Source organism: Paralichthys olivaceus, chromosome 21 (genome assembly GCF_024713975.1).
Source record: "Paralichthys olivaceus isolate ysfri-2021 chromosome 21, ASM2471397v2, whole genome shotgun sequence".
Lineage (NCBI taxonomy): Eukaryota > Metazoa > Chordata > Actinopteri > Pleuronectiformes > Paralichthyidae > Paralichthys > Paralichthys olivaceus.
This window is the reverse complement of record NC_091113.1, coordinates 10,938,316-11,008,582: the sequence shown is the minus strand read 5'-3', so window position 1 is coordinate 11,008,582 and position 70,267 is coordinate 10,938,316. Positions and strand designations below refer to the sequence as shown.

Sequence of the window (70,267 nt, the reverse complement as noted above, 5' to 3'; positions counted from 1 at the left end):
GTTAAAGTTGAAAAATAAAAAAACAGTGAGCAGAGTTGTTAATTTTCATGCATGTGACACATAGTGGTTTTTTATGCTGACATAGTTATCATCCGTGACTAGAAAAGGTCAAAGTGACACCGCATAGAAACTGGCACTATGAAACTCTAACCCAGGCCAGTTTCTCCATGAGACTGTATATCATTTATACCCACAATGGTCTTGAATATTAGAAGGTCATGATGACGAGCAGGTGTTACATCTGGATTTACAATGAATCACGATTTTCACACTAAATGGATGAATGGAACCTGTTTTATGAATTATTTTGTTCCTAAAACAACAAAATGTGGCAAAATTAGTCAACAAGACTGCCTCTGGAATTAAAAAACAAAATAGTTTCATAGAATAGTTATTTAGGTTATCTTTTCTTAGCTTAGCATTGTATAATGACTGAAAACAGCAAGAGCAGTCAGCCTGTCTCTATCCAAAGATAACTAAATCTGCCTACCAGCAGCTTTAACACTCACTAATCATCACATATCTGTATTTAAGATGTTAATTAGAGATATTTAAAAGTGCTGATGAGTGGATTTCGTTGCCTTTAGACAAAGCCGGTTACTGTTTGTCATTGTTTTCAGTTCAAGTTAACTGGCTATGGCACTGGACACGTATAACTCTTTACTAAACTTTTAATATAAATGCTATTTTGCTATCAGTAATGTGACAGAGCCATAGCTTGTTTATAAAGATGGACATGTCTGTACTTCCTTACACTGTCTAGAAATGAAGCCGAAATATCCCATGAGTAAACGCTGCCATCTTGCATTGGAGTACATGCAGAAGTAATTAGGGGATACAGCTCGACCAATCATTAGTCAGTCTCTGATCTTCAACCCATTTTTAAGGCATTCTAGTTTGGTCTATGTCCCATCCGCTAACATGGAGGAGATGGGATTCATGACCTATGCTGCAACCAGCCACCAGGTGGTGATCAAGGTGCTTTTTTGGCTTCACTTTTGGGAAACGGTCATGTTGTCATTGGTTCATAAAATCAAATTTAGTGAAATGCTAAAATACTAACAACAGCTAGTTCATCTTTGTCAACAACGAATGAAGACATGAATAACACTGGATATTAAGGATATGAACTCTAGAAATGGAATTTGGGAGAAAGACATTTTAATAAAAAGAGGGTGACCCTTCTGACTTGAAAAATCTCCAGTGAAGAATGAACAAAGTGAACTCTGCTCTCCTTGAACTGCTGTTGAGGTGCTCATGAGCAGGACACGTTATGGAATCTGGGATAAAAATAATTCAAAAACGTGCTGACTAGTAAAGTCTCCACAGGAAGAGTGCAACTACAGACTGTAGTTGCACTGTGGCCTCTCCCAGGTGTTGAGGTGTGTGATTGTAGAGCAAGTAAAGAAAAATGTCTGCTCGCTTGCTTACATTTAAAAAATCAGCAGAGCAGTTGAGAGAAGTGGAGGTGAAGGTTGTTTTTGGCTCGAACCCAAATACCACCACACTTCTCCTCCCCATGTTCCCCCTTACCCATCTCACAGACTCCCACTCTAAGCCCTGAGCTCTAGTATGAAATCAACATTGGGCCTGCAGGAAATGAGAGATCTCCACAGGAGATAGAGGAGGGAGGAAAGGAGGGGGAGGAGACAAAAGAAAAACAGCGGAAAGAACCATAGATTTAACTTTTGGCATCCGAATGTCCACTCTCCATGTTACGGTCCCGCTCCCCATTTCCTTTATCTCCTCCTTTCCTTGTCTCTCTGTCTCTGTCTCTGTGAACATCTGCTTGCTGTGTGTGTTCAAGCATGCAGCTGCGGCTGCGTCTATATAATGAGCTCGAAGGGCTCGCCTTATGAAAGGCTCCGGGCTTGTTGTTCTTTCCTGGCACAGTAATGCGCTGGCTAAGCCAAGAAAGTGGACAAGCGGCGAGCTATTTCAGCGGGGCCTTGTTTTTGTTGTTCCGCGCTCAAAGACAACATGACCCTACATGACCCCTCCCAGCTACTCACGGCTGGGACGCAGCCGAGCGTTCAAGGTGTGGGAGGCGGATCACGGCACGACTGTGCAATGCGCAACCCAGACCAGTCCGTGCTTTTGCCCAAAATGTTCTGCGTGAAAACCTCCTGATTTGACGAGAGAGGCCTCTTGAAGAGACGCTGTGTCGAAAGCACTGCGAGGTATTTCGACTTTCGGCGCGTACGCACAAGTGTGCATACAAATGTGTCTCTGTGTGTAGAAGCAGATAAGCAAGACAGACACACACTCATGCACACAAAGGGGTGGGGTAGCAATGAGGGGCTCCGTTAATGGCTTTTAAATTTCCACTGAGTGAGTGACTTACAACTGTGGAGGAGCACAGCTGTTCCTGGTTTGGGGAACAAAGAGGGGGTAACGGCAGCGATCTGAGAGTCTGGACTGGGCTGCTCTCGTTTAATGGGCTCAAATCTCCCAGGAATGACACAGATGTGTGTGTGTGAGGGTGTGTACTTGGTGTGCGTGTGTGTCCACGCTTGCCTGTAAGCATCCATGGTCATTCCTTCATATAGGCCTACTTACTGTGCTGTGAGAAGTCCCCTTTTGTGCATATGCTGTACTGGTGCATGTGTGTGCATGTGTGCGTGGGAGGCAACAGGATCCGTCTGCGTCTCCGGCCATAGATTACGGCCACAGAGTGAGCGAGAGCAGAGTTACGGCTCTGCAGGGCTGAGCGATAGCAAAGGTCAATTCATTTGGGAATAAACTAGAATTGGAGAAGAGGGGAGTGAGAGAGAGGGAGGGAGCGGAGGAGAGGATGCGTGAGATTTAATGCGGATGGAGAGAGAGAGGGGAAAGGGGACGACGAGGGAGAGGGATAGAAAAGGAGAGAGGAGATTAAGGCCAGAGCTCATCTAAGCATGTCAATAAAAGTTGAAAAATCTAACGTCAGCCAGGTGGAAAAAATCCAAGTCGCTCTGATCAAAGACTTTCCATCCCAGGCAGACAACAACGCAGCACGTTTGAACATGGACTCGCTTGAATACTCTGTGCTTCTTGATGTCAAACTTTTATAGCGGAGTTCCATCCCTTGAAATACTGCTTCCTGACCCCCCTCCCCAACCCTCATATACCCACACACACACACACACACACACACACACACACACACTCCCCTCCGAATTGTGCTTTGTTTCCTGCCGCTGGTGAGCGCAGCCCTTTTCCTCGGAGGGCCCCCTTCAATGCACTGCAGCCTTGTAAAACATAGCAGGTCAGCGTCACATGACTGGGGTCTAGGACACTGAAGGCTCGGGGGGGGGGGGTTTGGGTGTCAAAGTACACATGGGTGGGGCAGCGTGTAGAGGGAGAAGGAACTGGCAGCGGGGAAAGAATAATCGAGCGAGCGGCAGAAATATGAAGAGGAAGGAAAGAAAAGGGAAGAGAAAGAGTGATCGGGAATGTAAAGGAGGGAGGAATGTAGCTCAGCAGTGATTCTCCTCACAAGCTGAGACCACTAAAAGAATATTAATGCCATCCAACCCTCCCTCACTCCCTCCCTCTCCAAAGGACACCTTCCTCCTCTCTCATCTATCACCTCCTCCCTAAAAAAAACAAAGTACCTCTGAGGTCTCCGGTCTGAGATACTCAGGCTACATCCACATGATTTCGTTTTTGTTTAAAAACGCATCAACTCTGCTACGGATGTGCCTGACGTCCGAGCTTCTGCAGAGATTTATAGATGCTAAGACCGAGGAATTTGAAAACGCTGCTGAATTCAATTTGAAAACTACAGGGGTGCATTTTAATCCGGATGGGTAGAAAGGGAGACGTTTGGAAGCGATGACGTGGGTCTTTTCAGTCAGGAAAACCAGAATCAGTCTCCACCACCAGTGTAGAAGATAGACAGATAGATAAATAGATAGATAGGTAAATAGATAGATAGATACTTTATTGATCCCGAGGGAACTCAAAGACTAGAATGATTAATTAAAGCCTTATATTCTTTGCTAACAGCTATTGTCCTGTTAAATTCTGCATTTAAAAATGACACAACTGCTTTCCTGTGAACGAGACGTGCTATTATTCAAGCAATCTGTGACAATTCCCATGCCAGGTGTACGTTAGCGGTCACATGATATGCATTTTACGGAGCCAAAATGCTTGTGTGGACAGTTTTTGTCTGAAAACATAGTGGTCTCCACAAACTGATGTGGACATGAATGAGCCTCCCCCACCACCCTCTCCCCCTGTCCCCCTTTCCTCTTTTCCCTCCCCCCTATTTCACTGAGTGATTGGAGCTGACATACATATGGAGCACACTCATCCTGGTAGCACTCAGAAAAGAGGGAGTGAGGGGGGTAACGTGCATGCACAACAATGTACATGCATTCTACACACTTTCCACACACACAGTGAATTCTCTTTCCCACACAGTCACCAATCTCTTCAGAGGTGTCACAAGAACAATTCTCTCTGTTTCTGTCACTTCTTTTACTTCCTTTAATCTCAGCCTCTTGTCCCATCTTGTATGTCGTTGACTCGGCCCCCTCCTCTTCCTCTCTCTCTCTCTTGTTGTCGCACTAAGCATTCGGAGTGTGTCCCCCCCCCAGGGTCTCCAGTTTTATAGGAAGCCTGTCACACTAATAGATTTCACCTTCTCTCATTTTCCTTCTCGCTGTCAACCCCCCCCACCCTCTTTCTCATCTGCTGCCCATTACAGACACAAGTGTCTGCTCACCACAAGCTACTGTAGCTGAATGCACTGATGGAATTAAATAGTTGGAGTGAAGTATCAAACAAGTCTATTTTTTTCTTTCTCCAAAGTTTTTCCCTCAGGCTGCAGCTCCTGGTACAGAACAGGGTGCAGGTCCGTTACATGTCACCTCTCATCTGGTTCTACATGCAAGGACGTTTTAAAAGCCGTTGAAACTGCAACCACACATTAACATTACTACAGGAGTGTACATGCATGTTGTCAGTTCTGTCGGGCTGTTAGAGAACATATTCAATTCTATTTGTTTAGCACCAAATCACAACATACATTATCTCAAAATTTAAGATTCAAAATGTAATCATGAAATGATGCAGGTATCAGAGGAAATATATCCTTTGCGGGTCTATGGCACACAAAAAATACAATACACTGCACTAGAAGATACAATAGATTACCATGAAAAATACAAAATACTATACAGTAACAGGAGAAAACTTTTAAAATTAATTAAAAGTTTCATCATATTTGAGTTTTTAAAAGCACTTTGAGCTGAATTTAAAGTTTGAAAGGTACAATATAAATGAAATTATTATTATTCATTATTATTATTACAGCCTTGAGCTACAGTCTAACAAGCTCATGTTGTCAATAAACCAACACAGTTGCCTGAAAGCAATCCAGCCAATTTCCATTTCCATCCAAGGTCGTCCAACAAGGTGAGGAGCCTTCCAGCTTATAATAAAAAATACTTTGTCAGTTTTGTTGGAACTTGAATATCTGTTGTTGATGAAGTATTAATGCTCTGTTGTTTTTGTTTGAGCTGCACAGTGGTGCTTTGACCAGGTGCCTGTCCGTGTGGAGTTTACATCTTCTCCTCGTGTCTGCTTGGGTTTTCTCTCACTTCCTCTCACAGTCTTAAAACATGCAGATGGGATTATTGGAGCCTCTAAATTGAAGATAGGTGTGAATGTGTGTGTGAATGGTTGTTTGTGTTCTGCAATATGCTGGTGACGGTCTATCCCAGCCTCCCCCGCGACCTTTACAGAATAAGCAGAATAGATAATGGAAGGATGGATGTTTTTGCGCAGTTTATATCTCTCAATCTACAGCATATCTTCCTGTATAGAGCCTCTGTCTCACCTGAGTTTCACAGGACGCAGCCTGTCTGTGTCTGAACTCGACAGCCTCACCTCGTGCATTTCTCTGGAATCCACCTACAACAACCTCACCTATCCCCTCTTCCTCCTCCTCGCCCTTCGCCCCATCTTGCTCATCCCACATGTCACATCACATTTCCCAGGCAGCCCCGGGAAAAGGGCAAGAGGCCCGTATGAATTGATGTGGGTCTCTTACAGGAGCATGGCCAGGACAAGGACGGGCGCACACAGGCACAAACATAAAAGGCTGACGACGAGGGTGAAGTGACACTGTGCGTACGTGTGGCGTCCTTCACCTGTCACCTGATTTCATCTGAGTGCAGGCCGTGCACTCTCTGAACTTAGCATCTGCACACAAAACACTACTTGTTTATGCATGAACCTGTAAAATTTATACGAACACACACACAGAAAGATGTCTTTGTTTCTGTCACACTCACTCTGACAGAGCTATGGCAACAATGCAGCGTTACACCACATCATGCTCCAGTAGTTTTCAAAAGGGAGCTCTCTCCCTCTCTCTCTCCCCCCTGGCCTGATCACCTCAGTGACAAGCTGGGCAATGTCGACACCTATTGGTGCACACGAGACATTGTTCTGCAATGGGAGGCTGTTGCAGAGAAATATATGAGATGAATAACCAGCGATATTGAGTGCATTCATCATCCACTGACAGTAAATTCACACAAGAAAATTGACATTAGCTCATAAACATCTATCACGGGCCTGTGCGTTCAGCGGCACACATTTGAGAGTGGAATGTGAATCAGATGCATCGGAGCCGACTGAGGGCTGCTACCTCATGATGTTCTCTGTGTTTGTGCATTTGCATTCCACTGTTTCCTCCCTCTCTGTACCTTTGCTCCATCATCTACTTTCCCATGACGTTTCTACTACGTGACTCCCGTAACTCCAGATTTATTCCCCTGCAGCCTGCACGCAGCCTTTTATATGTCCACTTATGCAATTCTCTTCTCTAATTGGTTAATGGAGGGCAGAGGGGTTTGGTGTAAAGGGAAATCCCAGGAGCCTCTGAGGCCTGCTTCATGCCCACTGGACTGGAAGGGAGCCAAAATGTAGTCTCCACCAGCACCCTCCACCCACCCGCCTCTCCATCAACGCCTCTACTGGACTGGAGAGGATCCAAGATGGATGCCTCCAGGGCTGTGCTGCTGTGAAACTTACACTAATGTAGATGAAACCTGGAAAAGACGAGCTTGGCGTCACCGCTGCTCAATTTTTACACATCAGAAATAGAAAATTCACGTCGCGTTGATGTTATGACCCAAAACTGCCTCCTTTAAAGTACTTTAAAAACCAAATGTGACTTAATGATGTATGACTGGGACAAGGAAATCATATTAAATCAATAATGCATCAAAGCCTGATCTGTCTTTGTGACACGAATGCCAGCTCGCGGAACAAACTCGAGGCAGGAATCTGCAGCATCAGGTCGAAGCCAGCCGGCCGTCCTGCTCATGCGGCGCTTTAGAAAAATGCTTTGTGGAAAAACGGAGCAATTTTTAGAGACGGTGTCTTGAAGCTCAGTGATCCACAAAGCTTGTGCATGCAGCTGTCTCCCTGAGGATAGAGAAAAACACAGAATGGAGGGAGGCGAGGAGAAATTGAGGAGAATGAGGAGGGGGAGAAAGAACACGTAAGCTCACAGAGGGTAGGAGAGGTGAGAGGGAGAGTGATGCAGAAAGAAAATAAAAACAGGGTGTTCAGTCTTAATATAGATTCTGCTGTGTAAAAGGTCAAAGTGGCAGAAGGAGGGAGGGATGCTGTCGCTGTAACTGTGGCTTTAATCCCCTCTCCTCCTCTTTCAGGCTGCCATCTTTGCTGTCAACATGGTGGAGGAAGTGCTCAGGTGTTTACTTAACCTGGCGTGGTGCAAACTGACCTTTTTCAAATGTTCACCGGAAGAAAAATAAGACAAGGATGAAAAACAAATTCAAGCTGAAACTCCATGGGCCTGGCTGGGTTTGTGTATGCATGAAAAAAAAACAGTTTCTTCCAGCCGTACACTCTGAGTCACGCTTATCTTCAGATTTACTTTCATACTGTTAATTTATTTCTACATTTTTCTCATTTTTTAAACCCTCATCTCTCTGAGAGGCTTGTTGTTGACATGGTCTGTACACACTTAAATTGCCTGAATTTGGTTTTCCACTTTGATTATAAAAAGACAAAATAAATGTCAGGTCAAAACTAATACATTGGACGAAAAAATAGTTTTCAGATTTCTCCTAAACAAACATTACCTACACCACCCATGTCTCTATAAGAGTTGATTTTTTTACATAGATTATAACTTTAATGTTCTGATTTTAAATGTGAAGATTAATTGTAAACAATAATCTGTTTGTATTATCTATATTATCTACTTCTATCTATATGTGATATCCGTATTGATTGGGATTGATATAAAGAAAATATATGGCAAGGCTTCTAATGTCAATAATGTATAAATGTATGCATATGTCTGTGTGTGTGTGTGTGTGTGTGTGTGTGTGTGTGTGTGTGTGTGTGTACCTGAGTGGGTAAATAATCAGGGATTCGGAGTTATATTTCAGTTTTTTGTACATTTTTCAATTTTATTTTTTATTTTTATTTTGAACTAAAAGAATTGTTGAATTATCTGCAGCACTCGACAAGAGAAGCTGAAATGTCCTTGAGCAAGGCACTGAAAACTCAAACGGCTTCAGTGGAGCTGCTCAGTGGCTCAGAGACTGGGCCTTTATCCAGCAGCACCGGGGCGTGTAAATGTGTAATGGGATAAATATGAAGCAAGGTGCTGAGTGAAGAGGTCAACTTTCACCCAAACCTGAAACTGAAGGTTTAAAGAAACGTGTCTCCTTGTCCTGTGACGCCAGGACGTTGAGAGGAGAAGATGGTGTGGCATTTGAGATTCCTCCTTATCCTGTCAGCTTGAACTCACCAGCTGCAAAGGAGCAGAGGTCAGGGTTCAAACTGCGACAGTCGCAAATGTCATATGACTCATCTCCTGCCGTGACTGTCACCTTGGCTCATCGTTTGGGAGGCAAACAAACCAGCAGGAGGATATTGGAAGAAAGACTGAGCAAGTGGAGGAACTCATCTCAAGGGGCTGGGCAGATGAGCATATGAAAATGTAGCGTTACATAATGGGACATTGCATAATATGTCCCATTTGATACCACGTCACTCACTGATGCACACTAGGACCCCACGTAAGCAAGGCATACAAGGGGAGAGGGGGGGAGGGGGTTTCTGGGTGAGGTGATATGAATGGGGGAGGGGGGAACGCGGAGGGCTTATGGTTCTGTCTCCGAGCAGAAGACGTGGAGTGACGGAAGTAGACAGCCAATGGGGAGGGGGCGCGGTGTGCAGGCGGGGTGGGGTGATGGGGAGGTGGGTGGAGGGTGGAGGGGGGTTGATGGTGAGTGTGTCGGGTAGGAGAGCTGGTGTGTGTGACGGTGGGTGGGCGAGAGCGCGGTTGGTACTGGTATTTCTGCCCTGTCACATCGTGTTAGTGTGCAGCCGAGCACGACTGCTGAGCACACCACTCTGGACAGCTCTGCACACACGGGTGAAGCACACACACACACACACGCATACACACTCACACAATTTCACAAGGACACACAGGGCCTTTACTTGAGTGCACACACGCACACGTAACCTCCCATGAGGACAACAAGGACATCCAATACAAGTGAGCACCGATGGAGGTTTGACAGAAACCATTGGAGAGAGCTCAACCTCCAGACTTGACATCTATCCATCCATCCCATCCACCTATCCATCCCTCCGTCCATCTATCCATCTGTCCATCCATCCATCCATCCATCTATCTATCCATCCATCCAATCCACCTATCCATCCCTCCGTCCATCTATCCATCTGTCCATCCATCCATCCATCCATCCATCTATCTATCCATCCATCCAATCCACCTATCCATCCCTCCGTCCATCTATCCATCTATCCATCTGTCATCCATCCATCCATCCGTCCATCCATCCATCCATCCATCCATTTGTCCATCCATCCATCCATCCATCCGTCCATCCATCCATCCATCCATCTATCCATCTATCCATCTATCATCCATCCACCCACCCCACCCATCAGCCATTTGTGGATAAAATCATCACAGAGGAATAGTAATTTCCTTTTCCGTTTCTAGAAGAATGTGCACACTAAATGGAAATAATGATCAGAGACGGATAAAATCAGAGCCAGATGAAGTCCGTCTGTCCCCGCACACTGTGCATTCATGTTGTGAGAATATTGCAACCCGATGTTCCAGGCCCCGCCGCTTCAGCGACCCATGCGATGTCTTGTTATGGAAAGAAGCTCTTCGAACCCAGATGTGCTGACTTCACAGAACTACAAATGAACCAAAACAATTTACTTTACTGCCATCAAACCCATCTCACACACTGGGAGCGAAGAGAGCGGCCAGGACGCATCATCCTCGTCAGACAGAGTCATCGTGTCTGCAGGGAGACGGGCGTCATCCTCTCTTGTCTGTGGTCACTGTATGCAACATGGCTCTGTGGCCGAGAGCCCAAAGGCTTTTTTATTACACAATATTTTCCTTGAGAAAATGAGAGAAAGAGGGGTGGAGGAGTGGAGGGTTCAGATGATGGTGCACCATGCTCATTGCAGCCCCCCCACTCTCCCCGGGCAGAGAAGAACAGGAGATGGAGGAGGAGGAGTGGAGGCAGCAGGGATATTTCACTGTAAATGCTGCTTTCACAGTGCAGCACGCCCTGTGGCACGGGAGGGGGGTGGGTGGTGGTACAGATGGATGGCTAAGGGGGGGAGGGGGGGTGAGATGGAGTGGCGAGGTGTGATGTGCGGTGACCCCTAGCTCCTCTGCGACGCCATAAACTTGCCCGGCACGCTTCAGCGGCTTCGAGGGAGGAAGACAGAGATATAAGCTGCTGTGCTGTCCTCAGCGACACACAACCGGCTCCGTGGCGAGTTGTGTGTCAGGGGTCAGAGGTCGCAGAGATGCATATGTCATCATCAGAGCCACAGATGGTCATAAAGGACTCTCCTCTGCAGCGGGTACACCTCCGCTCACACACAACATCCATGCATGTGTTGACATCATATGAGAAGTGTCAAGTCACTGCTTTGGCATCGACGGAGATACAGTATCTAAACCACTTATTTATGGATTGACATTAATTTTCGTTTTGACATCTATGTTCCTCAGAGGATAAATCCTCTAGACTTTTGTGATACACTGGGTTTTTCCTCTGATGCACAAATATTTTTTTGTTCATATTATCAATCAATTATATTGATTCATTGGACATTTCTGTCAGACCTACAAAACGTTCATGGTAGTTAGATAGTTTTACAACTTACTCCAACACTCACTAACCCTCTAAATGAACATTACCACTCAGAGTCAGGTCTCCACCCTCTCCTGCACTCGACTTCAACAGCTTTAGCTTTGGGCTCAGGACCACCATGGTCCTCCACCCCACTGATGCCCACTTCAGGGGATTCTAAAGAATCCTCTGTAGCACAAGCGCCTTGCGATTCTGTGTCGCTCTTCATTTTACATATGGTCCGATGACGTGACTAACAGTGACATTCAGGTGTAAATTGGGGTTTATGCCTAATTTTACCCCCCGACGGTTTAATCTGAACCTGTTAATAAATAAATAAAGCATCACATCAACAGGAGTTTGTAGACATAAGGGAGAGCATCTCAACTCATGGAAAGTGAAGCAGAATGAAGGCGAACACAGCACGGACCAATGCTCACATTGGAATTTGATTTGAATTGTTTTTTTTTTAACATGCTCTATTGTTTCCTTTTCACATTTTCTGGAAAGAAGCTGATGATGTTTGCTACAGTTTGACAGGATGCTTTCTAGAAATGACCATTTAATGTGGAACCAATTACAGGGAAGATGGAAAAAAAGTGTTCAACTGGCACTTTGACAATTAACTCAAAAATCTCTGACAGCACAACTTGCTTTTTCCAAAGTGAGTGTAAAATTGAGTTTGAGAATTATCGCAGCGTTGCACCACAGTAGGTCAGCAGATACACAAACGTGTTTGTCTTATCAAGCCACATTTTCTCTGAAGATTTAGCAACTTCAGCTCATAACAAAATATATCATTTGTTTTTTTAATGAATTGAAGGAAAAGACAAGCAGAGGAAACCTCCTCGCAAATGATTGCACATTGTTGTTCATTTCTTCTGAAATGCTGGTGCGTGTATCCTCACTTGACTGGAGTCAACACTACTGGGTCACAAGTTCTGCAGAACTCCAGTAAACAAGCTGCTGAGAACTGACTGGGCACTGTGCCGTGAATAAACCAAATCAGAGCCTAATGCAGCAGAGTGAGCTGTTACTAGTATCTGTGTGGAGCAAAGGGAGCAAACTACAGGAATGATGCTTCTTGAAAAACACAGTCTTCTCAGTGCTGTCCCCCCGTGACTCAGCAGAAGGTGAGATGCTCAGAGAGGCGGCATGTGGAGCTGTCAGTCAGCTCAGGTGAGTGTTGACATAGCCCCCAGTGGAGCGGACCATACACACACACACACACACACACACACACACACACACACACACACACACACACACACACACACACACACACACACACACTCCAGGTATTACTAACATTGTGGGGACCATAATCTGTTTGTTACAGTTACTTTATGGGGACTTGACTTCATTATGGGCACAAAAATCAAGTCCCCATAACATGAATCATATGGTGAGGACATGTTTAAGATTAGGTTAAGTTTGGGTTTAGGTTAAGGTTAAGTTTAGGTTTTGGTTAGGTTTAGCTTGAGATTAAGTCTGGGTTAAGGTTAAGTTAGGAAAAGGATTTAGTTCTAGGTTAAGCATGGGTTAAGTTATTTTTAGGTTTATGGTAAGGTTAAGGTTAGGATTAAGTTAAGGCCAGGTTCTAGTTTAAGGTTTATTAATTGGATTTTGGATTTAGCTTTATGTTAAGGTTAAGATTTAGTCTTAGGTTAAGCTTGGGTAAAGGTTAAAGTTAGTTTTAGGTTCATGGTCAGGTTAAGGTTTAAGTCAGGTTCTAAATTAAGGTTGATCAGGTTTGGGTTTAGCTTTAGGTTAAGGTTTAGTTAAGATTAGGTTAGAGTTAGGTTTAGGTTAGAGTTAGATTAGGTTTGGGTTAAGGTTAGGTTAAAGTTTAGGAAAGTAGTAACTGGGAGTCTCACGGAAATCAATGGAATGCAATACAAAGTCATTTAGACATGGCTGTGTGTGTGTGTGTGTGTGTGTGTGTGTGTGTGTGTGTGTGCAGCACAGAAAGATGTTATCACTTTTCCCTCCCCTCCTCTGGTGTGTTGGTGTGAAGGGAGTCGCTGAAAACAGATGACCTACATTTTCTTTGAGACAAACTCCAGCAGCGAGGCCTCCTCGGATTCAGAAAAGACAGAGCGAAGAATGGAAAGGCATGGAAAAAAAAGAGAAGAAGAAGAGAAAGAGAGAGAGAACGTCTGGGGAGAAGAAGATATAGACAGAGAGAGAAACAGGCAGACTTCCAGCTTGACAAGGCCGACTTGAGGAGGTAGAGACACAGGCACACAAAAGGAAATGGGGAAAAGTTTTGATGGTAATCCTCTTCGACTTCGCTTTCCTTCCCTCTGGAGTGGTTATATAAAACACATCTAGAATTCTGTTCTATGCACATCAAAGAGCCTGCACCGCTATGCAATCTGCATATATGATGCGTCCAGGGAACAGCAGGAGGTGTGTGTGTGTGTGTGTGTGTGTGTGTGTGAGAGTCAAAAATAAACCTGTTTGCAGGGTGTTCAGATGACTTTGTGTTCACGTGAGTCACTTGGATCTGTGACCTCTGGAGCCGTCAAAGGTCGATCATGTTTTCCTCATATCGTAAATATGGAATAATCATTAAAAAGCTACAGATTCAGCTCATTCACAGTTCACATGGAGCTGTGGGGTTGTTTTTAAAGGTGGAGCGGCTGAATGAGACATGACATTGTTACAGGACGCGTGAGTCGTCAGCCTCGGTGTCAGATGCCCTCGTTATGACTCCGAATAGTGGAATCTGTCAGAGGAATGATGTGCAGCAGCAGATGAAGTCATCTCACTGAGGATGAGAGCTTCATTATTCACGCCAGCGTCATTTCCTGCTCCTCTGCTGCCACCGTCTGTCAACCAAATGCACCTACATGCAACATGTTTGCTTTACTGAACAAATATGTGGTTTGATGATTATGATTTTACGACGTATTTTCAGGTTTGGTGCACGTGTTACGATGCTTGTTCTGCAGGTGGTTGATTTGCTTTCGGATAATAAACTTCAATCGTAAAAGAGAGAGATATGGAGGTTTGGTGCAACGTAACAACAGCATCACTGTAACCTACATACAAGCTTGCATAACATATTCAAATGCCTCAAAGAAAAAACTGTGTCTGTACAAAGAAAACTCAAATATCCTCTTTTCAGGGTACAAGTACAAAGCTTTTTATATGAAATGTTCAAATATTTCTCAAATGAGACAAAAGCAGAACCCAGCAAATTCAACTGTCACAGATATGAAAACACTCTGCTTGGGTTAGTATTTTGAATTTGATATCATTTATTTCTCCTTAATATTAATATATAAATTATATTGATGATGTTTTGTTTTGTACTTTTTGTATGTCAAGTCATTAGTACTTTCTACCACACACCACAAGCACTTTACTTTTATGTATTTTGAATTTATGTTATGTGAAATAAGACATGCTGATAGGGTTTTAGGTTCATTGGACTCTAAATATATGAACGTGAGAATGAAAGGTTGTATATTTGTATCTATAAGTGTGAAAGTGGCATACATAATGGATGGATGGTCAATCACAAACAGTTCAAAAATATACTTCTTCTCACATAAAATACAAAATCTATGAATCTCGGTAAATTGTTTAATAGAAAGTTTAAGTGCTGGACACATGTTCCAGCTGCATACAACAATACATCGTGGTACACATGATATATCATGCTTGTAAGAACGTGTTTGTGCTAAACTGACGTTAAAGATTTCTCCTCTTCAACAGATGGATGTGAAACCAGTCTTCTAAACTCTATATCCAGATCTGCACAGTCATCAGGAGAAGTTAAAACCTCCTCCACAACAAGATAATGTTTTGCAGATGATAAGTGATACTGCTGGTTTTATTAGTCATTAACACTGATGCACATGCCAGAGCAGATTAGAGCAGAGATACATCACATTATAATTTCTGCAAAGACACTTGAATTTAAAAGTAAAACAGAAGGATAAACGTGTTCCCACTATTTCTTGCAGCCGTTGCATGATATTGACACGTGATTGACTAAAATGTGAATTACCATTGAATTCAACTTCTTTTGATAAAACCTTTTATAAGAGATTTGTAGGTTTTTACACATTAGTTTAATAATATTCATGATCTATAACTGTTACGGATTTATAAACCAGTCACAAGCCATCATAACATTTGGGTGAAAGAAATAGAGAAAATCCCTTTTAGCTGGTGCTAATTCATTCTGTGTGCTAATAATACAATGATTGTGCTTCATGATGCTTAACAAGTTTTTATAAATTACCTTGAATTATTCTCTAACGCTGTTTTCCTGTAGGTCGTTCCACTCAGAGGTTAAGTGAAAAAGGCACTTATCACAACCTGGTAATGCAAAAGTTGTTTTGGATTATGGCTTACGACTGATTTTTAAACTACAACCCTTTATTATAAAGAGTGTATTATTATAAACAGGTACCAAAAATTACAACACTGATAAATATAAAATAAATGTTAGACCATGGTAAAGTCATTGTGCAAATCTTTGTTTGTGCTTTAGTTCAGCTCTATCATGAGTTTAGACATTTTCATTTTATTTCCTATTTCCAGTCTTTAAAATTGACCAACTGTGAGGAAAATAAATCAGCATATTTCCTAAGAACGAATTTCCTTAAAGGAAAAATGCAGATTTAAATAAAATTGTTTTCCAGGTTTCAGAGACAGTTAATGTCATTATAGATTCGGACTTCAATGTGCAAAACCAGTAGAATAACACTGCGTTCTCTAAATGTTGTTTGTTTCCATCACACAGGATGTAATACAAGGATGTGCAATCAGTTCTCTTTAAAACAAAGAACAAATCATTGTTACACAAGAGTAATCCACATGATTTCCCCTCCTCTGTTGTTTATCGTCTGTAATGAGTAACTAAAGCAAACAAGACAAAAATATCTTGCACGCATCCGTCTTATCATCAGTCTTGTCTCTCGAGCATTTCCTCATGATGTGTCCCATTATAAACAACTCCTCAACTCTTTAAGAGTGAAATGCAATGAATTACAGGGATTGAAAATATACTTATTATATTTAATTTACAAAGAGAAATGAGACTCTCTCACACCATGAATGTTCTGCTGCTCACTGGTTTTCCGGCCTTGTGCTTGTGCCTGATGCTGGAGCCCTTTCGACTGCTGCTCTGCGACCCTCCCTTCAGCCTCATGCTGCCGGGTGCACTCTGTGACAACGTCCTTCCTTTGGCCTTCTCGTCCTCCTTCTCCTCCACTTGCTTGTAGTTTTGGAGGTTCTGGCAGACGCAGGAACGCTCGACAGGGAAGGGCTTCTGGCCCGCGCAAAACCACTTCATGGAGCCGTAGAGAAACTCAGCACAGCTGGAAATGGCTGATATCACCCCAACAACGAAGTAGAAGCAGAGGAAGATGGTTTTCTCTGCAGGGCGGGAGGTGAAGCAGTCCACTGTGTAGGGGCAGGGAAAGCGGCTACAGGGGAACTGGGCCTCCACCTTGAAGCCATACAGCAGCCACTGCCCCACCAGGAAGCCAACTTCTGCCACTAAGCGAAAGGCCACGTTGACCATGTAGAGCATCCGTATACGTCGGTCCTGTCTGCGCTGCTGGCTGCTGATTTGGCTGGATTGGGAGCGGCCGTCCCTCTTGTTGTGGTGGTGCATGGCGTACATGAGGAAGACCAGAGATGGGGTGGCGATGAGGACAATGTGGAACACCCAGAATCTGTACTGGGAGATGGGGAAGGCCATGTCGTAGCACACCTGCTTGCAGCCCGGCTGGAGGGTGTTGCAGGCAAACTCCTCCTGCTCGTCGTCAAACAAGTCACTGGCGACGGTTCCCAGGATCAGTATCCTGAACACAAGCATGAGCAAGAGCCAGAAACGGCCAAGCATCGGCGACTGGGCCTGTAGGCTGTTGAAGAGTTCGCCGAGGTAGCTCCATTCCCCCATGATCGCAGCACTGTCCTGGGTACAGATTCTTAGGAGCCTGGAGATTTATCAACCTTTCCTTCTCAGAGTGAAAGCTGCCTCTGGCAGCAAACAGAAAGTACAGTCTCCAATTATCCCAATTTCATGACTCAAAGTGAGACTGATCTGCAGGTCAAAGTTTGGTCCACGACTCATGCATCTGAATCAGTGATAGCAGGTGAGATTCCAAAGACCTGGAACCAAAAGTAAAACATGATTATACAACCTGCAATAACAGCACTTCAAGGAATACAACAGCAACACTGGTCTGTACTATACCCATAAGTATAGGTTTCATTTGGAGTTGTGAGGGCTTAAGCAAGATGAATTCAGTCTCAGTCACTTACAAGCTGCAACCTGTGGAAGAACACCGGCTGGCTTGACTCAGATGCAGTCAGACGACAGAACAGGTTCAGCAAAAGGTGTTTCAGAGACACACACAACCTAAACCCTCCAATAAGCCTTAAAAATCCTGTCTGGGGCTCTTCTCGTTTATCTCCTGCCACACAGGTATGACCGGGATTAACCGAAGGAATCCTCAAACAAATAAAAATCACATCCAATCCAGGTGTTAAGCTCACGTCCACAGCGACTTGTGTTGCTCTCACTTGCTCCAAATGGCCTGTGATCGAGGTTTTGCCGGTGCTTATAATTGAAAGGGCGGCGACTGTTTAAGGAAATTCCTCACCCACTAGAGTCCCTGACAGAAGTGATGTTTACCCAAAGAAAGGCTGAGTTTTGAGCATTTTCAAAGGGTTTCCTAAATGACAGGAAGGATCTGTTCTAAACTGTACCACCGGTTTCCCTGGTCACATGGGCTTACAGGAGAAAATGTAAACCGACTGAAGCAAGCTCTGATTAACGTTTGCAATCACTGGCATCACAACACGTCTTTGAGCTCAGGGGTTCTAAGTTTAGGATTTGTTCAGTCACTACTTCTCAATGACAATGTGCCTTTGAACCTGTGAATCAAAGACTACACCAGCCAGCCTGCATTTACTGTAAACTCCATTCTGCATCATTATCACAAATGATTACCTGGTTTTATTGCGGCTGATTACTCTGATAACTTCAACTGTCAATGATCAACTTGTGAATAAAAAACAATCACTAACTCCTGATGTAAAAATAAAATGTTACTCACCCATTCATATTTCCAAATGACCCGTTCCTCAGTGAATCTACCACATGTCACAGAGGTTCCTCCCCTCCTTACACACTCATGAGACCCGGACTTGTACAAACAGAATCGGTGAAATGTTTCATTAGACGTCACCGGTCGAGCAAGATTTTCATGCAAATCAAATTTCCACAAAAATACAAATCAGTACAAACATGTTAGCTTTATTCTTCAACATATAAAACAAACAGCCATTGAAATATTTACAGGGAAAGACAAAGGGGGGTTATAAAAAGAGGAACTTTCAAGAAATTCAATTTAAGGCTTAAAACTTGGTTGACACACAGATAGAACCAGGTCCAAGCAAACAACACATCAAATATTTTTAAACTTCGGTTTTCTTTGCTGTGCAACAACTCAGTATAAAATGGACACTGACTTAAATGCAAAAATTTAAAAGTCTCCATCTGAGTCGGAGTCCAGGTTGTAGGTCACAGGTTTGCGGGCACGTGAGGGCTTGTCCCGCGGTGCTGTGGCTTTGGGAGGTGCTGACGTCTCCTGATCTGAAACCTGGAAGCTGTCATCCTCTTCCCATTTCTTTGTTTTCTATACAATGGAAAATATTCAGGCACAAACAAGGTGTTAATAGACTCAAAAATCTCTGAATAAGTATAGAAAGCCTCTAGAGACTTCCTTGGAAAATCAGAATTCTGTGTGAACGCTGACCTTGCTGCCGGCGGTCGTTTTGGCCTTGAGGCGTGACATGAGGTTGTCGGAGCTGCTGTCGGAGTCGTCACTGACGACTTTTTTCCGCTTGAGAACGGGCTTTGCCTTTGTAGCTTTAACTTCGGCTTCTGAGTCACTGGAGTCAAATGAAGGGACGGTCTTGGCGGCAGTTTTGGAAGAAGGTTTGGGCTTAGAGAGAGCGTCCAGGATAGACGGCTGCTTCACATCTAAGAGGAATGAACAGGAAAAACAAACCACACTGAGATATGGTAATTAGCTGAGGATTTAACCCCCACCTTAAGTGTCTGATCTATACGATTCCAAGAAGTATATTACACATATTACAATTTAACTTTTGAGAGTGTCGTTACTGTTAATATAAAATAACGCATGACAACTTTCAAATTTAAACTATACATGCGATCTTTAGCCTGTACGATATAAGCCGCACTAAGCTCTTCATACTAGTGTGTTACTATTGTTTTACTACTCATTTGTATTTATATATTTACACGTGTTAATGTGTAATTTGTGTTTTTTTCAACCTGCAGTTATAAAGTAGCCTGCCTGACTAAATCTGGGACATTTGCATGTTGGACTTTTTAATGAAAATTGCCCCTTTAATGAAATGATCCTGAACATAAATACCTGCAGCCTTCTTCTTGGGAGCAGCTGGTTTCTTGGGAGCAGCTGGTTTCTTGGCAGCGGCAGCTTTCTTGGGCGCAGCCTCTTTGGTTTTGCGTTGAACTGGAGCCTTGGACGGAGGCAACTGATCATCTGACTGAGCTGAACAGATCCACAGAGAGAAAACAGTTGAATATCAAGCTCAACATTTCATCAGACTCATCACACGGGTCTGCTGTGAAATCACTTACAGCTCGACTTGGTTTCAGCCTTTTTCACTATTGGTTTGCTCTTTGTCACTTTCTTCCTGAAAAGAAATTATGAAATATGTGGTAAATAAACTTAACGTGAAACTCAATGTGAAAGAAGCTTTATTTATTTTATCGAGGCTGTTGTCTGATACTCACGCAGGTTCTGGGACTTTAGGTGGTGGCGCTGGAGAGTCCATTTCACTGTCGGCCATGGTGCTGGGGTCTGGGGCAAAGCTGGTATCGTCATCACTGATAACTGCTTTCCTTTTTGGAGCATCCTTCTTCCCCCAGTCCTCAAATTCATCTTCACTGTCAGACATGCTGTATTTTACAGCAGCTGAGGAAGTAAGCAACAGAAAGGGTTGTTTTTACAATTCGGTTTTTTTTTAAGTTTGTTATGCAAGAGTCCACCTCATAATATATGAGTCATCAAGTTAGAATTAGATTGAGATAAGAGAGCTCAGGAAATTAGTTCTATCTGTGTTTTAATTCAAAATACTAAAACAAGTCTGGAATGTTCCGATTTCGTCTCATGGTCTGGGGAAGGGAAGCACTTAAAAAAACAAAAAAAAAAACAATCTGTGGAGTATTCAGTGCGTATGAGTCTTTTCATTAAATGAGAAATGTCACAATCCACCCGTCTTATCTATTAGTGATGAGGGACATTGGGGTCACAGATTTACCTTTAGTTTTACGTTCAACGCGCTCCCTGGCGACAACCACCTCCTCTGTCTCCATGTCACTGATGGACAGATCTTCAGACTCATTCTCAGACCACGGGTCATTCTTGGGCTTCTTGGCAACAGGCTTGAACTGAATAGTGGACTGCTTGCCTGTCTTTGACGCGGCTGCAGAGAAACACGTTTTGTTTTAGTAATTTTTAATACAAATGCGATGACGCTTCTCTACAGTACTTTGAGAAGAAAGCTGCTATTAAACTCACAAACTGTGGGTATTTGTCATGTCTCATCTCTGAACGGCAAAATGATTTATTTAGCTGGTGGCCTGTGTGAAACTGAATTTGGGAAATCTCAATTTTGGCTTTCAAAAGAAAACTGTTCATCAGAGTTGGCGCAAACAAAAGGTCACATGGTCTGTGTTCGCCTCGGCACTAGATTAAAATCAAAACATTGTAGTGGAACATTTCTAACTGGTATGAGAGACATTTTCTCCACCTTTTTCTTTTGGCTGAGTTTTAGTTTTCTTGCTCAGCCGTGCAGCCAAGCCCAGCTCCTCAGCTGGCTCCGTGTTCTCTGCATCTTCGCCAAACTCCATCTTCACCACAACATCTTCACTCTGCAATAACAGAAATAAAGTCAAGCAACATCTTACAATCAGTTGGGGATTGTGCTATAGCAAGATACAGACAACAAGTGGGATGATTCAACTACCGCCCTAATTCACAAATAACGATCTTCAAGAGACACGAACTTTGAAAAGACCCACCTTGATCTTCTTGCCCCTCTTGCTTTCTCCTTTCTTGAGATCAGCCTTCCTGTTGGCCTCAGCTTTCATGGTGCTGGTGACCCGCGGGATGACGCGGCGGCCCTGGGGTGTGGGCAGAGTCTCCTGTTTCACCTTCACTGATTTGCCTTTTCCAGTCCCCTTTCCGGCAGGCATGGCGTTACTCTCCTTTTCTTTTGCCTCAACGCGCTAAGAATAAGGCAGAACAAGATCTGATTAAGGAGGGGAAAGTTTAATGGAGACAACTCTGGATGTAATTAGAGTTTCATAATGTCCATCAACACTCAATATGTTACAATGATATATGTCAATTAGCCACATTATGAGAAAAGAAGAAGTGTCAATACCACAAGTTCCTCAGAGAAAGCAGCAAGGTCTTCCCTCCACAAGTCTGCTGGATTCTTCTTCTTCAGGGTGTTCAGTTCTGTCATCTGTAGAACAGCAGTTGAGTCAAAAAATGGCAAAGTTTAGATGAAAGTGTCCAATTGAAAACTTTGGATTTTGACCATCAGTGAGCTTGTGGCATCCCACCTTAGCATCCCTCTGTTTGCACAGCTCCTCTTTCTTCTCTTTGGTCAGGAACCACATGGGCATACTGAGTAGGTAGTTGTAATCCGGCGCACTAGGGTCTTCCTTCTCTGCTCCTTCCTCCTCATCTCCCTCCTCCAGCTCCTCCTCGTTCTACACGCATGAAAACAAATAAAGAATTGGGTTTGCACCAGTGGAGGCTGAGTATTCAACATTACTCACTGAAAACCATTTGAATCAAAGTGTCTCACCTTCTCTTGAGCCTGTTTCCAGGCCTTGACTGGGTCTGAGTCGTAACCCATCTGCTGCAGCATGCGGATCAGTTCCTTCTTTGGCTTGTTCTCTACAAGTAAGTAAACAGTGTTGATGCTTTTGATCAGGGAAAAAAAAAAAATCACAAACACAGTCTAGGTTTAAAAGATTACAGGTAAAATTATCCTTCCTACAAATAACTTCTAGTCTGCAGACATTTACAAATATCAAATGTTCTTGTTTGCACTTCTTTGAGTTAAATTGCAGCATAGTGTGCTTTAAACAACAACTTGCAACATGCCACTAACCAATGACCAGGGTGCCCTGGATTTTCTCCAGGATGAAGCGGGCCTGATTGGTGAGTTTAGCGCTCTCTGCCCCCAGCATGCCGGCCAACCAGTCCTTTCTCAGCACGTAGTACTTCATCCTCAACTCAAAGAAGTCCTTGAGAATATCCTGCACAGACTCGTACTTCTTCAGGCTGCCCACATGGTCAAACAGAACCTGCAAAAAACAAAGAAAAAACACGATTTGGAAACAGGATGCTTTTCAGAAGTACTTGAAATTTTATTGCAAGGTCCAATAAGACCTATGTTCTGTTTTGGGAATATTAGGTGTGCGCATGTATGTGGCATCCATTACCATAGAATTGCAGGTGAGGGGACTCTGTAGTTTGAAGACTTTATGGAGGCCAGCAGCTTCTGCCTCTCTCAGCTTCTCTTCTGTCATCTTGACCACAAAGCGCACGGTGGTGTCGGTGTGGTACTCCTTGTAGTCGATGATCAGAGGAGGAACCTTCTCTGTGCCATTCAACATTGGCTCCAGCACGTTCTCCTTGTAGGCCTAAGCCACACAGAATTACATGAAACAACATATAGAGGTATTTGTTGAATTGTTTTTTTACTGTCGTCCAAACTGGACAAACTAAAACCTTTTGAGTTTTCATGACAACTGAAGTTCACCACAGGATCTCTTTCATGTTGGGAAGGGGAGGGTGAGATGAGGAGTATCCAGCTGCGACATGAAAGTTCACCTCTAGATGTCACTAAATTCTAGACACTGAACCTTTAAGAAGGATGAAGTTTCACAGACTGACCTGTGTCCAAGATTTGACGGGCAATTCAGATATCTCGATGGTGTTGGAATCAATGATGGCGACCTCTCCGGTGTTCATGTACTGGTTGTCCATCACCTGCTCAATTGTGCCTCTGAAGCCTTTGTAGTTTGGAAGCTATGAAAAAAAAAAAAAGAAAAAGATCCACCTCATCGTCTGAATGTACCAACAGTTTTAGAGAGCAACAACAGCCACTTCCTGTCCTCACCATGGGCAGCGGCTCCTCGTTGTTGAGCATTCGGTGGATGTTGGTGATGATCTCTCTTATGTTGAAGTTTGGGATCTTGCTGGCCCAGCCGGTGCCGATACCCTCGGAACCATTCACCAGCACAGTGGGGATGATGGGCATGTACCACTCTGGCTCCACGCGCTGGTTGTCATCAAAGTTGTACTTGAGCAGGTTGTCGTCCACAGGTGGGAAAACAAGGCGGGCCAGAGGGCTGGAGGGCCAGAAAGGAGGAGGGATTTAAAAGTTAATCAGACTAAACAAATCAAGAAATGGACTCCTGTTCATTCTGAAACCATGTAGACTACTGCTGCAGGCCAAAGGGTTCAGACTGTTTTGTAGATGGAGGCGGCAGCTGACCTGAGCATGGTGAAGATGTAACGAGGGCTGGCAGAGTCCTTGCCACCGTGCAACCTCGTTCCAAACTGACCCAGAGGCTGCAGCAGGTTCATGTTGTTGCTTCCCACAAAGTTCTGGGCCAAACCAACAATGGTCATCATCAGAGAGACCTGCAAATGAGTTGTGAAGAATTACATCATTAGTTAATGAAACTGCTAAATAAGTTTGAATGAGCGAGTGGGGGGGTTGATGACGCTTCCAACAGTCGAAACCGGCCAAGGAAAGCTTTGTAGCAAATTAACAAACAGTTAACTATGTTGTAAACTGAGTAACGAGCTCATTGAAGTGTGAAGTTATCTCACCTCTCCATGGTGGTACGCCGACATCTCAGCCACTGAGCCAGCCAACTGGGCCACCTTGACTTCACGCTTGTCATTTCTCTTGAAGCAACAGAACAACACCTTCCTCTGGCCAGGCTTTAGACCTGACCAAACAAACACGCACACACGTTAGACTCTCTCACTAATCAGTTACATTTCTTTGTTTGTGGTGAACATGATCATTTCACACACCATCCACCAGGCAGGGGATTGACCTCTCGTTGTCAGAGTTGGAGAAAAGTACCAGCTCCTTGTTGACAAAGTCGTTATAGGAGAGGGACTTTGTGGTCTGACCGTATAGGTAGTCCTGAGAAGAGACAACAAAAACTACAGTAAAACTTCACTGAAAACAGAACTTAATTCACATAATGGTTACCAGTGGTTTGGGTGTTACCTCAGGCAGGTTGTGCTCTCTGCGCTGGCGCCTGTTGACCATGAAATTGGTCAACCACTCTTTCCGCTCTTCCACTTTCTTTTTGCTAAAGGCCTAGAAAAAGACACAAGAATTGAATTGTTTAAATTCCAAAAACTAATTATATCCACGCAAGAAATGTGTGATGAATTAAAAAGTATAATGTAGTGGGTGTACATTACAAACTTTTACTTAAGATTGTTGTGATCCCTCTGGACGCAAATCCCACTGTCTATGAAAATGAGTAAGCAATGTGTAAGATCTTACAAGGGTGATAGCTTCATCGTCTTCAGGACCAGAGTACTTGAATGGGATACGGTGTCTCTGCATATCACAGAAATACTCCTTGGCTTCCTGCGATGTGCTGGTTCCCAAACCTGTGTTGACAAAGTCCATAAAGGAGGATAGTTTCTTAGATGAAGAATTATTATCACACAGAGAACAACAACCATGACAGTAGTCAGGTATAAAGAGTTGCTTACTTGTCTACTTTACTACCACACAGGGGTTTGTAACAAACCTTTGTAGTATTTGATTTTCCAAGATTTGTGGTTGGCCTGGCTGTCCTTCCATGCATTGAACTCAGGGATACTGTAGAAAGACTGCTGACTTTTCTTGAAAGTCGCCTACAGAGAGAAATAAAAGACGTTTTCAAACACATTTTGTTATGTCAGCATTTCAAACATATTTAATAAAAAGGCAAACCAAAATCAACAATTAGAATGTTGCAGACACTTGCCACCAGATGGCAGGGTTGTCCCAAATTAGAAATACAATCAGGGCTGAAAATCTACAATGACTCAGTTATCTAGTGCATCTCCACATTACTTTCCAACTTTGAATAATAACAACAACAATAATAATAATAATAATGATTATGTGATTAGAGCCGAAACAAGTCATACAACCAAACTATGTGTCTCTGTAATTGACTGACCTCTACAACCAAAATTTTAAACCAATACATGTGAGTTTCGGTACCTTGATGATGGGGGTGATGAACTCTTCAAGGAAGTTATGGCGCAGCAGTGACGGCCAGTTATGATGGATGAAGTTGATTAGCAAGCCCTTAATGTGGGAGCCATCTTGATCCTGTCATAGGAAGACAATAAAGTCAATTGATATTAATGTGATAAATACAAGTAATAAACTTAAGGGGAAAAAAACCCAACAAGGTTTCGTAATCAATAAAACTAATTTGTTTAGTAGATCAGACACATTATGAAAGCCCACCTGATCTGTCATGATCATGATCTTGCCATAACGCAGACTCTTGAGGGATTCTGGGTCGCTGTAGTTCTTCTTGTACTGAAGACCGAGGATCTTAATGATGTTGTTTATCTCAGCGTTCTCCATAATCTGAGAGGGAAGAGTCAAACAATTTTCACTTTCAGCTGCTGGCTAAAGTTAATGAATTACATGATTAAAAATTAATTGTACAGGAACTTTAAAGATAAATTTCTCCTTAATCTCAAAATATTTAATTCATATTATCATACTAAATGTGGTTTTCTGTGATTGAACTCATTATGCTGGTGTTGCACTTTACCATTTAAGAATCTGTATGGATCTGCAAAAACAGTTTGCTGCCATCTAATAACTATGATCACATTTCTGCTGGGCCTCACCTGTTTGTGTGAGGCCTCCCGGACATTGAGCATTTTCCCCCTCAGTGGGAAGACGCCATAGCGGTCCCTGCCGACAACTCCTAGCCCAGACACAGCCAGTGTCTTGGCTGAGTCTCCCTCAGTAAGGATCAGTGTGCAGCCGATGGAGTTCTTCCCACCTGCCAGAGACCATGGTTAGTACCGATCATTTGTCTTTTGAAATTGCAAAACTGTATTTAAAGAGGATAGAATGAGTTTGGTACCTGCATCATTAGCATCATCTAGTTTTGGCACCCCTTTGATTTTTGTGTGTTTGACAGCTGAGCATTTCTTATTGAGCTGCGATTGAGCTTTGAACTTCACCCAGTTCATTATACTTTCCACAATCCCACAGGAAGTGGCCTGTGAGGAACAGAAATGAAGGTTAATCAGTGGAATCTGAAGAAATACACTTTTGAGTTAAAGAATAAAATGCCATTGTTTTTTTATTATCACCTGTTTGATGAACTTGTCACTGAGATGACAGGTGGAGCCAAAGTTCTTCTGCTGCAGTGTCATGTTCTCTTTGGTCTGAGAGTCAAATGTGGGGTTCTCAATCAGGCAGTTGACAAACAGCCACATGTGGTTCTTCACCTGCCGTGGAGAAGGAGTGAAGAATACTTAGTCCTATCTTTTGTTGAGAGAATATTTGGAATATTTTAAGTTCAGCTACTCGATATTCCTCTAATAATAAAAACAATAACCACTCAATTCGAACTTCGTTAAACAATATATTTATGATGAATGTACCTGGAAAGGCTTGACGGTCACCCCAGCTTTGTTCTTTTTCTTCACCACTTCAATAAGCTTCCCGACCACCTGGTCAGCCACATAGTCAACGTGCCTCCCTCCCTGAGGTCCAAAGGACAAACATAAGATCCCTTTTACGGAATAAATGTCATAAGTCTTAATCACAGTGACGCTAAGTGGCTGGGAGAGAGGCCAAACTTGTACTTAGCTGCCAGAGAACCCTGCTCTACTAGTTCAGTCAGCCATAAAATGCTTCATAGCTGCTTGAAGAATTTAATTTTATCAAGGCAGAGGAAATACATCAAATTAGGATTGACAATCAGTATTCCAATAGATCACTTCAAAAAAATTAAATGATAGTATGGCATGAGGGCCACAACCCGGATTCATGTATCAATCACTCTGCAACGCACAAACACACACAGTTAACGCACTACAATGAAGCACTACCTTGGTCGTGGCAATACTGTTGACAAAGCTGACTTGCTGGAAACCTTTCTCACTCATGGTGAGGCAGACCTCCCAGCGCTCATCCACAGACTCATGGATGATGGTGAGGGCACCACCAAGCTCATCCACCTTGTCCTTCACATACATGTCCACGTAGCTTCGGAAGCCGGTAACCTGGAGAACAAGAGGGATGGTGTTATTCTTATCATCTATAAGACAGATCATTTTATTTCAGATTGCCTTGTAAAAACTAGATAGGGACAATGGATGAAAATTTACTCATACAGCCAACTCTGGCTATTTAAAGCATTAAGTGTGTTGATTAATGAGCACTGTCCCCCTCGCGTAAACAAATTAAATAGATAGGCAGTTAGAAATGTTAGAGACAGTGATGTGGTTATTGCCGTTTGCTTCATTTAAAATCCTTCTGACAACAAAGCTGTGTAACAATTGTGTTACAAAGTTAAAAAAGGATTTCATAAATACCAAAAACAATAAATGGTGGTCTACATACTTTGCCGAAAAAGGGAAACAGTCTCATAACTTACTGGCAGCCTCTTGCCATTGAAGAACACACGAACACCCTTAGTTGATCCAGCAATGTCGTAGGCCCTCCTGGTCATAAGTGCCACCGTGTCTTTGTCCAAGATGCTCATCTTGAACTTGGGTAGATCTGGCCTGAAGGTGATGCATGTGTATTCCTCTCCGTCAAAGGGTTTGATGTCAGCATCTCCTGTCCTGCCCATGTTGTCGTACCAAGTCTGTAGAAAACAATGACATTCAGTAAAATGGCATTTTTCACTTAGGGTTGAAGATGAACAGAAAAGGGGAAAGTCTCCTCCTCACCTGCTTGAAATATTTCCTTGACTCTTTACAGGCAGTCTCCACAGTGAACTTTGTGCTGAAGATATTGCAAAGCTTTGCACCATATCCATTACGTCCACCTAAAAAACAAGTGTCGGTGTAGAGATGAGGATTGCTGGGAAGTTTATTCTACGCTCTATATGTTGCTCTAAATTCTGTTTACTACCCGATGTTCAGTTTTTCAACCCCTCCATAATGACAAGAAAAAAACAAGTTTTGATCTGCACATATAATTCAAATGTTGAGGGTTTGCTTCACTTTGCTTCATATGTACTTTCATGCACTGGCATTACCACCACATGTACTCGTCATTCTCAAGCACTTATTGATAAAGTTGCATTTCATAAACTGTTCAACTAGATAGGTTGGCATTGACACTGTCATCAAAACAAAACTGAGGTTTCACAACTAGTCTCACCAGTGACTTTCTTCTCGTCGTCATCATAGTTACTGGAGGTGAGGAGCTGTCCGAAGATGAGAGCAGGCACAAAGACCTTCTCCACCTTGTGCTGCACCACAGGAATACCCTTCCCATTATTCCACACGCTGATGGTGTTGTTTTCACTAGGAGGAAAAACGTACACAGATATTTCATTATATTCTTCAAGGAACACAAGGAGAGCAACTTTTTTGACTGCAGGGGACACTGGGGTAAGAATATAAAACATTCTGGGTGTACAGTATCATATTACTCACACATCAATATTGACTTTGATGCAGGACATGCTCTTGTCCCTCTGCTTATTGTCCGCTGCATTAACTGTAGGACGAATATAAACACAAATTGATTCATTATAGTAGGTGGCAAACAGTTTGTCTATTTGGAATGTGTACCATACCAAAGTATGAGAGCTGATCACTCACCAAGGATCTCATCAAAAATCTTGTAAAGACCGGGCACAAATGCTACATCACGGCAGGTCATTCCAACACCCTCATCATACACCCACATTTGCTAAAGAAAAAAGGATAAAGATGCATAAATTCATATAATATGAAGCTTTGAGGCTTTAATCTTGTTAGTGACCCCATGCAACTTTGCAGCCAGTGCATTAGTGACATTAGCTCCTGTGAAATATATCAGAGGTCTTTTTAAATCAATAGAAGTTAGTTAGAGAAGCTCTTCAGGTATTGTTGCTGTGGGACTTCTTACTTGGGTGACAGGCTCCACTGAGCCGATGTAGGAATCCGGCCGAAGCAAGATGTGCTCCAACTGCGTCTTCTTCTGGTAGATCCTCTCCACCGACAGCCGCTTGGGATCTTTCTTTGTCTTTAGCAACGGCTTGTTTTCAAAGAAGGTTGGCTGAAAGTGACAGAATCCAATGCAATGTGAATGTCATCTCACTGCAGTCAAGGCAGCAGCAGGGTTTCTAATTCAGTCTGTGTTACAAAGCAACATCAGCAGTGGCAGAAAACACTCAAACAGTCTCCTATCAACTGTTTGAATCTTGAGCTTTGATGTGGACAAGGAGGAAAACTCAGGCTGTTAGCTAAACACACCAAATAAACTATGTAGTCTCCTGGGACCTGGTTCACTGAGATGCTTAATGACACAACAGAAGGGGAAATAGAATTAGGGATAACAGGCTTTTAATTCGGTTGTGATAACTGTAAATTACAGTTTGTGTGTAACGTTGTTACATGAAGTAGATTATTATAGAAATGTGGCGTTAGCTAACTAGCTGCCTAGTGCGGATCATTTGTTTTGACCATGTGTCTGGGAGGGGGCGACACTACTTTTCTCAATGCACTCATGGAGAACTGTTGTTTTCTTGACCGGTGCGTTTAGCATCATCTATCTTTGCTTTTTAAAGTATCGACAACAATAGTTAACGTTAATGTTGTAAGCTACTGTGCGACGTCAGCTAGCTAACTTTGGCCGTTAGCATGGAGTTAATCGTTCGGCCAGCAGTAGTAATAGCTGTTAGCTATAGCTCCACCGTGCGCGAGCAGCAAACACAAACATGAGCGTTCAGTTACCTTCAGTGGGTCAGACATTCTTCCTGTGTGAACCGACGAACGCTTATAAAACTACTTCAATCACCGGCTCGGTGCTAACTCCGGACAAAAGCTGCCTGCGGGTCAGCGGAGAATCAAGAATCCAGTTTGAAAATTCAAAACTTTGAGGGAAACCTCTCGCGCCAGCTGTACGGACCAATCAGACGAAGCGCCGTGTGACGATTCTGCCCAATGAGGAACGTAGATCGTCTTCCTTCCGCCGTAAAAAACAACCAATCACCGACGGTAGACAAGGCGTGAGCCCGCCCATGTTGTGACTCGCGGCCAATCAGCTCCCAAGGAAATATATCTACAGTGGAGAGGAGAGTGAAACTGTTCATTCAGGCCTGATTAATCAATAACTGACCAATGATACGATCCTTTATTATTAATCGATTTATTGATTATTACTTGTTATGGTTAATACTACCCACACGTTTATGAACAAACTACATAAAATACAGCAACACTTACAAAGACGAGCAGATACTGGTCTAATAATCAAGACAAATCTTTTCCAAATAAAAGTGATTATTATTATTAATATTCCCTGCACAAGTCTAGAGGCCTGAATGCACAGCTCATATATAGAACATGTTTCACTCATAGTATGTAGCAGTAGTTTTAACTGCAGCTCACTGAAAACAAAGACTGACTCTGAGCTATCACAGAGTTTCATGATTATTGGACGAGCGGTGTCATATTCATTGTCCATTTACTCTGGGGGGGTGTTAGAGAGGATATTGATTTGAATTCCATTATGGCTGTAAGTCTGTGCTATAACTTCACTGTTTCATGTGATGCACTGTATGCACAGCACATACAGTACATAGAGCTTAGTAATAATACTACTAATAAAATTGCACTTATCTAAACAAGGTTACAAAGTGCTTCACCAAATACATGGCAAAAAAAAAAGTATGAATACAAATAAATGGTGTTCAGTTCAATTCAATTTTTAGTGCCAAATCACAACATATGAGAATGAGAAACCTCTCCAAACCTAAACCATAAAAACCTTCTTTATTTAACGTTATGTAATTTACAGTTTTTGATGGCAGATGACAGAGAAAAAGACACATCTTGAAGGTGCACAAAGTGTCACATGCAGCCAGAGAGCACTGTTCCTTGATTTAAGGATATTATTTGTGGCTTACAACAAATATCAACAATCTAATATCTGGTCTCAGGTATGTCCCTTTTAATTTCATTACATCACAAAACTGCACAAGTCTAATTCAGTTAGTCTTTGATGGCACATCACACAAGTTGCTGTCTCGCAGTTTTTAAAGCTCTCCTATATTCTTTGAAGCCAAGTATGCCAGCTGTATAATCCTTCAGGATTTGCCGAGATCAGAGAAACTGTGATATACACGGCTGCATAATCCATCCAGGATGCACAGAGCTAAGAGAAACTGCAATATTGTTTATATCTCATCTTGAAGCTACTCTTGCAAAAATGGTAAATAATTTAGCACTTCGTAGAAGTCAGGTCGTTCATCTTGATACCACCCAAAGTATTTAAGTACAGCAGTTGTCAGCTGCTGCTTTCACACGACAAAAATCTGGAGATGGACATGTGATGAGTCTTGCATTATATTGTTTGACTTTGATAAAGCATTTTCATCATGGGTTATATATTTATAACTTGTTCCTTCCTTTTTTTAAATAGGCCGTAGCATTGTAATCATGGGTTTGTTGTGCAGTTAGTTTGGAAGGTATGTATAATATATATTAAGTACGCATAAATATTTGTGATTATATTATAGTAATTTTATGTTATAATTTTAACATACCTTGTAAGAACAGGCCCATGACAACAGATGAGCAAAATTAAAAATGATAAGAAAAAAAGGCTCCAAATGCATTTACCTCTTAGTTAACAAGGAAAATGGATGGGAATGCAAAATACATTTTAAAATCTGTCACAATAGCTATTACTGTGTGATCCAGATGAATCACAACAAGCTCACCTCTGCTGAGATCCAGGTTCTGTTGATTCGAACTAACAAAGCAACAAAGGTAAGAGATTGTTTTACTGGTTGTGTTGTTGTGTCTTGTTTGTGTTTCACATTCCTCAGCTGAAGGGAGGAAAGAGGAGAACAGGCCCATTCATTCCAAACTGAGATTAAAAAAAGGGAAAGAATCACAATTTTATCAATATTTTCCTAATGTCTATACAGTCGATCATAGGTGTGCAAAATTGCCTTGTGAGAAAGAGTTATGTAATGTTTTCTGGAAATGCATGTCTTTCAATTTCAGTTTGGCTTCATTTATCAATACCCACCCCCTTCTCTCTCTCTCTCCTCTAGGTCACACATGCATACACACTGCACATGATAGTCACCTAAAAGCTATTTAGTGGTTAATGGGTTTATCTCCCAAGACGTGTGTGGTTGTTCTTTATGGCCATCAGCTGACGTGTTCTTGCAGCTGTGTATCATCATGCAGAGCTCTGCTTCGTGTCTTACGGCTGATGTAAAGGGATTCAGAGGTGCAGGGTTAAGGCACGACGGAGAAACAACAGATGATTTTATTCAACACTGACAAAACGTTGTCCTTTACATTTCTGCTCCACTGGCTATTAATCAATGTAAATGCAGAAATCTGATTTATCTAACCATTCTATCGTCTTCCTCTGCTATGTTTCCCACTCAGCTGACCTTGGCATGATAATAATAGGGCTGAAGTGCTTGAGCTGGATGCAGTGCAGTGTGCAGTACACACACAAATACACCCACAGCTGCACACATGAATGAAGGTGAAAACACACGTTGTAGTTGGATTTTTGAATCTGGAAAAAAGATGATTTATCTCTGTTAATAAATGCAAAGGAATGTGGCTGCAGCCTTTATCATTTGTTTCCATACACAACACACAGGGAGTTGTATATTCTGTATCTTCGAAATACAATATGCTGTCACGATTCTGTTCCCGACAAACCATCAGACAAATTAGATCCAAAATGCGTGGTAGAGACGCGCTTATCAAGTGAGCAAATACGCATATTTTCCAAGATGCCTTCATAACGTTATGACGGTACATGCAAGAATCTGGTTTTGTTTGCAACTGTGACTCACAGACTTCCTCTTATCTCTTACTGGTGGCCAGTTTGAGTTGAGGAATAGTAAGTACTTAGAATCCAAAAATAGTCATTTATCTGAAGCTGTTGAGAAACGCAATGTAGTCAAAGTAGACTGACACTGAGTCTCTCAGAGCCACATGCTTTTCACGTTTATTTATTTATGGCAGTTGAGTTTTCTGAGGCCTGATGCAGCTTGACTGTTGGGGAAGAAAAAAACTTGACGGTCACAGATCTGCTGATGGTCTGTTTTTTGCAGTTTGATGATCAGAGTCATGCAAGGACTGTGCTGCATAAGAGCGACAGGTTGCTGCTTGCGACTGCAAATGTGAAAGGTTAGTCAGAGCTCATTCCAGGATTCCAAGCTCGGAGGAAGATTGTCAACATGCATTTTTTTCCCCCCACAGAGGAGCACCAAAGATCAGCCAAAGATATATCAGCTCCTGATCAGAGGTGTGTGAAGAAACTCACTGTTACTTGGGACGACAAAAACAGAGCTTTGATTGCTGCTTTTGACATATTTCATATCAAAGCTGAGCTTCTTTCGTTTGATAAATATATAAATAAATACATTTATTTTTAGTAACTTCCTGTTTTATTTTGGCACTTACCCTTGTCTCTTATTTTAGATTGTTCCCCATTGATTACCTGCCCGGCCTCCAGCCTAGAAAGATGTTTGATAATTATCACATTTGTTGGATCATTTTCATGCAGGATTGATGACGCCGTAATGTCAGATGGATTCATCAGTAAGTGACAGTTTTAGGCGTTATGGTAATAATCAGTATAGTAAAACATTGATCCTGTGTCAGTCTTTAATGCATGCTTGTTGTGATGATACGTGAATATGGACTATCTATTTTTTTAAAGCATCTCCTGATGTCTTTCTCGGCACACGCTGAGGATGTAGGAGATATTAGCTGGGTCTCAATTCAGGGGCTGCTCGGCCCACAGAGAGAGCCTCCTTCATGGGCTGCAAAGACTCGGCACCACCAGCTTGTCCTGCCCTGTTGTTGCCTAGCACCAGAACTGAAGTTGGACACAACAAGAACATCGGTCGATTTCAGGGACCTTTACCTTTACATGGTTCAAACATGGTTCAAAAATGTAGCCTTTGTTTCTCTCAGATGGAAGGACACATTTGTTGGCCGCATTTTAAGTAGCTTTTGAAATGGGACAGTCTAGTTGTGGTGCTGTGACGCAGTCAGTCCTTAAATGCAACCTCCAAAGGATGCTGCCCTGGCAATGCTGTCCAAATTGATTGTTTGCATCTGTGACTGAGCTTTGCATTTTGACCTCATCTTTTGCCTCAGAGTTTGTCGTCCTTTACCAATTACTGAACCCAAGTCTTTGGTAAAGACTGTTTTTGAACTTAACCTTGTGTCTTAAAACTTGAGTCCTCTTTGTCCCAGTTTAACATATAGCTTCACATATATAAAATTGATTTGTACTACGGTTGCACCTATTTCATGGGTCAAATGTTTTATCTTTTGCCTCCGGCAGATATATGTTGAGAAAAATTGGTGTTGTGTGTTTCCCTCAGGAGTTTGCTCAAGTGAATTTGCTTCGGTGTTTATGAGTCATTATTTCCTTGTAAACAAGTAGAGCATGTACGTACTGTAATGTTCGTACACCCATCAAGAATGAAATAATGATCAAAAAGCAAAACTTCTGAAAAGTAAATTACAGCGTCATGTTCTATGCCAGCATTTAGCTTGGGCAACTTCCAGCTATATGACAGCAGCAATGACCGGCAGCAAACTGTGAACAATTGTGAATCACTCAGCAGGGTGTACACCAACATGTGTTCAAAGCACTAATAGAAATGAGAAGCATAACTAAGATGGCAAATAAAAAGCGCTGGGAATATTCTTCAAAATGTGACACATACACATTTATACCTTTCATGCTATGACCTTTGCAGACATTCCGGTGTGTTCAGGTAAACATGTAAGGGAAACCTCTAATATCTGCAGCACTGAAAGACTGTTTTTTATGCACTCACTCTTCTCCCAGGGTCATATTTATTTAAGTTCAAAGCGTTTATTATCATATGTGCAGCCCTGAACAATGAAATCCATTCTTTGCCTTTCCACAATGAATTCTGTGCTTTAAAGAGTTATAAAGAATATTGAGGTAAGAAAAATATAAAAATATCAATATGAATAATAGAGCATCTGTGCAATGTAGTGCAATAGAGTGCAAAAGACAGTGAACCATCACATTTCAGTATCTTTGGAGGCCCATAACATGACCTTTGAGGTGAACGCCCCTCCCTGGCTGTCATTGTGAACATGTCTGAGAGACACAATGAAGCACTAAGAATTATTAATTACTTTAAAAGGGCACTGGAAAACCGTTTTAACCACTTCTATCCTTTGTTGGCAGGAGCTGCAGGCGACTCTAACAGCTTAACATTTAAAAATGCTGTTCTTCACAATCAGTGACGCCACTCTGATGATTACTCACACTTACTTTGAGAAATTTTACCATGAGCTGCTTCATAAAATAACAGCTATTAATTTGCTGCAAATGGAAGAAATAATATTGAGAACAAAAACAGTTTTTTTGCAAGGTCCCACCTTATATGGATTTGGGGGGGGCAGGTGACTGGATTGGATTTTACTCTACCAGCAGAGTGCCAAGACCAGAACAGTATTGACTGAGATAATCAATAGAAGCCAACGGACGCATAAACTGAGCCTGTCCATATATCAGTCACATTCAGACATCGATATGTTGCCTGTTGGTCTGATGATCTCTGAACAAACGTGGCACTAACTCCTCTCAGTGCATCAAAAGCCTGAAACAGTAGTTAGCATCATTTTCTGCTTGTGAACCCTCAATAGGAAGCAGGCTCTACTTCCCATTATCCTCTATGAGTTGGTAGCAATTCAAGTCAGAGTTTTAAAAAAAATCCTTTCAACGTGCACTGAATTCCTGACATTTTCCTTCCGCTCTGGACATTTTTAGGGAACTTATGTAAGAATACAGCAGGAAAATGTCTCTGAGTGCAGGTGTTGATGATATTTCAGATTATCGGAGGCAAAATTAAAAAAAAAGGACAAATACCTCAGGATGAAAGAAGAGGAGATCTACCCTACGCCAGTGAAGATGTCATCATGGAAAGACAACAAGATCTGAATGTTTTGACAATAAGGGCAGAGGCTGTTGATGTGGTGTAAACATAATATATGTTGGTTTATATATGGTTTCGGCAAAGTGTATCGGCAGGACCTCGATGCTGCAGCTCCATCCACAAATCGCTGTTCTGTAGACTTCTGCAGCGTGAGTATCTGGGATATTTCGGCATCATTTCTGGAGAGTGGGAGGTAGCGGAGAAGCTACAATTTATGATCCAGACCCCCAAACATATGAAAATTCACACAGCTGCAAACCTTTTGAAATATTCCTGATTATTATGACGAACAATCACCATCTGCTTTTTGACGACGCTTTGTCAGCCATAGCACCAGTGAGGGGATTCAGCCAGGATCAATGAATATCTACAACACTTTCATATTGCTGGTCCATTGTTTCCTTAATGTCAGTGATATCAAACTTCAAACACAAGGCTCCTCACAGGGAAGATGAGTTGAGGTGACCCCTTTTATTACCTGCGGTAGCAGGAAAATCCTTTTAAAACACCTTTTCTTGCAGCTTTTTGATTAAAAGGTTCCAGACAGGCCAGTGTTGTATTCAAAAAGACAAGGCAGGACTTTGATCTGGCTCTGCGACGAGGAGAGAGGTAGAAGCCAGAGAGTGTGTGTGCTGCTCAAGTGTATACTGTACTTGTGCATGTTAGAGTGTGTTTGCGTGAGCCGGTAAAGGCAAATATGAAAATGCCAATGAAAGGGAGAGGTCTCATTAACCCGAGGGCTTTTGTTCCACTGCAGCTGCAGAGCACACGGACGGCAAAAAACATTCCCACCCTGCTGAGGTGGCATTGAAACTTTTCACTCAACACTTGCTTTGTTGACTTTGTTGATTATTGGTAAATGCAGACACTGTACATGATATGCACGGGAAACTTTACACTCTGGAGAGAAATAGACTAAAAAGGGAAGGAAGAAACTTGAAAGTGTAGTTTAACAGGACTAATGCTTGGTTGTTAATGCATACAGCACACCGTCTAGCTGCCAACCACAGTGGAGCATTTGAAGTAATCTGATGAAGCTTGGGAAGACTGACTGCCAGTGCACTCTCCTCTGTCGATGAGGAACTTAATCCCATTTTCTGCTGTTCCACTGTCATATGCTCTTACCCCTATCTGATCTTCTTCTAATTGACAAGAGCAGCAACCTCAGGGCTATAACAGGAGTGAATACAGAGCAGCGACAATGAACAACATGTTGTATGTGTTTCTCTGTAGGACTGAGACTCAACATTGTATCACAGAGGGTTTTTTTCCCCAATCATTTATTAGCACTATAGCAAGTAATCCAGAGACAAACATTGAAGATAGTGATTTTCATGAGCTGCATTTTATTGCAAGTGTTTTAGAAAATACATAGTTCCAACGATGACATTGCAGTAAGTCTCTTCTCTGTGGCAGCTTTACAACAGAGTCCAGTGAGGCATGAGAAATACAAGCCCAGAGTGCAACCTTAACTTAATTAGAAATGCAACTGTTCAGAGAATAAACATAAAACCTAGAAGCTCAATAACCCAGATATGACTTTGTCCTGCAGGTTATTCTACTGTGGGGTATACCACAAATAGTACTGAAACAGTGCCACCATGTTTCCTCAACTTATTTTGCCAAGTATTCCTTTCACGACCCAGTCCCAGTTTTGGTATGAGAAATTCGAATAATCTAAAATGTGTCTATGTAAGCATAATATCAACTGAAATATTAAAGGGTTTAGCACTGACACAGGGTCTGTCTATATGGTCTCTGGAGAACCTGCAGTTTTTTTATAGGCTTTAACAAAATGGCAAATAATCAAATCACCATGTAGAAAGAAAGAAAGAAAGAAAGAAAGAAAAAAAGAAAGAAAGAAAGAAAGAAAGAAAGAAAGAAAGAAAGAAAAAAAGAGTCATAGCTGCAGTACAACAGTGTGGAGGGAGTTTGGGTGAAGTATCCCCCTTTATTGATTTTAATTCCATTAATACCTCATGACTAGCCGCTTGGCAGACTCTCCCAGGCCGGCACCCATGCACGTCTGTTTTCATAGTGAATTTGACTGGGCTCCCTTATCGGCTGGCAGCAGGCAGGAAAAGGACCAGGAGACGGCCAACAATCCACCGCCCTGCAGCAGCCAGGCTTCATGTTTGAAACAACAAGCTGCAGATCAAACATGATTAATGTCCAACTCAACTGCTATATGCACCAGCATTACACCATTACACCGTGTATGAGATCATTTCTGTGTGTAAGTGTTTGTGTGTGTACTTACTCATTATTGTCACCTCTTCAGGACCTTTCCCAGCATAAACACTGATTTCATCAGGCCCAGTACATCTCATGGGGACCAAGGCTCAGCCACAGGTGAAACTTAATTTGTGAAATCCTGGTTAAGGTTAGTGTTAAGATGTGAATTGTGGTTAGTAAGGCATGAATTGTTTATGGTTAAGGATAAGGTTCATGGGGACCAGTTCTACTTCAAGATGCAATATTCAAGAACTTTATTTCCATTGTGCAACCACAACAAAATTACAAAAGTGTCACCCTTACATCAATTGTACCAGATACAAAAGAAGTATACAAATATAAAACTTAAGCAACTATATAATTAAATATGAGTTAACAGTTGAGGGAATATTGCAAAGAGCATAACACCACCACTGATATAGAGGTATGATAAAAGGATACAATCAATATTACAGTATTTTTAAGTGGTAATATAAATATGATAGCTATGTTTTACGGTGATATATATTATACATGAGATGATGGATGAGTCAAAACTTAATTATTGAGGCACTGGTTGAGGTTAGAGTTAGATATGAATTGTGGGATAAGGTTATGAATTGGTCATGGTTGGTTTTGGATGAGGTTTTGCTTAGGATTCCTAAAAATGAATGGAAGTCAATACAAGGATATGTGTGTGTGTGTGTGTGTGTGTGTGTGTGTGTGTGTGTGTGTGTGTGCGTTTGTGTGCGCGTGCGCGTGAGAGGAAGGGAGGGGTACTTCTCACTTTAACTGGCACCTGCTGCATGCGCATTAATCCACTTCACGCACGTCAATCAGCAGACGCACACGAACGAAAAGAACCAGTCACATATGACACATTTGCATTAATGTCTTTTCACCTAACACTCAGATCTTTGCAACAAAGACGGATCATATCGAGCCATTAACGCATTCCCTCTGTGCGTAACGCAACGTGTCTTCCATTTTAAACGAATTATTATTTTTATTGTTATTATTATTAATGTTGTTGTTATCATAATTACTTGGCAGATCCAGGATCGGACTGAGTGACTGAGATGCCGCCCTCAGTGACACAGCCCCTTCATATTTCGCGCTGGCTCCACCACCTAGGTTTGTGGTTGCGTGGAAACTAAGCGGCTGCACCGAGCCAGCCCGGAGCTGCAGGCGTATTTCCAGCGGCGCGTCGTGGTGGCTGCTGCCGGAGCGACACTCAGGGACAAGTTGGAGCAGCTCGCAGGAGAGGAGCCTATGGAAGAGAAGCTAAACACTGACGGGGCTGTGGAGCGAGCAGATCTGCTGGACCGTCTTACCGTGGACACTCGCTTGATGGACGCATCATGAGAAGGAGAGGGAAAGCTGCAAAGACGTGAGTGAGACGTTTACTTTGCAATATTGCACGCACCTCCTCGTTATTAATGAAAGTCTTTTGTTTTTTTCTGGCGATTGGTGCTGAAAACAACTTTAGGATGAAATGTGAACTCAACAAATGTAGTGCCAGCCCCCATGCACCAGGCTTTCATGTCTTATGAGTTCATTTTCCACCAGATGCTTGTTGCTTAAGAGTAGAATTGAAATTTCCACATAGGAACTGATACTAAACCCACTGTTGGGCTTTCATCCTGCATCTTAAATGTGCTCAGTTTGTCCTATCACCAAGAAAAATCATAAAATGTTAAGTTTGGAAACAATTGGATTCATGCTAATTTACTATTGAAGTTTATATTGAGGGTATGAAGAGATGTTTACACTGATGACAATGACCATGAGATCAAATTACTGACTGCTTTTCTCTTACAGTGCATGCTTGCATATTGCTCTCTAGGTAAACTTAACGAGATTATTCTCAGGGTGTGTGTGTGAGGGGGTGTCGAGGCACAATAGAAATCTGCCCAGCACAGGGATTTGCTCTTAGGAACAAAAAAAGATCATCTCCAGTGATTGAGATTGACACAGAGTATAAAAGGATCAGCAGAAGAAGATGCATGGAGCTAAAAAGCACTGGAATATGATAACAGTTGCATTAAAAGCCAACATTTCAAGGTACACATGTGAAGCGATGCTTTATTTTCCCTGTTTCCCTTTCTGTCAACCACACCTCCCCATTGATAATGAGGAACCACGCAGCTGATTTACCATTCATGCCTTTGCTGTCATGCTGCATGAGGCGTGATGCCATGAAGGGGTCAGATTCGTAAAAACACCATATCGCAAAAACATGTTAACATAATAAAGTAGTGTTGCATTTTGAATGCCTCTTGATGTTTGGGTTTCAGTCCAAATTACTGCTCCTCATTTAATTGGTTGCAGGGACTTGTCGGTGCAGTGAATTTATGGAGTGGCAGACTGACCTTTGGTTGCCCGAGTGCTATATTTATTGTGTAAATTAAACGAAGGAGTTATTTATCACCAGGCAACAACTTTAAGAACACTGCACAGACCTCACTTGATTTAAGGCCATTGATTTATTGTAAGGCCCAGAAAGGAGTTAAATTTGTTTAAAGGGTAAAGATGAAGTAAAATGAGTCTTTGAGAAGTATATATATATATATATAATAACATTTGGAATCACACTGGTGCCCCACCCTGCTGATCATGAGGTTTTCACCCTCTCCTGTGTGTTTATCTTTACTCTTTCATCAGCCAACATTTGCCCCTTTCCTCATTATCTCACTGGTGTCACACAATGTTCTCCGTGTTGTAATTGTAATGTTAGCCCTCTGCTCGAATCCTCTCTATATCAGTCCTTCTCTCGCAACCCATGTGCTCCTGTGTCCAATTTCCCTTCTTGCCCACGTGCATTCCCCTCCTCCCCCCTGTCACCAGCCCTCTACTGCTGCTGCTCCCCCATTTTCTCTCTCCAAAATACCAGGCTGGCGTGCGATTTGACAGGAAAAGTGTAGCCTTTTACAGGGGGCATTACATTACCCAATCGGGCTGAAACAGGATCTTTTATTTCCTTGTGTGTTAAGCTGCATCAGTCATGCTGTGTTGCTTTCTCGTGCACCCCGCAGAGGGAAATCCTTTGGAAGTCACTTTGCCTGGCCTTGATGAAGATGCATGGATAAACATCTCATGCTCTTGTTTATCGGCCCCCTCCATGGCTCGTTATCAGGGTTGTCTTGGCAGGAAAAAACTAAATGAATGTTATTAGCTGTATGTCACAGACCAATCCCCCCTTACACACTTGTAGACACACCACTATTGATACTACACTCTGTCCCCTCCATCCTCTACCCCCCCACCCCCACCCCCCCCCTGCCCCCAGTGTCATGTGATACTTAGAGGTACTTAGAGATCGATTTCATTTTTTAATCTTGGTAAGGGATCATTGCCCAGTCTCCAGCCATTTTGAAGAAATTAAGAGTTCTGCTTGAACTCCACGATTCCTTTTTTGTCTCCGAAGAAGACAGACCATCACATTGTCTGTTCTGTCAGCCCCGGCGATGTTAAAAGCATTAGCATTCAACCCGACAAAGGGATTGGGTGGCCAACACTGATGCTACACTGACTTGAGGAGGTTTTTTCCTAAGAGGATTAGTAACAGGATAGGAGGTAGCCCTGATCAGGTATTAATGAAGTGTGTTCCGGTTGGTAAAAGTACCATTTTCAAAGGCTGACGTACAAAATAAAAAGTGTAATTTACAAGACTCACCGTCAGGCTTATACCTTTGTGTTGAAGGTAAATCACCTTGTGGATTAGAGACCGCAGAGCCTGACCAGCTAGGGTTCTCAGTTTTATAGAGAAATCTTTTAGCTACAGTTTTAAAGACAAGTGAAAACACAATATATACAACTCAATTGATAATGTTTGCCGATTTTATTTTTCGTTTGGTACATTCTGTTCCTTGTGGTATCACATCACTATGTTAATGTTGGTCTCTGCGTACTGAAATAGCCCTGCACTGCAGGGATGTCAATTATAAAAAAGACAGAGTGACACCAAAGGATTTTCCTAGCTCGTTTATTGTGCTGGTGTGAAGGAAATGTTTGATCTTGAGACTTTTCTTGGAAGTACAACACAAGTGCAAGTTGTTTTTGTGCCAGCAACATGCTGAAATGAGCATGCAGCATTCCTACTGCCTCCTCACAGCAATTACACAAGCTACTGTACCCCCCATTTCCACGTTAGATAACAATGTGGCCTCTGAAGAATATTGTTAACTACCCATGTGTTTTTAAAGAAAAAGTGCGTTTCAGTATTTTTCTTGGTCTTCTCACTATGACTAATTTGACTTTTGTTTTTATGTCACAGACTCAACAGCTACAGGGGAGGTTGATGTGGACTTCACTCCGAGCACCCAGGTGGTCTTTCTTGGAGCATGCCCGCGTCCCACAATGTCCTTACTTGCAGGCTGGTTACTGCGCCACTCGGTGGTCATGTGTTTGCTGCTGCACAGCCTGGTGCTAATGACCCTCTGCTTCCACCACGCCGCCACCAGTTGCTCCAAGAGCTGCTACTGCTCTGAGAGTGAGAGCAGCGGCAAGACGGTGCGCTGCAGCAATCTGCAGCTCACAGAGATTCCCCAGGACATCCCCAATGACACGCGGCACATCTATTTGGACTTCAACCTTTTCACTACAGTCCCAGCAAATGCATTTGCGGGTTTGCCTCATTTGGTTGAACTGGATCTTTCACACAATGAATTGAGCCAGCTAGAACCAGGGGCGTTCCGAGGCCTGGGCTCCTCACTACATTTCCTGGACCTGTCCTCCAACAAGTTAGTAAAGTTTATCCCTGAGGCCTTTGAAGGCCTGAGGGCTCGCGCCAATCTAACAAACAATCCATGGCACTGTGACTGCAACTTGCAGATGGCCATGCCTCGTGTCGACCTGGAGCCTGCATCACTGACTGGCATCGTGTGCCAGACTTCGGATCCCAAGGAAATAGGAGTTCAAGGACTTGCCTTCCTGTTAGCACCAGACATAGATCTATGTGTGGTGATGAAGAGGACTACAGATGTGGCCATGCTGGTCGTAATGTTTGGCTGGTTCACCATGGTCATCTCCTACCTCGTCTACTATGTCAGGGCTAACCAGGAGGACGCCCGCAGGCACCTGGAGTATCTCAAGTCATTGCCCAGCAAGCAGGGCAAGTCAGAGGAGTCTTCCACCATTAGTACTGTGGTATAGGGTGGATGGACTCACACATGGAACATGAACCCAAACCAAACAGGATGGAGCTACAACCTGCAATTACACAGCCGTCATCAGTCGCGGGCAGTTGTGCTTAGCTGCTGTCACAGAGTCAAGGTGGGCAAGGAGACATATGCCTTCACAAGAAAACCGGGCCGATTCAACTTAGCCCAGATGAATAATTTAAAATAAATCTTTCAGCTGCCCATTAGGAGTTTATGTTGGCCCCGTTGATGGTCCAGTACTCAGAGGGAGAAAAAAAGCTGCAGTGGGTTTTTGGTGAACTCCAAATATGGGATACAAATGGGATTTATCCAGTGGTGCATGCACCCTGCTGCACCTCTTCCATACACAGACAATAAAGGAAGGCAAACAGCCATATGAATGGAGGGTAACAGCCAGAATGAGGAACTTTGTGATCTGTATTCCATTCAATTCTTACAGTAGTCACCAGTATACGATGAGTAAAATGTTTTCCTTTTAAATTGTTGTTTTGGCCTTTTTTTCTGCATTCTGAACTCAATCAAATGTATCACAGGAAACTAAAGAAAACTTTGAATTTGAATCAATCCACCTTTTGGCAAATGATGAAGGAACTACTGGTTATTCTGTGATGTTATGATAGTAGTACTGCACCAGAGCACCATGCTGAGCAAGCTTCCCAGAGCTCTCTCCATGTGTTAAGAGCATCTGACAGGAAGCCGCTGCTATTGCACTCTCATAACCTGTAGGAGCCTTTAATGATTTATACAATACAAATGCAGTTATATTGAATGCTGTAGGTGAATAGAGGGTTTGAAGAGTCCTGCTCTCTGCCAGATGAAAATACTATTTACATAGGCTTTGCATTTAATGCCAACCTGATACCAGAAACACGCCACAGCTCTGGAATTACTCCTTAGCATAATATGCAAATGTTGACAGTAATCATGTAACATCTAATTGTCAAAAAGGTCAATTTTGAGACTCAAAGAGTGAGAGGCTGCTGCAGATCAACTGTCAAAGAGGGAGGGAGAGAGACTTCTAATCAAAACAGGTTTTTCATAATCCGGTAGGAAAAGCCCTTCAGCAAACACTCATCACTCTCACCTCTTCACCCAGAGTAATTAAGGTGACGCAGTGGAATCCCTCATGATCGTATACCTGCTTATCTAGAGAGAGCTCTCTATGCTGTTTTTCATCCTCTCCTGTGTCTTTAATAAGCACAGGGTTCCTCTGGGAGCCATTTTGTCTGATGCAGTCACTCCCATAGGTTTTCAAAACCACATCTATGGACCATTTAAAAAGAGCTGCCTGTGATGGTAAGCTTGCATTTCGCCTGTGGTCAAAGAGGGAGATGAATTTGCTTCTCTTGAGATGAAATCATCAATACAAAGTGAGATAAACCAAAAAGGGAGACGTATCCGGGAGTGGACGTAATCTAATCCAGACGAGACTTTAGTGCTCTGAAGATGTGCTTCTTTTCCTTGGAGCAAAGGTAAGGATAACCTCTTGCACTCTTGAATAAGGAAATCAGATGCTTGAGATGTGGGAAATGGTTTGTCAACAAGGATTCCCCCCCCCCACAGAGCAGAGCGAGACCACTGAATGATTTATGACTGCCATAAAAAGCACTTGAGCAGAAAGTCTGGGAATGCACCCATCGACGATTGTGACCCACTTCTCGGGTAGAGATTAAGGGGAGAACGCCGCAGGGGATCAGCTGCCCTCCTCTCTGCTGCCTGGCTTACCCTTGCTTGGGTTCTTACTGCCCTGCGGCTGCTCACTCAGAGTCCAGAGGAGTCATGGCGGCAACCAGAGTGAGTTTCACCAGATTTTCTGACGACCCTTTACCCAAAGGCAGCGGAACGATTTGACATTTTGGGAAATATGGTTCTCATCTTCCTTGTTGAGGGTTAACTTTTAAAATTAACACCAATGTCTGGTTTTTAAGGTAAATACGTAGCTGGAGAAGCAGCTAGTTGGCTTTTTCTTTCTTGTAGGCTATACCTGCTTAACAGAGTCCATGCACCATGAGTTTGTTTCACAGAAAGCAATGATATTGATCTTGACAGAGTTAATCTTGATGACACACGGGTACGGCCTCTCGTGACAAGCAGGAGGTTCAACAGCACTGAAAAACAGATGGTAAGCCTCTCTCTCTGACATTTCCTGCCACACACACACACACACACACACACACACACACAGATAACAGAGCCTCACGGTGGCTTTGAAACCAGCCACTGTTAAGGCAGTCTTGCCACAAGAGGAGATAAACATAAACCTAGTAACAGATGTGTGTATGTGTGTGAGTGTGTATTTCTTTCAGCGAATGTATGTGAGTGAGCACATTCTTTTGTTCACCTGTGTGTACGACAGGTGTGTGTGCATGCCAGGACTGAGGGCACTGGTAACGAAACACCTCTGTCCGGCCAGCACACACATAAACGTCCCTGCGGGTTAATTTAAATTTCAGACCAGCTCGGCTTGCCCCGCCTGCTACCTCGGACACGTTACACTGGTGTGAGCATTACAACTGCTGGGTAATGGGACACAAAGTGGGGGATAAGGTGACACATCCAATCCCGCAGAGCACGGCCCTGTTCAGCATTAGGTTGCAGGTGAAAATGTTTCCAAGCTCTGAGATCACATAGGGACCTCCCAGCGAGGGCCTGTGTGGGCGCCTGTCAATTTCCTCTTTTAGCTTAAAAAGGTGACACTTAAGATGCAGCATCTGAGGAGAGTGACAAGGACATCCTTTGTGTGAGGGTCAATATCTAAGATAGTCTCCTTTGTGTGTGTGTGCGTGTGTCTGCAGGGGGTTATCCAGAGAAGAAAGACTGTCGATTAGTGCAGTCCAAGGAGAAAACACTACCAAGCTCCTAGACTCAGTTTGTGTTACACAGCTCCCCCTGTTGTGGTAAGTGTGTTAGTGTCAGGAAAACGAATGCCTTTATCTTTACATTTTTTCAATTACAACAAAAACATGTAATTGTCAAACACACTTTGTATATCCTAGAAATTTACACCAGCAATAACAGTCATTCAATTACAGGTTAAAGGTCACAACACAGAGTGTACACAGCAAACAGTAGTGTTTTTAAGTACTAAATATTAAGTATAAATATATAAGTATAAAAAGCATAAAATCAACCTAAATATTGAAGGTAAGTATCATCGACAGGGTAGCATCAAGATTATTTTAAGATGCAGACTTTTACCCTTAATTTTTAAATATTGGTTGTAAAACAAGATTGCAAATAAGTAAATTGCCACTTAGTCTATACCACACCCATAACCTGAAGCCTGAGGGCCCCTGATGTTGATGGGCCTCAGTGCAGTTTCCCACTTTACCCATTTTAAAGCATTGGTAATCTTGGTCTATCTTGGTTGAGCATGCCAATCTACATAACAGAATATTCAGTGAGCATGAAGAAAGAACAGAGGAGCAGGATGAGATTACATATACACCTACATTGGTTTTACCATGGAATACCATAATATCATGTAAAGACACGCCAGTGTACAAGTGGCTGCTTATGGATACTTCTCTTATTATTACAGTTGTGTAGTTGTACATGAGGTGAATAGTGTTTTCATGTGGAACAACTGAAATGAGAGTATTGTTTGTGTAATGAGTGTAGATTTCATTTCATTCTACTGTTTTACCCACTGGACGAAGGCATTATGTTTATGGGTCCATACGTCCCATTCTGAACATGATTTTACATTAATGTCTTGAGGGAATTTCTTAAAATTTCTGTACAAATATCAAAATACATCTTTTACATTGTGAACGCAATATCTTGGGAACACCTCCAGGGAATCCTTTCAAATTTTCTCACAAATATTTACCTGGGCTCACTGATTCACTGTTTAGATTTGGTAGTCAAAGGTCAAAGATCAAAGTCATGGGGGCCTGACAGATGAGGTTTTTGGCTTCTTGAATATGATGTAAAATTTTGTCCAGTTGTCACTTGGACTTTCAGTGATCGAGTGAAAACGTTCACACTGACCTCATATTATTGTGAATGTGATGTGTCAGGAATATCTGGACTGTTTGGCAGAGGCATACAAACACAAACTGGTTATTGTCATATTATTCTAGAATCAGAAGATGAGTCACATCTGACGTCAAACCATTGCCATATGTTGTGAAATCATTTCTTGAGTAAAGTAGTGCCCTTCTGACAAAACTTCCTTCCTTTGAGAAAGAGCTGATCCCTCAATTCAATCAGCTTCCAAGAAACTGGACTCAGCATGACACTTAACTTTCACTCGATGTGAAATCCCAGAACACCACCAATCACCAAATCCTGGACGTCCCTGTAAATCTGTGGTTTCAGTCTTACCAAATCAGCACAAAAAAAGTCCAATCATCAATTAGTGTCAATTACAATAAGTGTCCTCAAAATGATCTTGGGATTATATAATCTTATCATATAATTATCAGTCAGTGAAATTCAGTGATTGTTAAGTGGGAACACAAAAATTGGGTCATTTTATTTCCAGTTTTGTGAATCCAGGGTAATCTAACATTAAAATAACCTCTACTTTACAAAAATGAGAAAATTATGACAACGTAAAAACTCTGTATTGTGCATACTCTCCTTGCCTGTCATCTTAAAACCCATCTTTACTTCTTTAAGGTCCACTGTTTAAGATTTAAGTGAAAGGGATCTATTGGTAGAAATTTAATATAAAAAAATCCTTGTGTATTATCACCTATATTGTACGAATTGTTGTTTTTTTTACCCTCGAATGAACACTTTATATGTACATCAGGAGGGTGAAGTGAGGGGTTTTCAGCTGCAACATGCAACTTCACCACTAGATGTCACTAAATTATACACACTGGACCTTTAAATCCTTCCAGATTGACCTTGGGGTCCATTTTTTAAATGTGTGTTGAAGGGATGAGCATTGTTCATTACGCTGAACCTTATTTTAAACACCAAAAGAGTTCCACAGACTAAAAGATACATCGCACTAAATGTACTCATACTCACCACATACTTTTCTCTTGCATTGTACCAGGCAGATCTAAAGGTGACACTGTGTTACACGGTACATCAAATAATCCATGTGATTGCTTTCCAAATGGGTCATTGAAAATCAAGCTGTAGAGCGATGCCCCAGCAGTGAATAATGGCCTCCTTTCATGTGCAGGATTGACTGGAGATCAAACCAGTGTGGATTTCAGGGATCAGATTTGACAGCTTCACTTCACAACCTATCGAGCATGGCCAGATGTAACGTATCTACAGTGACTGATCAAGGGGCCTTGTGTCAGAGCATGAGTGACCTTTGAGGTGATTACATAACTCAAGCAAACAGTATTCGTTTGGATTTACTGGATGATTTGGGAGGATAAAATCTCAGTTTGTTTGACTGTGTGGAGAAATACACTTTTCACTTTCCTGCCACGATGAAGACGGGCCTGGATCTAGAACTGTGCCCACGCAATTGGTCAACTTTATTCTCTGCAATTTGAACCTGCCTATCACATTTATTTCATTCACCCAGTCAGATTATCCTGATTTCTGAATTGCTGGTTGGACATAGGTTGGACTCTCTGAGTGAAATTGATCTAAATTTGAATGATCTGATATTGATTCATCAAAAGGTTCGATCATTTGATAAATACCTTTTACCTGCGTGACCTATTATGTAATTATGTTATCATTATATCAGTGGTATGAAATGGTTTCAAAATGATGACAATAATATAAAACAATAATTACTGGTAAAACATATCTCCCAACAAAATGTGTTAGATGAAAGCTAGATAGGGAATTTCTTTCATATCCAGGTAAAATTGTTATTGTACAAAGAAATATCCTCAACTGAATCATTACTGAATTCAATCAAATCAAGTCCTTGTGAATGGGAATCGAATTAATCAAATTATTAAGTCTTATACGACAGAGTCAGACTTTCCACAGATTAAAACAACTGAGGTCAAATCTCTAAAACATATACTTCCACTAGATGTCATGCTTGTATCAACTAAGCCTGAATCAGTGGGCACCTATATAGATTCTCCCAGGACCCCAAGTATAGGTAGTTTGGATCCGTCTAATTGCTGCAACAATCTCACACATCTCTACTCCTATTTCAACATTAATCACAAATATTTCTTCCCTATATTTGTTTGTGTGAGACGTCACATTCTCTGGATCTATTCATTAAAAGGTCAACTCTGCAGGCCGCTCTCCATGGAGGAATCACAATGGCCCAACACCACACAGGATGATCACACAGATCATAATGAAAGGGAAAAAAAAGAAATGCACAAAAAAACAGAAACCCCACAATTTCAAAAAGCATAGTAGCACTTTCAGTTTCCCCTTACTGCTGTCAGAGGATATGCCTGTTTCCTCTGACGGCAGTATAATTCCAGTTCTCTTAAATTCTGTTACGCTCAGATGGAGACTGAATAATAATAATACATAAGAATACATAAGAATAACATTAATAATAAATTACGATTATTATGATTGTGATTATGATGATGATGATGATGATGATAATCATCATCATAATCATAATAATAATAATCATAATAACAATAATAATAATAATAATAATAATAATAATTGTATTATTTGTGTTCTTGAAATGTGTTTGATTGATTATTTTTGGTATTATGTTCTCCTTGCTTATAATTCAAAAATAAATGTTATCCTTTACACTCTATATTCTTTATTATCATCATTGCTTGGAGTGCTATTAGTTTTCTCTCTGTCACTCTTTAAATAAATCCTCTTTTCTTTACAGTGTTATGGAAATTGTTAAATTAAAGAACAGCAAATCCAACACCATGTCTGGACTAAACCTGCTAATTCATCTCAATCTCTTCAACGTTCCCAATAATTTGGGTTTCTTAAAATAAAATATGACACAACACACTTGAATTTGATGAATTTCATGGAAATGTCCAACTACTCATTACGAGACTTGTTCACATGAACACATAGAGGGAAGCCCCCACATGGACCTACTATATATATATGTTTAAGGTTATGTATTAACCAGTGTTCACTTGAGGTCAATACTTAAAAGACTGTTCCCCAACAGAGGCCATGAACATCCTGATTGGTGAGTAGTGAGGTCATGCTGATGAAGGAACACTGCTCCTCATTCACCTCCTCACACTCAGAGAGGAAACACACTGAGGTGCAGGAGCAGATATCAGGTGGTGGTTATATTCCACACTGGCCCAAAGGGTCCTGTTTGCTATGTTTAACTGCTGCATTTAGTTTTGTGTCAGGTTTCACATTTCACTGACTTCACTCTCAACTCATGCAGCTATGTAGCCTGGAGGAGGGCATGTCCAGTGCTGCAGCCGAGCAGAGAGCCTGGCTTTGTTCCTCCTTTGCCTCACACACACACACACACACATTGTGCTGGGTTCACGCGGATGGGCTCGTTCTGGTGCCACACAGCTCCTTGTTCTGTCCTAATCGCTCTGCTCTCCTCCTCTCGCAGTAATCGCCGTCCCCTGCCTTGTCATGGCCACGCTCGCCCGCAGCGCACCTCTGCCGACGTGGAGCCCACTTGTTGAGGAGCCGCAGTTCCAGGAGCTGGTGCACCGGAGCCGCAGCCTGGCGCACAAGATCCTGCTCTCCGTGCCCGACGCGCACTCATCCTGCATCCACACGGAGGTGAGACACCGCAGACACACTGATGCATTGTGTGATCCAGGCTGACTGCTGCGTGATTTTACATATGACCGAAGGTCTGAAATCTGACCATGTGTTAGTATTATTATTTCTCTGTGAGATGTTGGAAAGTTACATACATCAGCTGGAAGAGTCCTTGTATCATTGGAAGCTGTTTTTAGGTCCTTTATTCACGATGTGTCTTGGAGCAGTTACTGAAGAGCTTTGATCCCTGAGGTCTGTGATTTATTGTCAGGGTTAATCAGCCAATCTCCATATGGTTTATGCTCTATTCTGTCGAGGGGTGTTGCCTATAGATAAATACATATATTATTTTTATCATCAGGGTATAATATTGAGTTCTTTGGTTTGTTAGGTGTATTTGTGATAATGTTGAGTTACTTCATGGTAGTATCTATCTATTTTTTATATCTGTGTCATGCCAACGCATTTTGCCCATCCCCTCTTCCAGATTACAAGACACCTCTCATTTACACATCATTATCTCCTTCCGATATTACATTATAAAACAAAATATCTGTGGAAAAGGACAAAGAGAAGACACACACACACCAAAACAGACATTCTAAATGAACTTACCCTCACAGAACTATTACAAATCTATGAATGGACTCTCCCAGGTTTTGTCCAGACAATTGTTTAATTTCTAAGTTCCATAAATGAACAGCCAACTCAGTCTTTGTGCATTGCCCATAGTTACAATATCAATATATAATTTTTTAAATCATACAATATGTAATGCTTCACTCATTTACCCTTGTGCTGCACGTTTGATACATTTGTATTAAACTAGTGTGTCCATTTTTTGCCAATTTATACCTGTGCTACTGTAGAGGTAGATTTATGCTTAGTTTACATATTACACATGCAGACCCTATAATGATAAATTATGAAGTATATAATAATTAACACTGACATGATGACCCTTACTGTACAATACCTAAATGGACTCATTTTACTCACAATGTTTTTTTCAAATAAGTAGGCCTAAGAGCATGTGAAGGAAACACGTACATGTTTGCAGTTGCATGCCCAGCTGCAATCCATCCATAACATCTTTGTGTTATCTCTCCACTGCAGACTCTGCAACTAGACTCCGCGGAAAACGCAAAGCTTGAGATAATGGCAGCCAACATTGGCATCCCCCCGGCTCCAGTGCTCAGAGCCGTGTCAGAAAACTTCACTTTGGTAAGAATCTACAAACGAGTGAGGAAAATTTCATTGGGTGTAATAAGTTGGAAAAAAACATGACTGATATACTCTGATTCTTTTCTATTAGAATACCTGTTTGACCCACATGTCTGAGGGTTTTCAGCTGCACCGGGCTTTACTGAATGCTGTTTCTGAAAGGCTGCAGAACAAAAACAAAGTGACAGAGCTAATGGCCGACATCAGAGACCTCACCATTCAGATCAACAAGGTAGGAGCATGCTTCCATCAGTCACCATCTGCCCTGATAAATGATTTACATTTGTAGCACCTACGTGAAGCTGTTTCCTTTCACCTTACAGATGCAGAAAATGGTCCAGAAAGAAGCTGTGCTGCAGCCCTTGCCGACCCCGATGGCTTTACGTCTACACGGGGAATACGAGGTTCAGGTGGCGGCGCATCTGACTCTGGTGCAGCTCCAGTCGTTTGGGCAGGATGCCATCCGCTGCCTCAGGAAACTGGACCAGAGCAACAAAGAGGAGATGGAGAGCTGAAGCAGATGAAGCAATGGGTGTCGCCCTCTAAATGCTTTTGGCTTTTGTTCCAAAAGTACCTTATCCTGACATTTTTTTGTTATTGCATTCTATTTATTTATTTGCTAAAATATTATTTATTTTTTAAATTCTATTTCTATCAAGCAAGATGTGCAAAGGCTGTCACTCAAGCAAGAGAGGGGCAGTGGATGAAATTAGAGCATAGGGAGAAGGAAGATAAGCTAGCAGGATTAGCTTTATGCCTAGAGCGACCTATGACGTCCTTCCCCTTGCGAAGATCCATCCTGCCCACTATGGTCAGCTCCAGCTACCCTCAGGCACATCCTCAAGTGTTGTAAAATAAGTGTCTCCTGAGGTTGGTGTACGTGGAGACAAAACCAGCTACTCAAATGCCTTGCAGCAACAATTGAAACAAAGAGACTGCTACCAATGCATTGGCACCCAAAACATCAAGCTCAGTTTAAAGGAGATTTGTCCAGAAGGCTGAACAGGGGACTCCTCCACTGACCAGGAGTGGTCTGCTGAAGCATGCCCGAGACTGGGAGAGATTGGTGGAAAACCTTGAGATGGATACACTGGATCCAGTCCTCTGGGAGGATGCTGTGGATGAAGCGAACGAGAAGAGAAGGCTGCAGAATGAAGACATGGCATTTGAGGCAGAGCAACGTGGCTGGAAAGCAATAGTTAAGTAACATCCACCATCAGGTTGCTCAAAGTTCTGGGGATCACATCATCATGCACATCATCGTCATCTTGTAATATATTCTAAATTATATATATGTATTTATTTATAAATGTGGAATATTAAATATTTATTTGGGGGATTGATTTTGATAACAAAGCTTTGTATTGATCCATTATGTTTTTATCCTGCCGATTTCAACTATTTAACGCATGTTCGCACAAAAGCATTGAAAACTAAATCATGAAAAATCTCAGACAAAATTAAACAATATATATAATTAGTCTAAATACTATACTTCGAATTTCTCTTCATAACAGTTTAATATCAGTAATATGTAAGAAAACAGCAAGTGCAGACACATGTATGAATTATCAACTATTAACACTCATATGAGGGAATGTGGGCACATTATGGAACCGTTATGTTGTTGGCAACATTTTGAAATGAAAAATATTGTAAAAACTGTATGTTGTGATCTTTTCAATAAAATAATAACAGTTTGCTTAAAAGTTATTTGTTTCACATCATTTAAGGCACTGAGTCATGCTGACGTTGCTGCCTCATCAATGAAATTATATATAAAATTCCATTGAAGCTGACAGTGGAATCAAGAAGTGGAACTAAAAGTGAAATAGATACTTAAGTGTCGTTATTTCAACCACAAACCCAGACAGATTTCCTCGAGGAAATTATGCAACTGATGACTGGGTGAGATCAAGCTTTTGTCAGTCAGGTGATAGTCTGTCAGCCCTTGTACGTATAATGTCATGTGGTAGCCTTGCTACCATGTGACCAATCAACTGACTGGGGTTTGTGACATCCTTATATGTTTTTATAAACGCACCATAAATAAAACTTGGTTATGTAATTACTCTCAAACAGAAACAGGATCTCAAGTGTAGGTTTAAGTCTAAATTTTATTTAGACAAGTGTGAAAAGGAACATTAAAAAAACAGTAGAAAAACAGTGTTTATAGATAAATGGCTACAGACACATTCTCCAACAAACAGAATCCCTTACAATTCTTATTAATCTGCCAGATACAAAACAAAGTATATTAGCTTTTTACCCTCTGACACAGTCTTGGGCCAACAGGATGTTAACTTAATACTGATGTAAATTTACACACTGTTCACAAGGCAGATATAGCTTTGGCAGCTACTCTCCTTCCAAGCGGCAGAGTCAGGTCAGTGATGGCCAGGACGACTTTAGGTTTGGCCAGAGCAGGCAGCTTCACCAGCTCAGAAACCTGGGAGCACAATAAGACCGATAATGATTATTTGCCAGATGAAGTGGCTCATAAGAAACAGAAAAAACTAAATTTTCACCATGAGAAACAGATAGTAAATTTAAACCATCTCTGTTTCTAACCCTCTATTGTTAAAGCTTGATTGCTACTCAATCCTTTCATATTATTTTCCCAGAATGCACTGTGGGCCACAAATTCATCAAAAAAGTGAATCCTTAAACCAGGTTTTTTAAAGTTCATCGTATGAATGCTCTTTCTATCTCACTATAAGATTTATCACTCAAAACCAAAGCACTCAACCCTGAAACATGTGATTGCAAAAAGCAGAAGAAACACTCAGCTGTGGATGGTGATCCAAAACCTTTCCAATAATGTCTGATGTAACAGCCACTCATCCTCCTCCCTATCTCCACCCATCCGACCTCTGTTCCCAATTCATAACTCACCATAGTAAAGGGCATGAACTGTAGGATGCTTCCGCGACTTCCCTGCTCCAGCGACTCAACACACTCCTCCATGAAACTTTGCACGAACTGGGTGTGAGGTCCGGCCATCTTGGAACCCAGGATGGAGGAAATGAGGAGGAATAGGTTTGCTGGGGAAGAGAGGACAGGTGGTGTACACTGTTTAAGTAATTGCAAATTCTTTTGAGTTCAGCAGAGATTTGTTACTAGACTCTTGATGAACTCCCCCTCCAAACAGACTGTATTTTTATTTTGATAAACGTTACCCAACACTTTTTATTTTGCAATCACAGTTACCATTTGGCCTCAACATGCAAACTCCTCGAGATTAGATGTTAGATGATATTATGCAGCTGTGAAATTGTCATTTCTGCAGGACTACAGCACATTAAAAACATGTATTTACTGAGTTTAGACTAATAATCTTCTTGATTTCTTCCATTTGAATGACATAAAACATTATTTATATTTTTGAAAAAAAGGAAAAGAAAAATGTTCTCCACAGCCAAATTTATGTCATGTCCTGCATGTTCTACCCTGATGCACACCCTGACCTGAATGTTGCTGATCCTTCATATGTGACAGGAAAACAAATTTTCCAGACGTTCATGTCTGAACACAGCTGAAGTGTCTCATAAAAGGTGTTGAGTCATCACAAGGCACCTGCACACATGCAGTGCTCTTTGGCATAGAATTGACAAGCCTGTCTGTCTCTACTGGAGAAAAGTGAAACCACTTTTAAGGATATTTCTGCTGATTTTTTAATCGAACGTGAAGAACTGCAACCTTTCCTACTTTACTCTGGATTTGAAGGATCTGGTGACTTTGAAGGGGATAATTTCCAAACTAGCTAAATTCATTCATTCACTAACTTCTTGCATCTGTATTCATTCCTCACACTTTAAGTCAAGACATAATTTGTCACCTTTATTTAAAGCGTGAGTAGAAACACCAGGGTTCCTTTCTCCTTGTAAGTTGCTCACAACACGACATTGAGTGGACATAAAGGCCAAAGTTCTCACCCAGGACTCGGTTCAGAGGGTCCCTCATGTTGACGGTGTGGAGCTGGGACGCAGACAGGGAACTGCTCATAGATCGGTCTCCTATGATGCAATAGGTGACATGACAAATGTTTTCAGATCATATGGATATTTAACATAAAAAAACATACACAATACTAGAGTATGTCAACAGGGAAGTTGTAGTTATTCCTATTGTGTTGGTGGTGGACATAACGTAATCTTGACTACAGGTTGTGAAAAGCTTCCTTTCTTACACAATCTTCCATTGTTCCTAAAATAACCATGTTAGATAGTTCAACATTTCTTTTACAGAAGTGGGGCAGATTCTTTCTTTCTTTCCAATTTTATATAAATGAAAATAAAAGCCTAATCCTAAAACACAGTGATTTTCTTAATACTAATCAAGTTTTTAAGTGACTGGTCTTTTGATCGGAAAAGGTGGAGCTCACAGATTTTTTTCGCAAGTTTATGAGCTCATTGAGGAAAAGTGGCTGACTTCTTGTCTTGCAACACCCTGACTTCTAATAACCTCTGTTGAAATTTCTTACTGTATCTTTATCTAAAAGTGAAATGGTTTAAATTCCCGGAGGTGATTTTCTGAATGTTCTTTAGGTCGGTCAGGATGAGAAGGGTAGTAGTAGTAGACACAATACAATCCCTTTGTTGCTCTCAATATCAAACTTGTCACTTGCTCCTTATAAAGGATTGAGTAAACCTCACATCAAGGGCTCAAGTTAGAACTTGGTGATGTACTAGACGATCCACAGATAATGAATCTTGAGACAAATCTGTAGGTCCAAGTGCTCACAAGAGGCAACATGCTCGTAACAGGATCTCACAAAGTCTTTTTACTTTTGAAAACCATCTGGTATTTGCATAATCCCCATCTCAGACTGACACACTGATGACTGAATGGTCCCAGGTTTCATAGTACGACTGTGTATTAAAAAACAGACGTTAATAGACTGACCTGGACTGGAAAGGGCTACAGGCTCGTCCTCGTTGGAGCTAAGCAGGCGCATGAGTTTAGATGGTTGCGTGTCATCCAGGGGAAAGAGGCTGTTGTAGTCCTGCGGCAAACAAAGCATTTGTTTAGACTTCAGCGTGGCAGAGATCGATAAGACAATGGGCCTTGTTTTCACCTGCTCAAAATAGTTTACCAGTTTACCTCAATATCTTCTCGCTGCCTTTTGCGTTGACGCGCTGAGAACGAGCCTTTGTGGTGAGAAGAGTAGGAGCTGAGTGCGCACCACACAGACAACCTGAGGAGTCATCAGGAGAGTAAAGTCAACACCAGATGCCTGGAAACAAAAAACCACTGCCACCATTGACATCTGCTTCTCTTACTTGGAGAGTGCTTTCCCAGGTGGGTCTGCTAGGCTGTGCCAGTGGGCGGAGTCTGTGAGCAGGTTGGGCAGTATGGTACCCAGCAGGGTGAGGGTAATCTGCTGAGTGTCCAGACAGAAGATGCTGTAGAGCAGCTCCACCACCCGATTGGCCCACTCCTGACGAGTCTCCTTCAGCAGTTCCTGTAAGAAGATGCAACGCTCCTTTTACACACCTCAATGCGGCTGTTGGATACTCTCTGCGTAAGGTTTCTTTGGATGCTTGGATTTCTATCATCTTAAATTCCACAAGGACCACTCGTGGATGGAGCCATTTCTTTTTTTTTTATGAGCACCCATATTTGATGCACAGTCCTGCGAGGGGGGGACACAATACACTTTCCTACTGATGTAAAACCCACAGTGACTTCTATACAGAGTCATAATACGTTCTTAATTATTAGTTATTCTGACACAGTCATAATGTTGTACTATAACTGGTCAGAAATGTAATTGTGTGTAAATAAAGCAGAGCTGAACAATTGATTTGATGAAAGGATCAGCAGATCAATTTCAAATTTTTCTGTCAGAATCCGGCCCAGCCAGGGGTAAGTCAATTAAACTGGTAATGTTGTTTTGTAAATGTTTTTAATGGTAATTAGATTAAGTGATTAATCATGACCTTAACTTTACTTCACCCTCTTACCTTGACCAGATTGTTGGTGAACCAGAAAACCCCTCCCATGTTGAGAAGACTCTCAAACAGATGTAGGGCGCGGCTGTCCACCCAGCCTTTGCGCAGCACCGTCTGGAACTGCACGCTGAGGGCCTTGTGGATGGGCTCTTTGGCGGGCAGCAGGTTGCGGTAAGGTATCGGCTCCTGACCCTCCATCGGGGGGCGCAGAGTTGCCGCCGTTTGTTGGAAGACGTCAGCGCACATGTGCTCCATGATGGAACTCATGATGATGACGCTGGTGAGAGCAAAGGGGGATATTGTTATTCCATGTAATAATGGACAGGGAAGGACACTGGTTGATCATTTCGTCGTTTCCATCCAAGACTGAAATTTGCGTGTTGTGGAGTTTATCACTGACCCAGGTACTTCCCTCGACATGGCATGTAAGCACAAATGTCTCTATATAGTGTATCCCGAGCGGGAAACTTTGATCGTTGGTTGGGTTGATGATGGGAATCGCAGGCATGATTTCCTTCAAGCGTTAAAGCGATATGTACAATACATGTGAGTGCCCAGTTCGTGTGTGTTTCAGACAGATTTATACCGTTCATTGTAAAACTGCAGCGTGTTCTCCCCATACAGCGGAGTCACAAGTTGTCTAATCATCGTCTGGGGTTTCTCCCTCTCGTCTCGCCCCAGCATCCTTACATGGGCGACCAGCCAGGCCACTGCACAGATTGCCATACTGCACACCTTTCCCTTAATGTTGTCAGTGATCTTCTACACTCAGAGAGAGATGACAGCAGAAAGAAAAGAGGAAGGAAGGAGACAGGATTCTGACTAAAACACGTGGTACAAAAACTTGAATGGAATAGGGAAAAAATGAGAAAGCTAAGACATCAGAAATGTGATGTCACTTTGGTTGCAGTTATCAACAGTTTCCACAGAGTTTCCTCATGCACACTTGAGAAATGAGTCAAAAAAAAAAAAAAAAAATCAGACGTGTAATGAGTGGGAAGGGTTACTAATACAAGATAAGCAACAACCATGTGGAAAGACTATTTCTCAATTACAGGAAGGCAAATATAAAAAAGTTACACCAACCTGTACTGCCTCCACAGATAGCACGCCATTTTCCCACGCATTCAGTACTTCCAAGATGGCAGCGGGGGTGCTGAGGCAAATTTCGTGCCATTTCACCTGACTGTCACAACAAATATACGTCAAAGGAACTTCCATATTTAGAGCATGACTTGCCATGTTAAAGAAATTTCCATTACGGAAACAAAACTGAAATGAAAACACAAATATTACAATGAAACACTGAAGTAGTGCAAGTTATCACTGTCTTGAACCTGAAGTTAAAAACAGGTTTGTCGTAGTTTTTAACAAATACATAAAAATGTATACGTGCTTACAAGTATATAATTACAGATATATAAATAATGTATTACATGTTTATGAATTATACATATATAAAATGCAACCTCAAGTGATGCTGTTTTAAAGATGTGAAAAATTGTGAAATTATTTTCCATCTCTCACTAAAATGAAAAGAAACCAGTTGTTTAGAGGGGATGAAACTCCACTTATAAAATATACATATACATATACAAACGATAGAGAACATTGTCAGCAGTGAAGTGAAGTGTGCTGAGTGGTTCTCACAAAAATCATACATAAAACTAGAATGGCACTTTGTAGAGTGTGCCCGTTCGCCAGGGCAGAATAATCCTACATGATTGTCTAATTCTTACTTAAATAAAAAAGGAAGAAGTGTGAACCTTGTTGATTTATTTCTCAGAAAATATAACTCTGCTGGTAAGCGACAGTGACAAGGGTGGGACAATCTGGTGACTAAAACCACGGATATCCTCTGTAGATCAAACCTTCTCATTTCCGTTTTGCTTTTGTGGTTTACCCAGCCTGCATAGACTGCAGCATCAAAGTACGCAGCCCCTGAATTGGAACACTGCCAGGGTCAAAATAGAATGGGTTCTTCCCAGACAGGGGGACACATGACCCTTTTATCAGTGGTAAAAATTAATTTTACATTTGTCTGCAACTCACACTAGTTTCATCTCTGAGGAGTTGTTCAGCAGGGTCACCAGGCTCTCCACTTTTCCAGGCTCAGGTCTGAAGCAAGGGTGGTCTGGGTTCAGAGTCTTGCCCTCTTCAGGCATACATGTCTGCAGCCACGTTTCAAAGAAAGGGGTCTCCCCTGAAGGGCTGGGGTCTGACAGGATCACCTGGAGACGGGAAATATGGGGAAGCCATGCACAGTTTGAATCAAACAATGCCGAATCAACCGAAACAGACAGATGACTCAGCCCTAATACAATCTAGAATTTTTTCTTACTGAAGATAATGAAGATAACGTTAGGGCTGTAATGCACAAGCCTCTGTGGACATCTTGTGGTCTTACATTGAAAAAGCAGGCAGATTTAATGTAGAGCAAGCTTGACTTGCCATTAACTAACCTCTGAACCGTATGTCTGCACCACATGGCAGAGCATGAGGAAGGAGATGTCAAAGAGCAGGGCCCGTACTGATGCAGATTTGGCTGAGAGAGAGAGGAGGGGAAAAGCCACAGGGTTAATATATTTCATTCATAAAATGGTCAATGAAGAAATGAATTCCCACATTGGAAGATGTCACTCGAGTGACAGAACTTACATCCTTCACCACTGATGTGCTTGGGAAACTCATTGAGCCTAGAACAAAAGACAAAAAAAAATAAATCACGTTTATATGACATAAAACATTAATAATCTGAAGACCATTCAAATATGGCTGTTACTTGGCATCTTATTATGCGATTCATGAGTCTAAAGACTGAAGATGACGTCAAATGTTAAGCATTTACTCACTTAATAAACTTTCGGGCAAAGGATTTAAGTTTCCCAGTGGCTGCTGCTGCTGCCAGGAGGAGATCAAGGCTCTTCCCAGACAACATGTGTCCCAGGACCCCTAAAAGGCCCTCAGGGGACTTGGAGTGGTCTGCATCTACAGTCTAATGAACAAGAAGAGACAGGTTTTACAAAGGTGTATTGACCATAGTATATGCTGTGATCTTTGAGAACCACTTTCAGTTACACGTGATCAGCATGTGACTTTGGTAAATTTTTTATACATATATTAGAGCACGACCAATATCGGCTCGCAAATAATATCGGCTGATATGAGTCTAGTGAAGAGACTATAAGCTCCACATCAACACTGTAACAATCATGGATTCCCTGTAGGGTTTATAACAGGTTGCGGTGCCCTACCTTGAGAATATTGGTAACAGTGGGCTCAGCTCTCAGGATAAGTCCAGGGTTAGGCTGGATGTTAGCATTTTCTGCTGTCTTTAGCCTTGGGGCGAACTCCCTGTCCTCGGTCCTGAATCAAATTTGCAAGGGGAGAGGGAGAGAGAGGGAGAGAGAGGGAGAGAGAGACAGAGAGAGACAGAGAGAGAGGGAGATAGAGAGAGGAGGGTTTGGGGGATATGGAGGGTGTGATATTGTGTGAATATGGTGAATAAATCCATCCATGTTCAAAAAAAATAAAAAATAAAATAACAACAGGCAGAAAACAGGATTTCTGGTGCATTTAATCCTTGATTAAAATCCTGTTGACGCTCTGCATCATATGCATTCCTTTAGAGATGACAAACCGTACCGTTTTGCGGTGAGAGTGGCTGTATTAGACTCTGACAGCAGACCAAGCTTGTTACACTCCTGTAGGAGCATGCCGAGACAGTCGCAACTATGAAAAGATGCACAAGAGAAAGTATGAAAACGTGAGAGGTGAAGGCTTATTAAAGATGGCTTGCTGATCTGCTAATGTCTTACAATAACACTACAAACACAGCAACATTGCTCACTTGCATCTCTGGTCAGCTTTGTCCAGCAGTGGAGTGAGCTTGAGTAAGTACTGAAAAGCAATATTTACATCCTCCATGAAGTCCTGGAAAAATAAATTGAAAAGAGGGGGAGAAGGATTGCATACAACAGTTAAAAAGCATATTAAGAGTTATGGCTTTATTAGAATATCTGCTTGGCAATAGTTCATAGATTTGATAGTCAGTTTGTTCATTTGTTGGAAAAATATCAGAGATGCATGTTTTACCTGTCCTTTGTCACCTTGTGGATACTTCTTCAGTCGCAGTAAAACTTGTGGGATCTAGCACAGAAATAGAAATAGTTTAGGGAAATAATAATATATAACAGAATCAAGTTAAGACTATTAAATCAAAAGGATATGTTTCCCCTCACCAGTTTAGAACTGACTTTTACCATTAAGTTAATGTCACAGACCAAGCAGAACAGATCTTACCTTGAGGAATGTGAACGCAGTCCATTTGAGCTCCTCTGTGCCCTCTGGTGACTCAATGAGGCCAGTGAAGCAAGCCTTCCAGACCTCCAGGACAAAATGAGCAGTAGGAATTTGCTAAGGAGGACAAACAGTTTGAGACATCTGCAGTTAATAAAGTAAAACACATGGAAAAACTGGCTTTCATCTGGCCAGTGACCAAAACTCATTATTCAAAGTCTTCATATCTTCATCATTTTGAGCTGCTAGCTTGAAAAGATGTGCAACAGATTTACCAACACATTTATCTGAAACTAAAATTTTCACCTGCATTCTCTTGATCATCATCAACTGCTCCACTAGCGGCTGTGTCTCCCCTGTCAAATTCATGGTCCCTTCTAGCATGATGAAAGCGTGGACTGAAGGAAAGGATGCATGGGCCGGAGGGTCACTCTGCTCTGACAGCATCAGGGGAACACTGAGGAGAGAGTGAAGAGTTAGAAGGAGGGAGATTGACTGTCTTTAAAGGAACATCATGAATAAATAAGAAACGAGATGGGAATCTTCACCCTTTCACTAGTGATAAGCTCTCCTCTAGTTTAGTCCTCAGTGTCTGGTTGGGTACACTGCTGAGGCCTTCTGTCACTCTCTGCATTGCTTGCTCTACACTGCTCCAGGATCCTGTGGAGGAAAAGTTGTTGGTTTACTGATTGATTTCGTTTAAGTAGTGGCAAAGAGAGAATCATCGTCATTGTGTTCAAATACAAGAATATCACCTTGTTCCTCCAGTCGTGCAATGTGGACCAGGGCTCTGTTCTTGGTGCTGTTCATCAGACTTTGAAGCCTCTCCTGGCAGGCTCTCAGACTGGCCTCTGTGCTGACCGAGGGGCCCAGTTCTCTCAGCCTCTCACAATACCAGGCGCAGCCCTGCAGCAGCCACATCACCACTCCCAGCACAGCCCGACACAGTCCGATGCATTCCTCTGCTTTCCCGTGACAGCTGCAAAGTCAGAATTGAGAGTCAGAATGTCCAGCTCTTCATAAACAGCATTAATAATTTATATTAAAATTCAAGACCGGTTAGTCTAGAGTAAGATTAACAAGTGCACTAAAAATATAAAAGGCTGATCTCTGAGCACAGAAGTATTCTGGATGAGCTCTTCAAGAAAGAGGGAATAACAGTTTGGTAAACAATAAAACCAAAACCAACCTTTTCATTTTAGTATAGACACTGCTCAAAAGAATTAAGATACACTTAAATTACACATCACATCTTGATGAACAAATTATTCAAGTTGAAAATCTTTACTGATGCACATTGTGTAATTTGTGCAGAAAAAACGGTCAATGGAAACCAATTCAAATCTGGATTCAAAACCACACCAACAATCCACAGGCAGATCCAACTTGCTTGAATTTCATAATGGCAACTCATAATGTGACTCAGTACTGTGTATATAGCCCGCCCCTCTGTGCCTGTAAGTACTCCTGACAATGTCTGGGCATGCTCCTGATGAGTCAGCTGATAGTGTCCTGAAGGATCTCCTCCAAGACTTGGATCAGGGCATCATTGCCAATTCAGGTTTTCTATGGCGAATGCAAATCGAGCTGCACAGTGCTGGGCTTTGAGCACAGGTCCCACTAGAGGACAGTTTGGTCAGAAACATGCACACCAGTAGCCTGCTGGAGGTCATTTTGTAGGGCTCTGGCAGTGCTCCTCCTGCTCCTCCTCGCACAAAGGAGTAGATACCGGACCTGCTCCTGCTGCTAGGCTGATGCGTTTCTACAGCCCTGGTCAGCTCTGCTTGTGTAACGGTCAGTCTCCTGGTATCTCCTCCATGCTATTGAGACTGTGCTGGGAGACACAGCAAACCTTCTTGCGACCGCACATATGGATGTGTCTTCCTGGGGGAGCTGGACTACCTTGATGTCCCTGATGTTTTACTGACTTGGTGTTGTACTGTGAAGATCAAGTGTTCACTATGTATTTACTGTGTTTGTAAAAAAAAATTTAATTCAAAGTGTGATAGAACTTTCATTCGTGCAATTTCATCTCTGAATTTGAATCAGAATTTTGCATGATTTAATTTGAACAGTTTCATTTCAATATTAATGGGCCATCTAACATACAAAACCTAGATTTCACAGTTGGCATGTTAAATAGTGGAAAACGTGAGAGATAAACAAACACCACAGATAATTCCACATACCTAAGACGATGGCAGAACATGTCCATGATCTCCAACAGTGAATTGACACACAGCTCCCGAGAAAAATCTTCAAACTAACAAAACAAAAAGGCACATATAATGAAAATCTTTGGTATGTTACATTTAAGTGCACGCTACCATCATTCGCATCAAGCATAAATTACCTTGCTGATGGCTAAGAGGACGCTGGAATAAGACACCATCTGGGGAGAGAGGGGGCAATGTTCACAAGTGCCAAAATAACATTGTTGTTTTGACACACTGTGTTTGAAACTCAATGTGTTGCCTTACCTGTGAGCTTATAGCATATTTCAGGTAAGACAAAATAAGGGGGTTAGGAGAGGGACCAATCATCGCCTGCTCCATCAGGGCCTCTGGAATTGACACACAAATAGTACCATTAAAAGATGACAGTAAGACAAGTGACATGATGTCAAATAATCTGCATTAAAGAAAAAAGACCACCTCTTAATTATTCTGCTATAGGCCTAGATTTTCTACACTCCTGTCACACGGAGCTTCTCTTTCCTCCTCTCGCTCTCCACAACATTAATGTCTCATCGATACATACCACTGACGTGACTTCTTCCCCAGAGTCCATGTGCTTTCTCATAGCAGATCCAGGATCGTGGCTCACGAAATGGGATTATGGTTACCACTAGATTGTTGATATATACAATATGCCTACTCAGATATATTACCATTACAACGTCATTGCTGCTCATCTCGTCAGAGATTCTCTTTTACATGAATACATTGCTACACACTGTCTTTCCTCGTGAATGTTATACATATTGTGATTTGATTGTTACGTGTGACATTAATTTGGATTTGTGTACATGGGATATTTAAATAAACTCCAATTGATATGATTGAACAGAGCTTTTCTCTCCACTAACCTGCGAGGTTGAGATAGTCCCATGTTGCTCCCTTAGGAAAGTTCTTCTTGATGTTGATCGCCCACTGGTAGTCACTCCACCGCTCCTTCCATGCCTGCAGGATGGCTTGCTTCAGGTTGACCACCTTCATCCTGCTACAAACAGCAACACGTTTGCCACAAATGTAATGTTCGGGGTTTGGCAAATCTCTAACACGCAGCCATTGCAGCTACATCCTGCTAACTTTTATGTACCACTCGGTTTAGCTTGTCGTTGTTTTACATTACTCGTTAGCTATTTGGCCACTAGCCGTTAGCTTCCGTTGTCATTCACCAATCGACTGAAGTAAAGTTTGTCCTGCTGGCTGCGGGAAAACCTCCAACATGCCGCAGAAAAGCAGATAACCTCCAGTTGCACTGCGTCACAACGACATTTTACCTGTTTGCTGTATTTTTGCAGCTTCTTCACCGTTTCACCCTCATACGCTTCACAATGCAAGGTACGTCATTGTTGTTTTGAAAGACATACGCGCTCATTGGTTCATCTGGTGACGCGGGAGTATTCCTGTCGCTGATTGGCCAGAGAGGGAAACAAACCGCGGAGCTCGCGCTAGCATCACAAGATGGCGCACTTTACAAACTTTAGAGACAAATGGAATCCAGATAAAAAGTAAAGGAGCAAGGTAAGAACCACAGACTGTGTATAAAAAGGTAATAATGTAGAAATATTAAAGTGACGGGAGGAACAATTATCAATTAATCAAGTAATCAAACCCGGAACTTGTCGAGTTTAGCTAACATTCTGTCAGGGAACAGGTGCCTGGGGCGGAAACACACCTTACTTATTATTGATTTGATCTAATAAGTAAGAACAATTTTGCTTTCCACATAAGACATTAACCAGTATAATTAAAAACAAAATTAACTGTAAAATTGGCTCAGTTGTTATTATGGTATTCATAACTTGCTACGATTCAAAAAAAGTCGAGAGATTTGACAAATATATATTTATATATTTATCCTGGTTCTGATGACACTCATGGAGCGTTCACACATTCATGTACATGAATTCCATGTTATTGTCGTTAATCTGTATTGGAATATATCAATCAGCTGGCCCAGACATTTTTAATAATACTTTTCTTATTCCACAGAATCTATGCATCCCCTGTAGTTCTTATCTCTATTTGACATTGACAAGGACCCTTGCGTTAACACTGTCAATGGAGTCAAATGCATCACTGCATTTTATTTTTTGTGTGCCAGTCCAGGGTTGTTCAACACAAGGTTCTGTTCTGTCCATTATGTTAGAGGTTGAGAGAAATGCAATAAATAAATAAAAATCCTAATGAATTAACAACTAAACACCTGCTTTCACAACTAAACATCTGTTTTCACAGATAATCAATCAAACAGATTTTAATGTGAGAGTAAATTCTTAATGAAGTGAGTTATTAGCTATTGTTGTTATTTTTTACATTGATAATGTGATTCTACATGGTATGTTATGCTTTGACAACACACTTAAATATCACAAAGCTAGTAGATACTGAATATATTTTCATTCAAATTCAATGTAGAGTTTAAAAACATTAGCTTATTAGTGCAAAAATCCGGTTTCTCACAACCGAAGCCCCGACACGTAACAGTTAGTTTAAAGGATTGTTGAAAGTATTTACAGCATCACTTGAGCATGGTCTGAGTTTCCCTGACTGTCTCTTTTCCACTTTAAGACTCACTCCTTCAACGTGTTAAAAGGGATACTGTTCACCATATCAAAACCACCCCAACTACACCTGCCAGTGAGGTCCTGTATTGAGTCTGTGGCAACAAAGACCCTCATTCTGTCTGACACTGGAGACGTTGTCCCGGCTTAAGCGAGGTCCGCGTCCTGGGACGCTGCGATGCCAGCCAGCCAAAGATGATCCATGCACGCTGGCATAGTCTAGGTAGGCTGGCTTTGGAGAGGTGATGAGGGTATGAGTTGTGAGTGTGTGTGTGTGTGTGTGTGCGTGCAAGGGTAACTGGGGAGATGGATCATCTCCCTGTTGCTCTCTGCTGCATTACATAAGGGTGCTGACAGATTTGAGTCTGGGGACACCAGAGAGACTGTTGTCACAGCTCTGTGTCTGTTCTCATGACTTCACTGCTGGGACAGACTCAGGTTTGCTGACTCTCATTTTTTTATGTGCGACTGTGTGATTTGATTCAGTTTGAATCCATTGACTTGTCCCAGTACAATGGAGCTTACTGGTGTTTGGTTTCTGTTATTCCTCCAATAGCACCTCAGCATGTAAATGCACTAACTTTGCCCAGAAGGAAGACACTCCTCATAACATCTGTTGATTTCATGATTATTATTTAAACTGAAATGTTCATAATTTTCTCAGATGTAATTTCATAGGTGCTTTGAGCTCTACAAAATACCCCTGAGCTCCATTTTACTGGGGTGAGCAATGGCTATTATATTCAGACCTCAGCAAATAACACTGAAACTATGTGGATTGTATGTATTGTAATTTTGTGTAAACTATGTATTAAACACATACGGGAAAACTGGTAACAAATTCATAAAAACATATACTGTATTATTGTTTACACAGAGGCAGAAGAGGATAATCAATCTATTTATTTTCTTCTACACAACTCCACTGTCTTCCTCCTTTTTTCGCTCTCAATCTAAAACACACCAAGGGCCTTTGGGCACACACAGGTAATTACCAATGGTTGAGAGCCAGGAAATGAGAGTGGGCTCTTTCATGTCCCCTCAGGTTTTCAGTTCATGTTGCTCTATGAATCTGGAGTTGGCATCTACCATAACTGAAGGAAGATATGTCACCATGTTTAATGCTGCATACCACCATTGACAAAGGTGTTGCAGGCTTATTCAGGGAAAGACATAAATGCTGTTTGCAAACATCTCATGTCAAAGCCACTGGGAGGAACCTTGGTTACAGCAAATATCAACTGTGCTGGAGGATTTAAAAACTTCTGAATTTGAAGGAGGGCGGCACTCCAGTTTCATCCCACAGATATTTAGGTTTCAATGTGGCACTATAAGGTGTGTCAGAGATTTCCTATGCCAAAACCATATGTTAAATTCCAATCTGCAGGTTGACAGGATTGGATTGGATCTTGACGTATGTGACGTATGAAACTTTGGCATCTGAATCTGTTTTTGTGTTTTGTTTGTTTCTTCAAAGTTCTTTGGTTTAATGCAGTTTTAATTAAGGTGGCCATGGAAGTAACTGCTAATATCACCCATGATCAGTTGTAACAAGGTTAAATACTTGACTTCATCTGGACAGAATAGTTTTCATTTATTTATTTAGATTTCAATTGTATTGGACTTAAGTTCACACAATATTGTCTATTTCTAACACAATAGCAAAAATATTGTGTATGTACTGTTTCTGTTGTGATTGTATATACAGTCTTTTGTAGTGGATATTTGTATCATGGCAGAAAAGGCGTAGTTACGAGGGGCTGAATAATAAATAAATAACTAAAATAATAACACAGATCTTTGATTGAGTGATACTACCACAGGAACGAACAAGGAGTATTTTAGCGGTGCCACATGCGGCTTGACACTGAGGAGCTTGATATAGCCCCTTTAACGCAATTTCCCCTCATTTTACTGTCATCCGAAGTCCAGGCTACCGGCAGTTTCTTCCAGCATTAATTAGAGCTAGTCTATAAGGGCTAACTGGCAGAAAGCCCAGCACGGCCTCTTCCTCGCATCCTTCCATATGTTTTAGCTCCTCACAACAGCCTTTTGTTGGTGCAGCAGTTTTATTTTATAACACGTGATCAAACGTGTGAGTCCAGGCCCCAGCTGGCTTCATCAACTGTTCCCTGGGAATCACAGAAGGGGCATTCCCAAGGGATTCTGGGTGCAAACTTTACTGTTGCGTAATTTAGACAAAATATGAAGACATAGCAAAAAGTCATCACTGTCTGTCTGTCTTTAAATTATAGTATCCATAATTACTGTTGGTGATTGAGGTTTGCTCCCCAGCTGCATTCCTTTTTTTTTTTTAACCAGCGGGTTACATGGCAACAGCCTCCATATGGCAATTAATAGGTTTTACTTGCTGGAGCAGTAAGTGTGAAGTGAGAGGCTGAGCACCAGAGCCTTTCATAGCTCTACAGTTACAAACAACTGCTAACCATTATTGAATTGTACCATTTTCTGCCTGAAGAGCTATATACTCATCAGATCTATATGAC

General features: G+C 41.9%; 5 protein-coding genes and 1 long non-coding RNA gene across 10 annotated transcripts; 3 read left to right on the top strand and 3 right to left on the bottom strand.

Moving 5' to 3' along the window:
* Nucleotides 1-14,766: 14,766 nt before the first annotated feature.
* On the bottom strand, nt 14,767-17,255 carry LOC109626833 (gap junction delta-3 protein). Its single transcript, XM_020083020.2, has one exon. The coding sequence runs from the start codon at nt 17,104-17,106 to the stop codon at nt 16,246-16,248; it is 861 nt and encodes a 286-aa protein (XP_019938579.2). The 5' UTR covers nt 17,107-17,255; the 3' UTR covers nt 14,767-16,245.
* A 1,190-nt stretch (nt 17,256-18,445) lies between these two features.
* Nucleotides 18,446-30,431, bottom strand: top2a (DNA topoisomerase II alpha). Its single transcript, XM_020083325.2, has 35 exons — nt 30,251-30,431; nt 29,424-29,573; nt 29,135-29,225; nt 28,967-29,030; nt 28,689-28,834; nt 28,253-28,350; nt 27,955-28,167; nt 27,407-27,580; nt 26,957-27,058; nt 26,663-26,800; nt 26,431-26,569; nt 26,189-26,346; nt 25,794-25,919; nt 25,542-25,652; nt 25,081-25,186; nt 24,828-24,937; nt 24,543-24,635; nt 24,341-24,455; nt 24,131-24,252; nt 23,790-23,938; nt 23,412-23,643; nt 23,186-23,320; nt 22,732-22,932; nt 22,398-22,593; nt 22,089-22,180; nt 21,841-21,990; nt 21,657-21,740; nt 21,292-21,498; nt 21,021-21,141; nt 20,529-20,693; nt 20,002-20,182; nt 19,846-19,901; nt 19,619-19,756; nt 18,971-19,197; nt 18,446-18,850 (listed from the first exon to the last, which is right to left on the bottom strand). The coding sequence occupies exons 1-35, from the start codon at nt 30,266-30,268 to the stop codon at nt 18,698-18,700; spliced, it is 4,761 nt and encodes a 1,586-aa protein (XP_019938884.2). The 5' UTR covers nt 30,269-30,431; the 3' UTR covers nt 18,446-18,697.
* Nucleotides 30,432-39,756: 9,325 nt separating this feature from the next.
* lrrc3ca (leucine rich repeat containing 3Ca) lies at nt 39,757-44,345 on the top strand. Its single transcript, XM_020082973.2, has 2 exons — nt 39,757-40,093; nt 42,980-44,345. The coding sequence occupies exon 2, from the start codon at nt 43,063-43,065 to the stop codon at nt 43,855-43,857; it is 795 nt and encodes a 264-aa protein (XP_019938532.2). The 5' UTR covers nt 39,757-40,093; nt 42,980-43,062; the 3' UTR covers nt 43,858-44,345.
* Nucleotides 44,346-45,473: 1,128 nt separating this feature from the next.
* On the top strand, nt 45,474-49,142 carry LOC138405990 (uncharacterized). The gene is made up of 4 exons (XR_011239661.1): nt 45,474-45,659; nt 45,915-45,987; nt 46,661-46,762; nt 49,012-49,142. It is a non-coding gene; the product is annotated as an uncharacterized lncRNA (long non-coding RNA).
* Nucleotides 49,143-50,787: 1,645 nt separating this feature from the next.
* csf3a (colony stimulating factor 3 (granulocyte) a) lies at nt 50,788-54,424 on the top strand. 2 transcript variants are annotated; one of them, XM_020082967.2, is made up of 5 exons: nt 50,788-50,943; nt 51,334-51,509; nt 52,608-52,715; nt 52,807-52,947; nt 53,039-54,424. In XM_020082967.2, exons 1-5 carry the CDS (start codon nt 50,928-50,930, stop codon nt 53,228-53,230), a joined length of 633 nt encoding a protein of 210 aa, XP_019938526.2. In that variant the 5' UTR covers nt 50,788-50,927; the 3' UTR covers nt 53,231-54,424. The 2 variants fall into 2 exon arrangements, with proteins under 2 accessions (XP_019938526.2, XP_069373191.1); XM_069517090.1 differs by having other exon boundaries at nt 50,914-51,040.
* Nucleotides 54,425-54,814: 390 nt separating this feature from the next.
* On the bottom strand, nt 54,815-66,600 carry med24 (mediator complex subunit 24). Of its 4 annotated transcripts, none has more exons than XM_020083398.2 (26): nt 66,474-66,600; nt 66,057-66,190; nt 65,449-65,531; nt 65,322-65,360; nt 65,158-65,231; nt 63,724-63,947; nt 63,517-63,628; nt 63,275-63,425; nt 62,972-63,085; nt 62,765-62,818; nt 62,520-62,602; nt 62,315-62,401; nt 61,924-62,035; nt 61,522-61,664; nt 61,328-61,365; nt 61,132-61,214; nt 60,722-60,900; nt 59,756-59,855; nt 59,256-59,431; nt 58,682-58,946; nt 57,998-58,179; nt 57,819-57,912; nt 57,621-57,720; nt 56,651-56,731; nt 55,611-55,759; nt 54,815-55,164 (listed from the first exon to the last, which is right to left on the bottom strand). In XM_020083398.2, the coding sequence occupies exons 2-26, from the start codon at nt 66,184-66,186 to the stop codon at nt 55,048-55,050; spliced, it is 2,970 nt and encodes a 989-aa protein (XP_019938957.2). In that variant the 5' UTR covers nt 66,187-66,190; nt 66,474-66,600; the 3' UTR covers nt 54,815-55,047. The 4 variants fall into 4 exon arrangements, with proteins under 4 accessions (XP_019938957.2, XP_019938959.2, XP_019938958.2 ...); XM_020083400.2 differs by having other exon boundaries at nt 61,924-62,023; XM_020083399.2 differs by having other exon boundaries at nt 66,057-66,187; nt 66,474-66,593.
* Between the last annotated feature and the right edge of the window lie 3,667 nt (nt 66,601-70,267).

What these genes read in the sequence shown, in the direction of transcription:
- lrrc3ca (XM_020082973.2), top strand. Translation starts at nt 43,063, where the DNA reads ATGTCCTTACTTGCAGGCTGGTTACTGCGCCACTCGGTGGTCATGTGT.
- med24 (XM_020083398.2), bottom strand. Translation starts at nt 66,186, where the DNA reads ATGAAGGTGGTCAACCTGAAGCAAGCCATCCTGCAGGCATGGAAGGAG. An exon ending in GGACTATCTCAACCTCGCAG is followed by an intron (nt 65,532 to 66,056) that starts GTTAGTGGAGAG and finishes TGTCAATTCCAG; the next exon opens with AGGCCCTGATGGAGCAGGCG. An exon ending in TGCAGACATACGGTTCAGAG is followed by an intron (nt 60,901 to 61,131) that starts GTTAGTTAATGG and finishes TCCCGTCTCCAG; the next exon opens with GTGATCCTGTCAGACCCCAG.
- csf3a (XM_069517090.1), top strand. Translation starts at nt 50,959, where the DNA reads ATGCTGATGAAGGAACACTGCTCCTCATTCACCTCCTCACACTCAGAG. An exon ending in GGTGCAGGAGCAGATATCAG is followed by an intron (nt 51,041 to 51,333) that starts GTGGTGGTTATA and finishes CTCCTCTCGCAG; the next exon opens with TAATCGCCGTCCCCTGCCTT. An exon ending in TCACCATTCAGATCAACAAG is followed by an intron (nt 52,948 to 53,038) that starts GTAGGAGCATGC and finishes TTCACCTTACAG; the next exon opens with ATGCAGAAAATGGTCCAGAA.
- top2a (XM_020083325.2), bottom strand. An exon ending in ACGAGGAGCCGCTGCCCATG is followed by an intron (nt 23,321 to 23,411) that starts GTGAGGACAGGA and finishes TTTTTTTCATAG; the next exon opens with CTTCCAAACTACAAAGGCTT. An exon ending in CCAGGGCACCCTGGTCATTG is followed by an intron (nt 22,181 to 22,397) that starts GTTAGTGGCATG and finishes ACTTACTTGTAG; the next exon opens with AGAACAAGCCAAAGAAGGAA.
- LOC109626833 (XM_020083020.2), bottom strand. Translation starts at nt 17,106, where the DNA reads ATGGGGGAATGGAGCTACCTCGGCGAACTCTTCAACAGCCTACAGGCC.